The sequence below is a fragment of the Lactuca serriola genome, chromosome 6 (assembly GCF_051521515.1).
Source record: "Lactuca serriola cultivar US96UC23 chromosome 6, Lser_US96UC23_V15, whole genome shotgun sequence".
Lineage (NCBI taxonomy): Eukaryota > Viridiplantae > Streptophyta > Magnoliopsida > Asterales > Asteraceae > Lactuca > Lactuca serriola.
The window spans coordinates 57,654,834-57,726,922 of record NC_136413.1 but is presented as its reverse complement, the minus strand read 5'-3'; the positions used below and the strand labels follow the sequence as shown (position 1 = coordinate 57,726,922).

Sequence of the window (72,089 nt, the reverse complement as noted above, 5' to 3'; positions counted from 1 at the left end):
TCCTTATATCCTTAGTTTGAGTTTGGAATCCCACGAGTGTTCATCCAAATCCCTCAAACCAGGGCTATGATACCAATTTGTAACATCCAAATTTCCAAACCAAAATTTTCATTTTAAAATTCATATAGAAATATTGTTCATAAAAACCATCTCAAGAAAATCACAACATCAAATACAAGTTATCATTAAAATATCAGAGTGTCTCAAAATATCCGGAATCATAAATTGCAAGCGAATGTGTACAACTGTAACACATTTAATAAACAACTGTAAGCACAAAGCTAAGTGAATTTCCCTAAAATACCACATATAACACAACACAAAATAAACAACTATGGGTTATCAGCAACCCTGAAGACTACCTGAAGTCTCAATGGGAAACAACACGCCCGATGGGTTATCAACAACCTTGGAGACTACCCGAAGTCTCAGCACACACAATAACACATACCATAGTAATAGCATGTAGACCCAGCTGGTCATCATATATATAAATATATTCTACCACACAGGTAAGAATAGTGAGGAGAATCACCTCGCACAAATGACCAATAGAACTCATAACCGAACTGGCGGAACTAGACTCCGCCTAATAATTACACTAATTAGTAATTAAGGTAATTTTCATACTCCACTAGTCCCAAGACAAGTCTAATCCACATGTCGGGTAAAATATTGTTTTGCCTCTTCAAAACCCTTACAAATCCACCTAAGGCACAATTAGCCCCAAAAGTAAAATAAATTCAACACTCTATCGTATGCGCGACGTACTCACCTCTACACTAGACGTAGAGCACACGGCTGGAAGCAATCGGACTCGCAACTGACTATGCTGGGTGTAGCCAGAATTACGCTCGGCTTATGCGTCTCATCCCAAAACTCAGTTATTAAGGTCTTAATCATAAAGAAACTTACTGCAACCTCAGATCTGCCCCTAAAAAGACATCCTAACCCATAAAGTCTCTGACTTTATGCCTTTGTGTGGCTAAAGAGAGCTTAATCCCAAAACCCTAAGATTTTACTTCACCAAAAACTCCATAACTCATCCATGGATGAAAGGAAAGGGCCAAGCTAGCATTTTTATGACTATAAGAACCCTAAAACATTTGAAAGGACAACTCAAGTGCTCTGGAGTATTGCATACTTACAAAGATCAATGTTTTGGGAAAAAAATGAACATAAATCTAAGCCTAAACAAGATCTAACAAAACAAGATCCAAGGTATGAACTTTATACATTCAAAAGATGAGCAAAGAGATATAGATTATGGATCCAAAAGCTTGAATGCAACACCACTTTTTGAATGATCTCCCTTCACTAACAAGAACACTAAAAAATCACTCACAAGCTTCAAATCTCACTCACAAGGGTTAGGGTTTCGATTTTAGGGTTTAGAGGAATGGAGTCTGGTCATAAGAAGGTCCAATGGGATTAAGATGTTTAAATTGGGGACACAACCCTAAAAATTTAGGGTTTAAGGATTGCACGAGTACACCCGATGTACTCACGTGTACGCCCAACATACTCCACCTTTGACGCGCCTTACTTGCTGACTTATGCATGACGTACCAGCCTAGTACGCCCAACGTGTGGGCCTTATTTACAATAATTTAAAATATTAAGGGTTGAAAGTCAAATATTATCGAAATAAAACTTAATGACCAAATATTTAAAAATAAAAAAATATATTATCTTTTAATTCATTATCCCTCAGAGAATATAATGTCATTTATAAACTTTTTATCTGTCTTATCCCAAGTTCGAACTGCTTTATTTGTAAAAAACTTAAAAGCCCACGATGACACCAAACTGGCCTCATTAATAATCCGGGTTTTCGTACCCATTTCATCCCCTTCAAAAAGGCGATTCCTCTTCTCTCACATACACGTTTTTTGTGCTCACCCCTTCGCTTCGATAATGGAACCACCATCTGTAGACGATCTCGCCGACGACCTACGGAGCATCAGCTTCAACTCAACCACCACTACCACAGCCACCGACATTAACCGCAGCACAAGCTCCGGATCCGAAACAACTTGGACCACCGCTACCTCCTCTGCTCGCCACAACCTCCACCTCCCCTGTAACACCGCCACAAAACCACATGCGCCTTCCGGTGATTCTTGCTGGGACGCCGTTCGTCAATCTGGACCTGAATCAGACGGAAAACTTACTCTCGCTGACATCCGCTTCCTCCACCGTCTAGGAGCCGGCGACATCGGCTCCGTATACCTCGCAAAACTCAAATGTTCTCCTTCTCCGCCCTCCTCCGCCATTTTCGCCGCTAAGGTCATGGATAAGAGGGAGCTTGCAAGCCGTAACAAGGAAGGAAGATCGAAGACAGAAAGGGAGATTCTAGAGATTTTGGATCATCCATTTTTACCGACGCTTTACGCGTCGTTGGATTCGCCGAAATGGTCGTGTTTGTTGACCGATTTCTGTCCCGGCGGAGACCTTCACGTTCTCCGGCAACGTCAGCCATGCAAACGCTTCCCGGAATCCGCCGTCAGGTGCGCATTTTAGCATTCTCTTAGTTACTCTGCATGTCTTTTCATATACTTTGATCAGTAATGATCCCCTGCTACACATTACATCACATAATTTCTGCTCCGGCTCACTCATTGGCCCACCGATGTGGCATGTGCTTGTTAGGACCCACAACATTTACTTTGACTTGGATTTCAAAATTTGGTGTTTTGTGTTTATCAAACATTATATGCATTGATGTATAAGCTAAAAAATTGAGCTATTTTAATGTTATCATCAAACTACATTAATTTGAAAGAAAAAAAGTACTTTATTTCTGTAAAAAACAAGGTCAAACAAAAAAAATTAAGTTTAAAACAAAATTGTTGTATTATTGTATTTATGATTTTAAATAATATTTGTTATTTCATCAAGTCCAAAAATGGTTAAATGAGAGAAAAATTGGTTTGCTGATGTATATTTGAAAATACAAAAATTGAAAAAAAAAATATTGTAAAAAAATCCTTTTAAAAAGGTTGAAAAAGAATTAAGATAAAAAATCTAATAAAGCATTACAAAAAGTCTTAAAAAGGTTGTAGAAAAATAATTTAATTTATAAAAGCTAAATTTAAAAAGAATTCGTAACAAAATTTTAAAATATAAGAAAAAAACAAAATAAAAGTTAAAAAAAATTAAATTAAAAATAAATAAACTCTTGCTTTTTGCTTTTAACATTTACCGTTTGGATATTGTCAGACGTTACATTTAATTATATGATTTAAATACAACTGTACGAAAACATTAGGGTAAAAAGATTATATTCCATTGTATTATTGTTTTCGGACATAGTAATCAATTTCTTGGATAACCAAACAACTAGGTCCCACAAAGTGGGCCTTCGAGGCTGCATGTTATTGTCTCGTAGGCTTGTGTGCACCTGATTAGGAAGACGAAGATACTCAGTTGTCGAGTACACGTGAGATCCATCGAAGGTCAAACATCGTGAACCCTCATTTAATGCCACGTGGGTCCTTAGATATCGGACGTCCACAAAATGCCACTTCAACGAAAGTATGAAGTTAAATGAGATAGTGAAGTCAAGCCCAATCACCTTTTGTCTTTTAAGATCGTTAATTGATAAAAACAAAAGAATAATGCACAAAGTATAAAAGGTTTTAAAAAGATCATAAGTCATAAAAATGACATAACATATGAAGGTTTTATCAACTTCACAAAAATGGGATATTTTGTTAAGTTTTAATCCTTAAACATTATACTGCTAATAGTATATCTGGTTAATAATTTTTTTGAACTGTGTTAAATTCTCAATATGTTTTATGAAAATGAAAAAATATATATACAAGTAAAAGTAACAGAGAATGTGAAATAAAAATATAAACAAAGAACAAACTATTGGAAAGAAATACTTTTGTTATGCTTAGAAACCTTTTTCAAACTAAAAAAAAAAATATTGAAAAAGCCATTTCCAAAACTTGTGGATGCTCTTCCAATCAGATATTTTGTATGTTATATTTTAAGCTTATATTATAAGATATAAACAATTATTGTAGGTAATGAAGCGATGATATTAGGTAAAGGCATGTGGGGAACAATTGCCAAAATGGTGTATGAAATAATTGATTGTTTTTGGGAAATGATAGAAAGGAAAATCCCAAATAGGGAAAAGTTGTCCTTATAATGACAAAAAAACAAAAGACCTCTATTTCTATATACTACTAACTGCCATCACTTCGGTCCCCTACCAAAGCTACACTTTATATATTTTAACCATTTGGTAACACACCTCATGATCTCTTTGGACAATTATCAACTTAAATATATGTTGTCGTAGCATTTGACAATTATAACATAAATATATGTTGTAGCAAGCAACAAAGAATCCATAAATACTTGTCACATTGTGATTCATGATTTATGTGTACCGACATTGTGATTTATCTGTCTCATGTTTGAACAGGTTTTATGTGTCGGAGGTGATTGTAGCTCTCGAGTACCTTCACATGTTGGGAATAGTTTATCGCGATCTTAAACCGGAAAACGTTTTAGTCCGATCCGACGGTCACATCATGCTTACGGATTTCGACCTCTCTTTAAAATGCGACCTCTCCACATCAACCCCCGCCCAAGTTTTCTCCGACCACCACCACCTAAACCCACCATCAACCACCGACCACCGCCCACTCAACCCGCCCAAATTCACCGCCTCCTCCTGCATTCTCCCCAACTGCATTGTCCCGGCGGTCTCTTGCTTCACCCCTAAGCGTAAACGGAAGAAGAAACCGGCAAGCCACCACGGGCCGGAGTTCGTGGCGGAGCCGGTGGATGTCCGGTCAATGTCGTTTGTTGGGACACATGAATATCTGGCGCCGGAAATTGTCTCCGGTGAAGGCCATGGAAGTGCTGTTGATTGGTGGACTTTGGGAATATTTATATTTGAATTATTTTATGGTGTGACGCCGTTTAGGGGGGTGGATAATGAGCTAACCCTAGCTAATATTGTAGCTAGGGCTTTGGAATTCCCAAAACAGCCGGTGATTCCGGCCACCGCTAGGGATTTAATAAGTCAATTGTTGGTCAAGGATCCTGGTTGTCGGATGGGGTCAACAATGGGGGCATCGGTGGTGAAGCACCACCAGTTTTTCAGTGGGGTTAATTGGGCTTTATTGAGATGTACAACACCACCGTTTGTTCCACCGCCGTTTGACTACCAGGAGGTGGTGGATGACGGTTGTCCTGGTACTCCGGTGGAATATTATTAGTAAAAATTTGTTTTTTGTATTTTGTCACGATTAGATTTTGATTTGGGCCTAGGGAACAATATTAATGGATCAAACTTTCTGCTGTTGGGTCGGGTTGCATATTAGACTATGTACATAATTTGAATCCATTTTCAATCCAAAAAATAAAGAGTCAAATGGCTCATCTAATTAAGCTACCACACGATAACATGGAGAACATTCAAATTTCGTATGGTTGATCTCTGGTGGACAAAAAAAATAATATTTAAGTTCATATAATGATTAAAAGGGACTGATGGTGGTGTTACTTCATATATTGATTTGGTGACACAATAGTCTCCATGTAACTCCCTCCTTGAAGGATCTCCATGTTTTTAAGTGAACACAACCTATTTTTCGTATCCTTCTTCATATCTACTTGGTAAAGACGATTAAAACAACTGGAATGCACAAACCATTTTCCATTCCTCATCAAGTGTAGTGGCGGATGACACCAAGGAAAACACGATACCAATCTCCATCTCCTTCCATCCTCCGCAACTGGACATAAGGCGGCTTTGTACAGAAGCGAATGGTCATGGATAAGTGAATGCAGCCTCTTATAAACCAAGAAACTAAAAAAAGGTGTTGCTACTTCGGGTAAAAAGTGAGTTGTCATCTCTGTGAATAAGGTTGCTCAAAAGAAATCCTAGGTCGGAAGACCACTACTTTTGACTGGATCTTTCTCCAAGAGTCAGATTTCAACGAGTATATATAAGTATTGGAATGATTGGTTAAATGTAGAATCTTGTAGTCTTTGTTAGAAGAGCTATAATACAAACCAAATAGACCTCCATTGCCGTTGTAACATTCTATATCATGAGTACTACTGGCTTTAGACAAAATCTTATATTCACCCGTCCAAGGATTCCATAAAATTAGATTTATGTTTTCACCATCGTTCTCCCAATGCAACACGTATGCATACCATTCCATGCAAAGATGTTACAAGCGGCATGTGAACATTATTGGGTCCTACTTTGATTTAGAGCTGACAATGGGTCGATATGGGTTGGATTCGGGTTCAACCCATTTAATAATTGGGTTGAAGATTTCAACATAACCCAATCTTTTTATTTAAATTGATAGATATTTTCAACCCAACTCAACCTTTTAGATAAATAATATTAAAAAATGTTTTTATATGTGACAATTACTGAAATAAGACGATCTGTTTTTATGTCATCTAATAAATATTATCAGTTATTTGAGGTTGCGTAGATTCGTGCTTAAATGTGAAATACAAAAATACACGAAAGACGGAATATTCAAACACGGAAAAATAGCCGTATATTTGGTCGTTTGAAGACAAAACAAATCAAAGGATAAAAAATACCAAGACTTTAAAAACTCAAGGGACTATTATGGAAATTCAGTTATCTTAATTGAATTTATAGATATATTCTCATGTTCAAAGAAAAACAAGCACATACCTTTCTTGCTTCTCAAACACATGTCTACTACTTGATAGTCAACGTGAACAAATCCTTCACTCACAAACTTTCATCACTCAAGTGCCTTAGATATTTTTTCTTCATATATATGTATGTGTATGTAATGTGAGAGGGTGTGTGTTTATTTTTCGCTTCTCATAAAACCTCCTGCACCATTTCCTTGAAAGCAAAACACAACACCATCTCCTTAAAAGAAAAAACACAACAAAACCCACTGCAACTTCAACAATCAACATCTTCTTCAACAACAAAAGACAACCAACAACAACAACAAACTTCAATCTTCATCCCTAAAGTAAGAACACCAAGAACACCAAAAAGATCTTCAAAGCCATATACACTTCCAACCTTCAGCACCCTCGTGAACTCATCACCTTACACCACCAATCACTACCAAACACCCTCTCTTACATAAACCCAAGTAAACCACAAAATCAAACCATCCAAAACCCTCATGCATAAAGAATCCATACAAGACCCATTACTATTCATCATCTTCTTCATAAACCTTTACCACCTTATATCTCCATTATATCTCCATTTTAACCACCTTATTCCACCCTCCAAACAACCTCAAAATACTCTCCAAACACCCTCCAAATACCCTCCTTAAACCTCCTCCAAAAACCCTTTTAAATCATCTCAACCATCACTACCTTGTTGTTTTCGAGATTAGAAACTGCAAGTCAGAAAAAGAGGAAAAGTGGGTTGAGTACAACCAAAAGACCACTAGTGAGATTTTCACCACAAATTACTCCGAACCTTACCTACATCAAGGAATTTTCAAGAATGATTTTGACCAAGGGAAACCATAGAGAGACGTGAGAGAGTATTGTGTATCCAGAGAGATTTGTTCCGAAAATTGAGAAAAGAAGAATGATATTAATTCTCTATTTGTTTACGTTTGCTAAAACAAGAATACTAAAGTCAAGGATTAATCTCATATTGGATTAGGCCAAAGAAATATTTGGTCAAAAATCAAGTGGGCTAGTTATTTTAAAGTGGGCTAAACCAATTTTCTACTAGACCACATAAAACAAAGTTTTTCAAAACCGCACCGCTCAACAAATCAAAACCCGACTGAATATTGAACAAATAGAAACAAAGTATATTAGGTAAGAGTCCAACCCTAAGCATGTTCAGTCAAATCATTTGACGAACTTACTTGATAGACTAGTCGTTTCAATCAACCATATAACTTAACGAACCTTTTATATATATATATATATATATATATATATATATATATATATATATATATATATATATATATATATATATATATATATATATATATATATATATATATATATATATAGTTATTTATATTGTTATAGCTTCACGTTATTTATTTACGGTTATCTATTTTATTTATAGTTTTCAGTCAATTACAACTTTCCTGTAGTGATTAATAATTTTATATTTATTGTCCGCAATTTTATCTTTTTACTTTATATAGCTGTCACACAATAATTGGTATCCGAGCATTTATTCGTGGTGATATTTTATTTTCAACAAATGAGTTGTCACCGGGTTGATCCGTTTATGTAGTTCTCAACCCAACCTATTAAAGAAAAAGGTTAAACCTGAGTTAACTCATTAAAAAAAAAACTAAACAAATTAACTAAAGATTATACCATTTAAATTAGTTCAAAACTTAAATAAACTTTCAAAGTATAATAAAAGCACAATCTCAATTTACAAATACAAATAAATTGTTCACATTAAAGATATGTAATTTCGAAATGATTTTGAAGAGTGATTAACGTTGTCAGCTCAAAGAAAAAAGCTATTAAGTAGGATTGCATTTTTTAAAACATAAATAATAATACAACATTGTAATTTATAAATTAATACTTAGATTAATACATTATAATATTTAAATAATTATTAAATTTAATATATATTAAAGTTAAATGAGTTGGTGGGTTGAAAATGAATTGACAATATTTATCCAACCAAACCTATTTAATTAAATGAGTTAGATCGGTTGACCCATTTATCCTAAATTGGTTGAAAACCTCAACCCAAACTGCTAATTTTGGGTTGGGTTCAGGTTAGGTTGGTGAATTAAGTCGATTTTTGTCAGCTTTACTTTGAATGGCATAGGGCGGCTGGCTTTCTTTTTAGGTTTTTCACCATCAATGATGCGGAACTTGTAAGGTGTTGTGGTAGAGTATAAGAGAAGTTCATGGCAATTTTGATGTAATTCGTATTTGGTTGCACGGTGGAGCTGCATTTTGATAAACATATGCGACGTTATGAACGAGTTCCATTGCTTGGAAACACGCCTAAAACAAAGAAAAGGCTTCATTGGCAGCTTTGGTAGTATGTGGAACAAAAGTACGTCGGGTAGTATCTCCATCATAATGTTATTAAGGGGACGACGGTGTTCCGCCTTGTTTTTTCTTCTACTACCCATAACTTGGATTAGCCGATTAGGGTTAACGAATAAATTTTTTTAGTTTGTTTATTTCATAGTTTGTTATTTTGTTATATACAAATCATCTGATGTTTTGATTTATGGAAAGAAGATATAGTGTAAAATAGATAAATATCATTAATCTTCGAATGCTTTCCTTATTTTCGGTCAATCAATTCTAGCCAAACCAAGTTTTCGTTTACTCCATTTTAGAAAAGACTTAACAAAAATATAAGAGTTAAATACTATTACCTGAGCCGGCAATCTCTCGGTATTTTAGTCTAAACTTTGAAATTTTGATACAAGTAGTCCTTATGATTTCAAAATACATCGTTGTTGGTCCTTTTGTTTGTTACTGCCACTTCACTGTCCAAACATATTTTAGCCCAAGGACAAAAATAGGGTCCTTCGGAAAAAAAATTATAGTTCAACTGTATCAGTTGTTGTGTTCCCTTCTCGAGATTGAATATTCTAAGTCTGTCTAAGAAAAATATAAAATTAAAATTAATTTATTAATAGATTAAAACTATTTATTTAAAAAAATTATAATAATTAAATGTGGACTAAATTGAAATAAATAAATTATTGTCTAAGTTCTAATATATGGCCTCTTGAAAATTCAATTATTAAACTCTTGTATGGGTAGGATTTGAACCAAAAATCCATATATAACTAACTTTCATTTCATAAGAACATAGATTGATTCGTGAATTTGTTAATAGAGAGTCATATATTATTAAAAAATTAGGAACATTTTAAAAGACTGTTTTTTTATTTTTTCTAAAAAAAAACCTACTTCTTAACCATTCGTGTTGCATTACACATTATACATGCAACACTTGACCTTTCACAGTTGTTTGTTTTTTTTTAAAAACTTATGACTTAAAACTGTTGTGAGTGTGTTGTGCGGCGCAACACTAACCACATATTCAAATGACAAAACTGTAAGATTGGTCCTTGGGTGGTATTCAAAAACTTTGAATAGAGTCCAAAAAGTTTCCAACTTGCATGAAGGTCCAAAATCAAAGTATTTTTGTGATTTTGATCCAAAAACTTGAAAAGACGATTATGCCCTTTTATTTTTTTGTTTTTTTTGTATTTTTGTAATTATTCTAATACTATTTTAATTAAAAAATAAAGAAAAAATAAAAAATATATCTCTCATCCCACCCATTGTTTTCTCTCTCTCTCTCTCACATACACTCTCTCTCTCTCTCTCTCTCTCTCTCTCTCTCTCTCTTCGTCTTCTCAAATCTGATGGACTTCATCTTCTTAAGATATCCCCAAATTGATGAACAAAAGCCAAAATCAAGCCATAGAAAGAAATTGAAACCCAAACAGATAGACATGCACATTCACATTCTAACACAAAGCACCCACATCGATTAGAAATAATCTCATCAATAGGATAGAGTCCAGAAAACATATATATCTGTATCAATTTTTGTGCATCCCCACCCCAAGCTTTTTCTCCTGAAGAAGTAACTCCAGTCATCCATTCAAAGTCGTCTGAGGAACAAGATTGTAGGGTTCAAAGTTGTGGATGAAATCGCATATAAACTATACAACCAAAGAAGAAATCAAAACCCATTCATCCCAAAATCTTTCCTCCTCCTCCTCCCCCCCCCCCCCCCCCCCTTTCTCTCTCTAAAACCCTTACCAAACCATGTGACAATCGGTTTTCAAAAGAAACATCGTAATACCGTCGATTCCGAATCAAATCCAGGTACAATGGCGGAATCGATAATCGGAACAGAAACGAGACAGATCTGTTTTTAAATGTTTTGTCTGCTACCTCCGGTCATCGGATCGTGGTTGCCAACAGATGGTTATTTCAATCGAAGTGGGTTTTCTGAGAAGACGCATTCGTAGATCTTAGATGGATATGTTTATTTTCTGTGAAGCGCTCAAACGAAGAACCCAAACAAAATTTTAGGGAAGTGCTCAATCGAAGTGGGTTTTCTGAGAACTTGACTAATTGAATATATATATATATATATATATATATATATATATATATATATATATATATATATATATATATATATATATATATATATATATATATATAGATAGATCTCCCGAAGATGGATATGTAAGGTTTATTTAGGTTATTTGTCAGTTGGGTTTTTTGTTAATGTGTGTGTGAGAGTAATGTTTATGAAGATGATTTGCAGGTGGTTATTCATCCCAGAAATCTGGAGAAAAAGATAGAGACACATGAGTCTTTGGTGTTAGTTTCTTGATGACATATCCAAAAAATCTCTATTCCTCATATATATATATATATATATATATATATATATATATATATATATATATATATATATATATATATATATATATATAAAGAGAGAGAGAGAGAGAGAGAGAGAGAGAGAGAGAGAGAACGATTGGTGGGGTGAAGGATATTTTTTTCTTTATTTTTTAATGAAAATAATATTAGAATAAATATAAAAAATACAAAAAAGAAAATAAAAATGCATAATCATTTTTTCAAGTTTTTTTGACCAAAATCACATAAATATTTTGATTTTGGACCTTCCATACAAGTTGAAAACTTTTTAAACCCTATCCAAAGTTTTTTGAATACCATACGGACCAATTTTATAGTTTTGTCTATTCAATCTCTCATAACCTTACTTTAAGTTATATTATTCAACATAGATTTTTTTCAGCATGCTTACAATTTTAATAATATTATAGATATGATAAATAATTCAAGTATATTTTATATAATTTCAAAACCGATTGGTAAATTTCATATAAATACTTTTTTGTGTTACATTGTCTATTAAAATTATCAAATCTATTGAAGCTAACTGAAATAATAACCACCGTCTTAGAAATTTTAACAAAATGAACATATTACTTGTTAAATCAACAATTTTATTTATTTTTATTTATCAATTATTATGTTTAATAATCTTATTTATTATAAAAATTGTTTGTTTAAATTTCAGTTTATTGTAATAATTCGCAGACGTAAAAAACAAACAGACTTCTTATTACATATTATAACCGTTTAGTCTACCTTTTTTTGCTGCAAAATGTTGCAAATATAGTGTGCATACATTGGACATTTTCTATTAAAAAAACAAACACACACATTTATATTACCTAAAAATATAAAGCCTAAACTAATTGTTATTTATATTCAACCAAGATTAGGGGTGACGTTGATTTATGGTTTAAACAAAAATAACCTTATATTTACATATTATAATAACCAATAACCATTTTATTTTAATTAAAAAGTTAAAATATTAGGAGAAGCACATTTACCAATTACTCTACTACCGTATCCTTCTTAATAAATAAAAACTTTTTGTCATACTAATTGATTTTGCCATATGATATTTTGTGGTTTTTTTTTCATTTTATTAATTTTCACATAATATTTAAATGTAATAATTGAAATAAATGTATATCAATTTCATTAATTGACTTCCTTCTAATTTTAAAATTTCTAAATTAAAGTTTGATTCTTTTGTTTATTTATCTAAATTATTTATTTAATTTAAAATAAAAACAAACAGTTTAATTTTAATAATTCAATAGTTTTCTATTTTTCTTGTAAATTTAAACTTCCAAAATGTTTAAAATTTCATATTTTTTTCTGTAAAATGAACCCATATAATATGAGTCTTACACCTAATTTCCTACAAAAATTAATAACATTATATATATATATATATATATATATATATATATATATATATATATATATATATATATATATATATATATATATATATATATATATATATATATATATATATATATATATATAAAGTTTTTGGCCCCAAATCTTGTCAGCGGGTAATGATTTATTTACTCTATTTGTATATAGCTCGATTGTTGTATTATGGCCTCATGTATTCGGCCTTTTAAATGTTTTGTATATATTCTCTCCATCTAATGAAATCAGTGTTCATGGGAAAATATTTACGTTTATATGGTATTAGAACTAAGATTTGATCGTCTATTTTTTTTCTCACCGTTTAACCCTAAGGACGGCTAGCTTTTCCCCCTCGTTAATTTCTTCCATCTCGTGTCCATCTTTCTTTTTTTTTTTTTTTTTTGCCTTGTGACTAACAATGTCACTTCTCCTCCCCTCCTCCCTCCGATAAGCCCCAAGTTGGGATTAACATCAAGCATGCTATTCCCTTGGTCCTTGATCTTGATCGCATGAACTACTACAAATGCTACACAAACTAAATTACGAACTCGAACCAAGAATTTTTGAGTGCACAACATATGTTCATCAGAAAATAGGAAAATTAGAGCCAAGGGAGATCATATTCATTTTTTTGGGGTATGCTGATAAAAAAAAGGTACCGGTGCTATGATCCAATCATGGAAAAAATGTATGTGACATGAACACTACAAGAAAACAAAGAATTAGCGGCGACGCTTTTAGCGGCAACACCAAGCAATAGCGGCGACATGTAAATGACGCGTTACATGTCGCCGCTATTGTTTGGTGTCGCCGCTAATGCTTTGTTTAAGCGATCCGCGTCATTCTAACCCCATCCGTCCGATTTCTTTTCAATCCAACAGCTGCAGAGGAAAGCGAAAAGATGCGCTGACTTTTCTCTCCACTTGTCGCCGCTCACTACAAAAAAAATGTCAATTAGTGACCAAAGCGAAATGGTCATTAGCAATAGAACAAGTTGTCACTAAATGATTTAGTGACCAAAATTTCGGTTGTAACTTTTCGTCACTATAGGTCCGTCACAACCGAGTTAGTGACCAAAATAAAATATGGTCACTAAATAGTGACTAAAATATATGCGTCACTAAATCTGTGACGATCAGTTTCGTCATTAACAGTTGTCACTAATCAAAAAAAGTCGTCACTATTATATCTACTTAGTGACCAATAAAAATCGTCACTGTCTTGTCGGATTAATGATCATAGAAAGTCGTCACTGGCATATCCAATTAGTTATCCAATTAGTGACTATAACAGGTGGTCACTAATTTATCCAATTAAAAAAAAAAAAAAAAAGGTCAATAATTAAGGAATTATTGAAATATTAAATGACTGATTTTAATATGAAATATAACAATATACAATTAGACAAAAGAAAACGCAAATGCTATAAATCTTTACAATACAACAATAACCAAATAAAACTTCACATTTATAATATGAAATATTAAATGTCATTTTTAAAAAACAAAATCCATACATATAAAGATCAATGCAGATTAAATGTAAATTTAATTGAATTTTCTTCCAGATAATGAGGAGCAAGTTTTTCGAGTGTGCTCCATAAAGTTCCAACCGACCTGCATAGGAGCATAAGAATGTATTAATCACAACTGATAGTCACTAATTGTTTTTATCTTTCTGAGTTGATCAAGACACAAAACTACTCTGCCATGAAAGTGATGGACAAAACTGCCCTCACAAGCAGGAATAAGCTCTTGAGGGCATAAACTGAAAAGGAAGTCCTGCAGTCTCCTACATTGTATCACTTTTTTTTATACACAATTTTGAGCAGAGATGAATCTTGCTGAATTTTCCATCCCTATTTTACTACTTAACATTTTTCGCCTCGTAAAAGTTACCGGTCATTTCTCCAGAATAAAATGACCATTTTACCCTTATCTTCTTCATAAAAACTGAATTATTTATGAAATCAAACCTAATTACGAATCCATAATCTAATGATATCAAAACTAATAATAAATAAATTACTAGACACCAACCTACTACATGTGAACACCAGAAAATTCAGAAATCGGATGGAGTTGGCAGAATAATTTTTTAATAAAATATAGATATGAGGTCAAAATGGTCATTTTCATAAAATTAATGAAATGGATGTTTACATTGACAATTCATGTCCAAAAAACATTAAGAAATAGTAAATAGGAATGAAAAATGCAAGGACTCTTTTTTTGACCCATATAAAAAAGTGATATAACAGAGGGGGTCAAAATTGTAAATTTTAGAGTTAATTTAGAGATAGCTTACCCAAATAAGTTGCTTTCGGATATTAGTGCCAATTTCAGTTTGATTGATGGAGGATACCAGTGCCTTAATGTACCTCCAAAGAGCTATATAGGAACAAGATCTTCAAGGCACAATCAGAACTGCATTTGTATGTAACAAGCTACTAATTAACTTTAAGTATAAGATTATAAGTAGAAATATGTAGTCATCATTGAGGTTGAAAAAATGAAATCAAACTAAAGATCAAATCAATACATACTTATTATTATCTTTTGATCACACAAATAAAAGGATACCTTTTACTAGAGACAATCTTCTTTCGACTGCTGCAACTCTGAAGATGCTAAAAGAACAAATACATAAATGATTTAGTGAATACATTATCAGGGTATGAAGAAAGAAGATAAAAAAATGAAATCCAACAAAAGATCAAGTAAATACATACTTATATTGTAGATAAATTGCATTAATAAGAAAAAGGGAAGTATATTGTTGTTATTCTAATCTTGAAATCAACACAAAGGCTGAATTTTTGTTCTACACTTGAAAAACAGCAAAAAGGCTGAACTTTTATTCTTTTGCTACCATTTTATTTATTCCTTCCATTGCACTTGTTTAATTAATTGTCAAATCTATGAGCAAAAAAATTCTTATCATATTCCCTCATTTTGTTAGATAATTGATTCATTATCCATTCTATCATAAAAATATAAATACATGTACTAAGAACAAACTCTTGTTCTTGATGTACTCGTATTTGTACATGCTTTTTGAGTTATATCATGCAATGAAATGGTTAAGGCATCCACCACTTCCGATAGTATATTACCTCTTGTTAGGGATAGTTGGTCAATATTCAAATCAACAGTTAGATTTAAATGTGGCTCTTGTTCTTGATGTACTTCTTCCACCACTACATGAACATCATACAATATACGAGGGGCACTACTTTGAACCACATACCAATTTTTGTCCAATTTAAAATCAGGTTCATAAAAAACTTGTTTAGCTTGTTGTTTTTGGGACTAATGATGGAGTTGGCAAGGCTTTTCTGAACATACCAAGCAAAGAATCAAATGATTTGATGGACCATCCAACTCATATCTTGGGTCCTTACTCCTTTGACCTATGAACTATAGTCTATATTCATTCAAGACTTGTCCATATGCTATGATAAAAGAAAAAATTCACAGTATCTATCTCAATAGCAAATAAGATTCATGTATATTACCTCTCCAGCACCTTCAATAGCTGCCAACGATTCATCAGAGAAGGGAGCGCCATGTGTGGCTAAAGACTTATTATCGTGCCTCCAAGTTAGATATGAGTTATGATCAAGTTTACGATTTTGTCCCCTAAGTTAGATATGAGTTATGATCAACTCAAGATAAGTGAAAAAAGTAGAAAAAAAGCCAATAAATAAATAAATAAATAAATGTACAACTTGCTCAAAGCTACTTACATCAACACTATTGCATCTTTATTCTTTCCTTCTTGTTCAGCATCAACTTCTTCCCTCAAGCTTATCTTTAACACCTCAGCTACTTTAGCAACAAAATGACTGAATAGAGTGTTATACATGTACTTGTGGTTTCACTTGTAGTCGATTGTTGACTCACTGGAAAACTTGAATTAGACTCAATGGGTCTTTGTCACATGACAAGTCTTGTTCATCCAAGACTTTGTCCATATGCTATGACAAAAGAAAAAATCATGAAAAGAGTATAAATATATATTGACAGTGATAAATTTTTAAAAAACTCAAGTGGCAGCATTAGATTATCTTGTGTCACTTGAGATATTTTTGTGCCTACTTATAATGGAAACATGGCTAAAGTTGTGGAAGGGCATCGCAGGTAATAAGAAATTAAATTCATAAGTAAAGAAAAAATTGTTATCTTACAATAATAAACTTTAATCAGATAAAGATATATCGTTAAATAAATTGCATATAAACATCTCATGTCCTCTAATATATATATATATATATATATATATATATATATATATATATATATATATATATATATATATATATATATATATATATATATATATATTATATGTAGGGTTTTATGCATAAGAAATGTTCTTCTGTTGCACCCTCCAATACTTTTCTATGAGATTAAGAAAGAAATAAAACCAAGAATGCAGTTTTTTACAAAGGTATGATAATGTTTATAACTTTGCTACCATGGTGAGAATTATGTAAATGCAATTCTGATTCGTTATATACCATTTTTTATCAGTAAAGTGAAAAAAATGTTGTTAAAATGTTATTTTTTCTTGTATGGAGAGGATAAGGAATTTGGTAAGATGTTACTGAAATACCCTTGGATTCTTTCCACAAGCATTAAGAAAAATTATGAGGAAATCCTTGCTTTTCTTTATGCTGAGAAGGTATGTGTAATAACTGATGCTCAATATCAGAATTGTTAAATGAAATTCCAGATTAAGTTATCATGCTATATGGTAAATTGTCAATTCATGTGACAAGATTTCATGACAGGTGGCAGAAGTTAGTATTCATCGAGCAATCAAGAGCTGGCCACTTATTTTAGGTTGTTCAGTTGGAAAACTCAAGTTGATGATTGATCAATTTCATGAATTGGGTGTTACAGATAAGATATTACACCAAGTTATTGTCACTAGTCCTCACTAATTCAAAAGCCCCAAGAATTTTGCAAGGTGGAATTTGGATTTCCGTTGTGACTGATGAAAGAGAAGTATGGAGATAACCTCTGAGCATTGTAAAAGTTCAACAATTTGGTAGAATGACAGAATAAACAAAAAAGCAGCTGATTGTAAACTATGTGCTAATTTAATCAAGCTTTTCTGTTTGTTGAGAAAGTCATGTTTCTAGTTGCTATGATTTTAGCTATTATTTGGTAGAAGGGAATCAGGACCTGATCGATTAGCAATTGAACAATTAATTAGCAGGAAAGTGATGTATGCCACATGAGAGCAGAAGATGTAGCTACATCCATGGTCGGAGCAGAGAAAAGAGTACCTGTTTGACTTCTAGTGGAGAACCGAGGTGCTTCCATTGGAAGGTGTGGACCGGCGACGATTGACCGGAGTCGATGGACAGGGGATGATGGATCGGCAAAGATTGACCGGCGACGCTGGTGCCGAACCGCCCGATGGTTGGTATGTTGATTTAGGGCAAATAGGGGAGATGTGTTGACGAGAGATGCCCAAGAATAATTTTAGGACATCTCAACTTTTTGCCCTAGTTAGTAAAAGATAAAAGGGTCCAAGGTCGTCTATATTGAGAAGGGTAGTATAGTAAATATATTAGAGAAGAAGGTTTTGGTTAAGTCTATAGGGACTTAGATAAGGACTTGTCAAATAAACTGAGGGTGTTTGGCTTAGCTTTTTAAACCCCAAAAGTTATTTTTGGAAAAGTTACAAAAAATCAGGATTTCCTGACTTTTCCAAAAAGTTTATTTTCTTTATGTAAAAACTTCAAAAGTAGCTTCTAAAAGTAGTTTGCCAAACATCTTTTGTTTTTTTTTCTTTTCCAAAAAGGACTTTTGGCTTTGAAAAGCTAAGCCAAACACCCCTGAGTTTTTGGAAAATTATGTTCGTAAAGAAAATAAAGCTCTAGTCATTTTCAAAAATAAGAAAAATATTAATTAATGACAACAATTGATAGTTATTAATTTTTTTTCAATTTGTAAATCAATTACCACTTAGTGGTCATAGTTTAGCTTTGTAGTTTTAGAATAATAAAGAGTAGTTAGTGATCACTATTTACCTTCAATATAGTGACCATTATTTTTGGTCACAAGGCCTCTAACACAGTGACCATTTTTTTAGTCCTTAATAGTTATTTTGATATGAAACAAAAGTATTTTAATCTTATTCATGGTATAGTGACCGATTTAGTGACCACCACATATAATTGGTCATTAAATTTGTAGGATTACTAAAATTTAGTGACGACTAAATTTTTGGTGACTAAATGATGTTGTTAGTGACTAAATTTTAGGTCGTCACTAAAAATTGGTCACTAATAAGAACTTTTCTTGTAGTGGCTATTGCCTTAGCGTCGCCGCTATTGTTAAACGTAGATATCCTTTCCCAGATTATCTTTCTGCCATTTTTTTTCTCACTACCCTTTCTTTCTCTCGTTTTTCTCTCTTTCTTTTTTCAATCTCGCGAATTTTTTCCAACTTGGTGGACTAGGAATTGCTTGTTGGACCGGTGCTAGCCCCTCCTTCCCCCAAGACAGCCACAAGACCGCCACAACCCCAAAAACCGGCGACATTTAGCTACATTCCGAAATTGCCCCCAAATAAGGTCGAATTCCTCCTCTTTTTTATAATTTTTCTTTTTTGGTGTTAATTTAGATGATAAATTGTGAGTATTTTTCAATTTTGTTGAGTAATGATGTTTGTATTTTGAGATATGAAGTGGTTATGCATTTTGTTGGATTATTTTGTTGGATTGTATGCATTTTGTTGGATTGTGTGTTTTTTTCATATTTATGGGAATTTTATTATGCATTTTGTGTGTGTTTTGTAATTTATGTTTAGATTACATTGGCTTAAAAATGAAATTTGACATGAATATATACATTTGTTGGATTGTAATTTATGTTCATACCACATTGCCTTAAAATGAAATTTAGATATATATATTTGTATGAAATTGGATTGTAATTTATGTTTATACCACATTTACCTGATGAAGCGATTGCCGGAGGCCCGGTATGTATGAGATGGATGTATCCGTTCGAAAGGTATAAAAACTATGTCAGAAATAAGGTGAGGCCGGAAGGTTGTATAGCTGAAGGTTATATTGCTGAAGAAGCTTTGACATTTTGTTCGATGTACCTTCGAGATGTCAATCACCTTGAAAGAAACGAAGACGTTGTCATTGAAAAAACAAAGTCTTGGATGTTTGAGTCCAAGTGTCGACCGACGAGCGCAACGCAAATCAAACATCTTGATATAATGGAGAAACGTAATATAGAATGGTTTATATTGAATAGTTGTCAAGAAGTTAGACAATACATCGAGTAATCTAATTTTTATGATTTTTATTATTTTTCATATAAGTGTTTATATCGTCAAAGGTATTTAGTAATCTAATTTTTATGATTTTTATTATTTTTAAAAAATACAGAATGCTTTACTCGAAGAGATAAACCAACGAACCCAAGCTACTTCTAAGGCAAGTGGTCTAGCACCAACTGATATAAAAGGTTGTTTTGAAAGAATATTGGGTGTTCGACGCGGACATATCAGAGGCATTGGGCGTAAACCCCTTACCGTTGTGTCCATGTACGATCAGGAACAACCAATGACATAAGAACAACCACAATCACAAGTAATTGGTAGTAGAATGATATAATGATATGTTGGTTATGATTTGATATGTTGATATTTTGTAGTTTGGTAATTTTTGAAAAGTAATGCTATAATGGAAAGTAGAATGATATAATGATATGTTGGTTATGGTTTGATATGTTGATATTTTGTAGTTTGGTAATTTTTGGAAAGTACAATGCTATAATGGAAAGTAGAATGGTATAATGATATGTTGGTTATGGTTTGATATGTTGATATTTTGTAGTTTGGTAATATTTTGGAAAGTAAATGTTGTAATGGAAAGTAGATGTATGTTTAAGTGTATTTGATATGTTGATATGTTGATATTTTGTAGAATGGTATAATTAATTATAATGTTATTATGATATGTTGTTAATATATTTTGTTTTTTTTATAGTTGCAAATGCTGCAAACAATACTACAGGACCCGACCTATTCTACAACATTGGAAGAGTGGTTTCGCTCATTGCCGCCACCAAATAATGAAGGAGATGATGATGAGGACGAGTAATTACTTTAAGATTTTATGAAACGTTTTGTAATTTGGAATAATACTTAATGTGGTATGGATTAATATTTTGGATTGATTGTATAATATGTATTAATATTTTTATAAAAACTTATCAGATTTTTCAAATGCTATATGGATTAATATTTGGATTGATTATAAATTTAATTCAAATAAATAAACTAAAAAAAATTAAAAAAATCAAAAGACTATTAGCGGCGACAACTTTTGTGGCGACACGAACGTATTAGCGGCGACGGGTTGCATTAGCGACGACGCGTAGTATTAGCGTCGACTATGAGTATTAGCGGCGACAATAAGTGTATTAGCGACGAAACAATATCGGCGACGCATTTGCAGCGACGCGTGGCCGCTAAAGGTATTAGCAGCGACCCGCCTAACCTTTAGCGGCAACACGTGTCTCCGCTGTTGCCCAATCTTCTTGTAGTGGAAAAAGAAAAAAAAGAAATTAAAGACATGATGTAATGTATTTTTTTGGTTTTTCAAAACCCTTCAACGATTCAAAGCAATATTTTTCAACTTTTAATTTATAGAAAAGTGCTTCTCGGGCATCCAGGAAATTAAGTACAAAGGATGAAAATCGGTTATGGTGGGGAACCTCTAAAACCTTGTATTAACAACAAAATGAACAAACAATTGACGAACAACATTTTACTATATGAAAATAGATTTTATAGGTTTGAGTACCGGTTTTTCAAACCAGTTTCACCCAAACCAGTTTCAAATCTTCAAACTGGTATTAACCGTCGGTCCAGCTTGAAACTGGGTCGGTTTCAACCAAACATGCTCGCAGATGGGTTTTCAAACCGGTTTTGAATCATGGTTTTTTGTTCGTAAGGTATTTTTTTTTCTATATAACCTTTTGTTTGATTGGTGAATTAGTTGCAAGAATGAAAATAGTCTAGTCTTGTTCAAACTCTAATCTAATCTACAAATTAAGTAATTATTGTGAGAAACAAGACCATGTAACTACCTTTCTTTTTTGCATAAATATTCTTGCTTCGTTTCCCCCTTTTGTTCTCCTGCTTCATAGATTGATTTGTATTATACACCTACCTAAGAGCTTCTTCACAAAGGTTAGTACTCTTTGCCTTATTTTCTATTTTCCAAACAGACACCGACATACTCCACATATTTTTACCATAACCAACGGTTTTATATGGAATTTATCTACAAGGTAAATTTTTTATGAGATGTACACAACTTTGAGCCCTCTTTATTTTTTTACCAATACCGAGTGTTTGTTAAGACGCCATAATGAAACCTTGTGGATCCTGTTCGAAACTTTCTCTGAAATGACATGGCAATGAGAATGCAGTTGCTAGTCCCGTGTGGTCTCTAATAATGATAGATGGCTAGATTGCCTTATGCTACATCACCATTATTTGTTTACAGGTTACTTAATAAAATATTTTGGTTGAGTTATTTTGATAACCAAAAAGACATGTGTGAGAATTTGAGAACCAAAAATCCAATATACGACCAAAAGATTACCTGTTCAAGCCATATTACAATATACGACCATCTTAGCTACCAAAATAACAATTAATCTGATTTTGTACGCATAGCTCACAAACAAAACCAAAAGACAAATAGTTAAGTTCATAATATAATTATTAAAAGAGTTTGATGGAGGTGTTACTTAGTATATGAATTGGGCGACACAATAGTCTCCTTGTATTCCACGATAGTAGTCGTTCTTGGAAGTGAACACAACTTTGTTTTTGTATGCTTCTTCATATCTACTTGGTAAAGATGATTCCCTTTATTAGATCGCATGAGCCAATTGTCATTCCTCATCAAGTGAAGTGGCTCCAGACACCAAGGAAAAAGCGATACCACCTTTGTCCAATCTCCATCTCCATCCATCCTCCACATGATTACACCCCTTTTCGCTATGTTCTCACATACGTGAATGTAGCCTCTTAGAACCAAGAAACTCAAACTGTACCTTTCAAAATTTCTAAAAAAAGGAGTTGCTATCTCTGTGAACTGTTCGGTCTTTGTATCGAACCTTATAATTGAATAGTGTATATCATTTTCTTTGGAGACTCGTTTTTGTAAGAAGTAGAGTTTTTCGTTTAACAAAGCAGTACTCGGCATCCAGCTTATAAGAGGACTTCGGAAGTCCTCTTCTAACTCAACCTTTCTCCATGAATCGGATTTTAAAGAGTATATATAAACATCAGTATATAGGGTTACCCGTAGAAGCTTGTAATCGTCGTCAGAAGAGCTATAATATAACCCAAATGGTCCTTCATGAGAACCGGATTTAGACAACGTCTTATAGTCAGGAAGTCTTAATTAACCTAATTAATTGGAATCAGGAAGTCTTAATTAACCTAATTAATTGGAATCTTCTCGAATAAAATCTGAATTTTATAAATCAGAGTTTGATTTTGCTATAACTTCGACCGAAAGTCAAGGGAACGGAAGTTGTTCAACATTACTCCTTATCTTTGCTTTATAATCAAAAACATAAATAAAATAATATTTATTTAACTTTTTTTTCATAAAATTATATACTTTTATGGTTAAGGCCATCCTAAGCATATCCCATGAACCTGGAACATCACCGATATCATATTAGATTCGATGACATCAATGTTATATATAAACCTTTTTTTTTACAACTATACCAGTTACATTAACTTTTTTTTTTTTAAACAGCAAGAAAGCTTTTGGATCTAAACACCAGTTATCCCATTTTAACTTACAACCTCTCCTAGCTCTAATTTTTAGCCAATGGAAGGTAGAGCCTTAACCTCACTAACAAGAGCAGTGGTGTTCTTTGTTTTGTTGTGAAATATAATCGCGTTCCTCAAGGTCCATATCATCCATGCAAAGGCAAATAGAAGAATGTAAATGTCGGTATGTTCCTTCTTTAGGTTAGTAACGACACAATCACGAGTGAAAGCTTGTTGAATTGAGGTCGCAACGACAGGAAAATCGATCCACCAATTATGAAGGGCAGACGATACCTCCAAAGCAGTGGTGCAATGCATGAAATGTGACCTTCAGTCTCCCGTTTAGTATTGCTCAAGGAACATAAAAGAGAACTCACATTAACTCCAATGTGCTTAAGATTGATACAAGTAGGTATTCTACCAAAGTGTGCCCTCCAAACAAGTATATTAGCTTTGTCTGGTGCAATTTTATTCCAAAACGGTCTTGAGCGGACAATTGTTAAGAATTTTAGCATCAATAGTCCACTTGAGGAGGAAACAATGAATTTTCCATCGAATTATTCACTCTAGCTTCACTTTTGCTTCTGCCATAGAAATATGTTTACAAGGTGGATGTTTTGATGATCAAGTACAAGGTGAAAGTGGCTAACGTTTATTGGTAGTAGATCTAACACGACCAATTCCACCATCACTACCATGAATCGCTTATCACTACCATGAATCGCTTGGATAACTCCTTTACAAAGAGCATTGTCTTCATTTTTTAAGCGTCATCACCACTTGCCAAGTAAAGCGAGATTAAGGGCACAAAAGATTCTAATGTCAAATCAGGGACGACCCAGAAAGGTGGGCGACTCGGGCGACCTCCCAGGGCCTACGTCTTGAGGGGGCCCAAAAATTATAAGATATGTAGTGTATATGTATATTTAATTTTTATTTACATACATGCCTCTTTAGGGGCCCAAGTTCAAACTTAAATTAGCCCAAAGAAGTTAACAATATGGTCTGATTGTTTGTTTGAAGCGTTGACGTCTGGGAAAAATAGGAACTGAAGGAAGCGGGAATTTGCCAACTCGGGGCGCCTTCTAAAGTCAATAATGGAATCGACAACTTTAATTACAATATTCTCTCCATCAGGATGAATCGAAATCACAGCCTTGTTAATCGAAGTCCATCTCGCTGACTTGAATTGATCGTTTGTCACCTATGCATCTGTTACTCTCTCTTATAGCCACATCTTCAATCGATCCCCTGATACCTTCTGCTGCTAAGTCTCGTATCTCATACTCTCATATAATCACATTCTTGATTCTCCTTCTTCTCTTGATTCAACGGTTCTCTGTTTGATTTCTAGATCATTGTGACTTCCGACAGAAAAGAAGGTAATTAATATGATTTCTGAATTTTGCTTCTCATTCTAGGTTATATCAGATTAACAGATTTTTAGTTTCTGATTTTTGGTTCTGAAATCTTATATCTTTTCTTTGTATATGAGATTCTGAAATTCATTTATTCTGATATAATGAAAATCAATGCTTTAAGTTTAAGAATTTTCACTCGATTAGGTATTCAATTTGTAGCCTTTTGTATGTATATGTATAATAAAAAATCTTATATTCCAAATTGTCTAATGTTTTACTTCTTACTTGATTGATTTTTTCAGAACTTCAGCTTCAAAGTATTAGATTTCATGGTAATATTATAATCTGAATGGTTGGTTAGCAACTTATCATATTTTTAATTTTATTTTAGTTATCAGATTTATGTTTTTTTGTTACTGATTTGTTTACAACTTGCTTTGATATTAGCTTTCCCCATATATGACACATAAATCATGTGTATTCTTTTATTAAATAGCCTTTACTTATTGTCAATCATAAAATGTTTTCTAAAACACATTTATCTGGAAGTGAAAATGATTTTACCTAATAATATAACATCCACGGTTAAAATTTTGGACTTTGTTAAAGTTATAGATTGTTACCCAAATGTTTTTTTGCATATAGCATCTTATATGAATGTTATTATTGCACTATAGAGAGAAGTTTTTCAAAGCTGAAATTATCAAAGAATTAACTAAGGTCATTAATGTTACAAGAAATGTTGAATGGATTGAGAATAATATGTATAGAGAAAGATATGTTAGATAAAATTGATCTTGATAGCATAGTCAATGATTTTGCATCTAAACAGGTAAAAGAAGTATTTTCCTTTAAATTTGCTGTTTTTTTGTAAATATTGTCGTTATATTGGTGTTGTTGAGGATTTTATTAATGATGCTTTTATATATATATATATATATATATATATATATATATATATATATATATATATATATATTTACTATATTATTATGGATATTGCCTATTTCTTGAAAATTAAGAGCCATACCTATTATAACATCATTTACAATCCTTAATGAAAACGTGTGCCTCCGTTGATTGTAACTGACTGTAGTACCTTCTCCCTATCCCTAAACGTGGAAAACCCCAATTTCATCTGCATACCATCAATCATCGTTTCTCCCAAATCTCTTCTATCTCTCTAATTTCTCAATTCAGTTTCTTCTGTCTCTCTAATTTCTATCTTCTGTCTCTCTATATATCATCTCTTATCTCAGTCGATTAATAGGCATTGCCCATGGAAGAACTCTTCGCCATCTCTTCTCTGGAACTATCTGATAAGAGCCCTAATCCATATCCCTCCTATTCCATTTATGGTTCCCGTATCCACATTTTCCTCCTCCACCAGTATCTCCTACAAGCTAGGTAAGTTTTTTCTTCACAAATTCATGATTTCTTTGTTTTTCTTCAGAATTTCAGTTTGATTATCGAGTTTTCTTTAACGATTTAAGGACGTTGTGCGACATTATTTTGGGCTTCATTCATCGTTATCTCTCTCTAACTCTGTATGTGTGTGTGTTTGTGTGTGTTTATTTCATGGACCTAGATTGAAATTTAGACACCGACGACCGCCATTTCCGATTTTCAGCACCACCCGAAGAAATGTTCGATTTTCAACATCACCGATTTAGCAGATTTTGAAATCACACCATAATCACCAACATTCACAGGAGACACTACAACATTCACCTCCATTGAACAACCACCACCTGCTCCCTTCTCTCCAGTACTATCCCTTCTGAACCTTAAAGTTTAACCCTCCAATTTTTCTTATTTTATCTCTTAATCGTTGACTTAGTGTTTTGGTTGTGGCTGCCTTCGCCGCCCTTCTTTGCGTTTTTCTCTAAACAGAAACACCTGATGGATGTGTAATGGATGTCTACTAAGAAATTGATTATTATATGAAGTATTGCACATAAGGTGTTTGATGTATTGCCTAACTGAGTTATTTGTTTATTATTTTTTTTGGTAACAGGGATAGTAATGGTTATATGAAGTTACTTTGGTGGAACTTGCAAAGGCAAAAGAGCACCACAAGTGTAACAATTAAGATTTTAGCTAGCTCATAATCTTTTAATTCTAACTTCTTAAACAAAAAAATCCTGTCTTTATTTTCTTGCTTTTATCATGAGTATGAATGCTTTTTTATCCAAAATTTTGTAATTGGTGCAGTATTGCCTGACTTTGCTTAAGTATACAGGTTCATTGGCAGTCTGTTTGACCCAAATACAGTTGGACATTTATATAGGCTCAAAAAGATGGACCCTATTGATGTTGAAACAGTGTTGTTGCTAATGAGAAACCTCTCTATCAAGTTGACAAGTCCTGATTTTGAGGGTCATGTAAGGTTCCTTCAAATCCTCATTATTATGATTTATATTAAATAGGAACTTAAAGAGAAAAGTGTTTGTGTTGTGTGTATGTAGAGTAAATTGTTGTCAAGTTATGAAGTTGATTCAAACCCAATATCATCACAAGTTCTTGCCCTTCTTGTGGACATATGATCCAATTGAGGCTAAGGACATATGATACAAATGAGCTTCATCCCCTTATTGATGAATTCATTCCAACAATTGAAGGCGAAACTGGGATTTGTTATACTCATCCTGAGAAATTATCTGGTAATCTTCAATATTTTTTTTAGTAGCAAGCAATAACAACCAGAGCCCCGCTAACGATGTTTGTGGACTAAATATAAATAAAGTCTTACCCCAGTGGTTTTACGCACTACTTCTTAGACCTTTCCAATATTTAGATCTACAACTAAGCCAAAGAACACTTTCACTACCCTTAAACATCTTATCAATTAATTGGGATTATATATATATTTTTAACATATACATATCTTATTGGAATTTAATACCAAACAAATTATGGATCAAATATCATCTGTTTGTGAATACATCCACAGGTTTTTTTAAATGATATTAAAAAAATATTGACCATTAGAAAGGCGGAGATCTATCATTAGAAATAATTCTAATTAATGGTCATCTTTGTCAAAAAAAAAATTGTTTTTTTTCAATTACAAAAAGATGGTGATCATAGTGAGCAACAATTCTTAGCTTAATTATACCCCTATGCTGTTTGATAAATATTTTTTAATAAAATTTATAAGTTGAGAAATATGTATTAACTATTGTAGATATATAAAATGTTTAAAATTATATTACAATACCTAACTAAAAAAATTGAATTAAAATAAAAATAAGATGTCATATAACACAACCCCATAAAGATGCTACATCAAGTGATAATAAGGTTGGAGCTGTTTATTAGTTATGTAGTATATTTGAAACAATACTCTCTAAATATATATCACCCAACTACTAAGAATTTCCCTAAATTAAGTTTCACTGGACCCAATTTGTATTTTTTTAGTTGTCAAAAGGCAGGCAGTTCTGCTCATGTCAATGTTTGTCCAGGTCAGTGTTTCAAATTGTTGTGCCATAAGGTGTTGATCTCATATATTTTATGGATGAGCAACTGAAACTAATTTAATAGATTAGTAAAACTTAATCAACAAAATCAAATTGATGGATGGGCAATTGATAGACAATAATCAAAATGGAAAATGATTTTCTATGACAAATAAAAATTTATATTGTTTTTATTTGAAAATTCAAACTTTTCAAAGATTAGTAAAACTTATCTTTTTTTTTTTTTTTTTTTTTTTTTTTTTTTTTTTTTTTTAACTTTGAGTTGTAGAAATTACTATTTAGGGTGACATTTTTTCTGTCGATTGGAAAAAACTACACATTTTCTCTAAACACAGTGGTATCCCTTATTAACTTCATCCATCAATCCATTATTTTCATTTGATTTCTAAAGAAAAAAAATTTGAATTGAACATGATGATAATGTTATTCGAGTAGCAAAATGTTTTTTTTTTCATTAAAGTTTTGTTTATCTAAAATCCACTTAATTATCGTTTAGGAGTGATGATCAAAAGCCCTAAATGGTTGGTGGGCACAGGGAAGGGCGTTGTTGCTGTGTGAACTTTCCTCCCACTTTAAGAAAATGTGTTGTGTCAATAGAGTCATGAGGTTTGTTGTTGGCATTATATATGAAGAAATTACATCTTTTATAAAGACCTGATTGTCTTTTCTCTTTCTTTTTACAAAAAAAAAATCATTACTTGGATACTTGAAAAGAGATGATAGTTTTGATGGGCTCATAAGATTCATATTTACTGATGAACCATTTTTGCATTGAATATTAGGTAAGTGATGGCCATGGCTATCTCGAGAGGACTTTTTTTAGCGCAGCTTCCATCAGGAATGGGAATCTTTTTAGAACGTGGATGGAGGATGCTGGTTTGACAACGTGAGAGATTCTGACTCACTGTTCTTCATCTTACTTGCTACACGAGACTTGACAAGCTTTTTAGGGCTACTTTCGGTGATGTGGAGGAGGTCATTTACCTCTTTTGCACAAATAGCAACTTCCTGTCCCACCTTCTTCTTTTTGGGGTCCTAATATTTTGAGAAATATCTCTACTAAATACTAATTTCCATTTCCATTTCCAGGTGGGTGGATGGATTGGGGAATGTGCATGGTAGAGTTCAACCACCAAATGCTAGCAACAGGGCTCTTCTAATGGGTTCTCATTTGGTGAGTAATCATCTTAATACTTATTAATATACAAGATTTTAAGGTTTTAGGAAAAGTTACACATTATCAGTCTTTTACCTCAAAAGCCATTATGAATTTTTTATTTGCATAAAATATATTTATTCACTTTTTCTCTTCATTTCCGCCATTTTTGACCTAAAAAAGCAGCTACCAGATTCGATTTCTCGGTTGGACATTTTTCAATGAGTTGGCATTTGACATGGCAAGTGAAATGGCCACATACATCTATAAAAGTGTCAAAAACTGTTGTTTTTAATTGTCCATAAGTATAACACATGCTTATGTAGACATCAGATGCCACATCATAAAAAATTGCTCATATAAGCAAATCAAACTTGCTAACCGAGTTTTGTAGGTTACTAATGGCTGAAATGAAAAAGAAATATATACCAATGGCTTTTATACAAATAATTTTTCCATATTTTTTTTAGGTTTAAGGTTGATGATGTAACGGTTTTTTTTAGTTTTCCCTTTTCTATCTTAAGTATTTTTGTTCCTAAGTGTTGGAGTTCCTTTTCCTCTCTCAACAGGATACTGTTGTTGATGATGGTACGTTTTGAAGAGTTTGAAAGTCTCGGTTTCAGTTTTTCGCTAATATTATGAATAGATTTTTCAAAAAAAATTTGTTTTGTTTGTTATAATTTAGATGATCAAGAGCCATGGACGTTGATGGGATTTTATGCTTCTCCTATGGTGTATGCACATACTAATTTGGTTATAAATGAGTCTCTAGACAAGAGATGGAATGTTATAAGTGTATAATGTCATCATATGTAAATTGTTGAAGTTAGCTTCTTAATAAACAAGTAAAAAAGATTTAATATATTATTAGAAAGGTGAAAGTATATTATCAAAACTTATAAGATAATAAAAAATTATTTCGGAGGATTTTTTAAGCGATGAGTCATCTTAAAATTGAAGCCACGAATACATTGTCAGTTGAAAAAAAAAACGAATAGCTAAATTGAAACTAATGCTTAGTGATACTTGCCAAGACATTCTCACTTATTATTAGTATAACATGTTTCCTAATGCAAATAATGTTGGATTGAAACTAATCATCGTTCGCCGAAAAGAAATGAATTGCTAAAACAAATTATTTGCACCCGTCGCTTCGCGCGGGTAAACGGTTAGTATATATATATATATATATATATATATATATATATATATATATATATATATATATATATATATATATATATATATATATATAATTTAAATAATTATTGTATTTGATTTAGGGGGCATTTTTTTCTCTTCTTCTCGCCTTAAGCCCAATATATGTTTGGACCGGTCCTGTGTCAAGTGTTGAAAAATAACCCATTAGTGTGGCTTTCAGACTATTCTTGTGTAACGTTCCAAAAATAATAAGCAAAAATTTTGATTTTTAATTAACCAAAAACCAGTCATCCATTCATTCAGTTAAAAAGATAATCAGAGTGTATAATGTATTATCAAAAACATCAACGACAAATCATAAAGATAGTGCAGAATAAACTTTGGGGTCTGCAATGCAATCATGTCGGGCCCTTCTAAGTACCTGGAAACGTTTAAACGTTAAACCGTAAGCACAAAGCTTAGTGAGTTCCCTCAAAATACCACATCTTCATACCGGCCCCAACTAACATATAAACGGGTTCCACCCACAGGCCTCACCAAACATATAAATGGGTTCCACCCACGGGCTTCACCCAACATATAAAAAGGTCTCATCCAGCATACAAACGATTCCTACCCACGGGCCTTGCCCATCATATAAACGGGCCTCGCTCAACATACAAACGGGTCCCACCCACGGGCCTTACCATCATATAAACTGTCCTTGCCCAACATACAAATGGGTCCCACCCACGGGCCTTGCTCGACATATAAATAGGCTTCACCCAACATACAAACACATGCAAGAGTCACACAAAAAATTTAGCATCCTACACAGTATAATGAGCAGACTCACATCATAACGCAACCAAAAGTCAATAGCTCTCATGATCACTAAATAGGTGCTAAACACCACCTAGATAACTACACAAAGTAAACCTTAGTCTACCCTTCTAAAACTAATAAGTTGAACAAAAGTTAACGAGTCAAAAGTCAACCCTCAAAGTTAACGATCAAAGTCAAAGTCAAAATTATCAACAATAAGCACCTACATCGTGGCTTCCCTTTGGCCACGTCATTGCGCGAAATTGACAAACAGTCGATGATTCCCAGTCGCCACGCCGTGGCACTCTAATAACCATGTCGTGGGAATTAGGTCTGAACAACTTAATGAGTTAAGTTGTTTTCTTCCAATTTCAAGAGCTCCAAAGCTCAGATCTGGTCCTTCCCAAGATCTTGATGGATAAATTGTTGGATTAGTGTCTAAGCCCGTAACTATATTTGGTATGTACTTGACCCAGTTGTGCATGGTCCTTTTGGGTTGCCTTCACCAAAGCAACATGATTGGATGATTTATGGAGATAGAGGTTATTATGGTTTATTAATATATTATATGAATAATATATTAAAGGATAAATCATATAGTTTAATTAATATTAGATAGGAATTAATTAAGAATTAATTATGTGGCTAAACGACATTAATTAAATAAAAGGGACTTAAACTGTCAAATGTGTGATAGTTGAATGTTGGGCTGAGAAGGCTTATGGACTAGGCATGGACGAAATTAGGAATGTGTCCATCCTAATTTCGGCCATAAGGGCCCTATTCCAGAAGCTTCCTTGGACTGCTTAAGGCCTAAACTATCCATTAGGGTTTTGACTGAAACCCTAGCAGCACCAGTATAAATAAGACCCTAAGGCATCCAATTTTCGGCCACTTGAAACCCTAGGATTCTTCATAGCCGAAATTGTGTCTCTCCCTTCTCTTTCAATTAGCATCCTCTTGCTTGTGGTGTTTGTAAGCCATTAGAGGAGTGACACTTGTGACTCTAAGCTCAAAGACAAGAAGATTCAAGCCATTGTTGAAGAGGTAATCATCGGACACGATAGGAATGCTTTGCATCTCCTTTTTCTCCTTCTTAGCATCGATCACGAATGCTAGATACGATGTACATCCTTTGGCCAAACACTTTTTGGCTTTCATTAGAGAAATAATCCCAGAATTTACTCTGCGTTTGTCCCCATACACCATAAATGACTCTTTCCCTGGCGAGTTTACTTTTACTATCTTCTTCCTGCACAATATTTCGACATCATTGGCGCTAAGCCAATCCATTCCCAACACGATGTCGAAACCATTTAACTCGATGGGCAATAATTTATCATGGAACTTATTCCCATTCAAGTCAATGAAGATGTTGTTCATAATATGGCTAACAGGTACAAACTTGCCACTAGCAACTTCAACTAATAAAACATTATCTAGTCTATCGACCGACAAAACTAGTTTTCTACCAAATTCATGCGAAATAAAGGAGTAGTTGGCTCCAGAATCAAATAAAATTTGAGCAGACAATTTGTTTACGAGAAAGGTACCTGAAGCGACATCAACTTCATCTTTCGCAGCTTCAAGTGTCATCTGAAAGGTTCTCGCCTTTGGTTTTGGTGGAATGTTGGGTTTTGCTGCCTCCTTCTTTTTCGGACAGTCTCTTGAGATGTGCCCCTCCCACCACACCCATAGCAGACTTTCTTGGTGATGGTGCACTCGTTTGCATAGTGCCCTGGCTTTCCACATTTAAAACATGTGACTTCCCCATCACATTTCCCATGATGCTTCTTCTTGCATGTGACTTCCCCATCACATTTCCCATGATGCTTCTTCTTTCCACATTTAACCTTTTGTTGTTGGACCTCGAAGGTCCGTCGAACTTCCTTTTCTCCCCAACATTTGTCCTCTCCAGACCCTTCTCCCTGATTTGGGTCTCAACATTCTTAGCAGCCCAGATGGCGGCTGTCAATGTGGTTGCTTGCTTAACCATTGGACCAAACTCCGCTGGTAGTCTGATGGCAAACTTGTTGACCTTAGAGAGTTCAGTTGGAACTAAATATGTAATAAGCTTCATCTTTTCCGTGAAACTAGCATCGTATTCAGTAACGCTCATTCTTCCCTTCTTAAAATTCTGAAACTCATTATTGATTTCTAGAAGGTCCTGCTCAGAGCAGTATTGCAATTTCAGTTGCACCACAAAGTCTTCCCAAGACATTTTGCTAGCTTCTCCCTTTGGCATCGAGTTAGCTAACAGTTTCCACTAACTCAACACTCCAGATTTTAACAAAGGGATCGCAAGAGCGGTCTTTTGTCTATTGCTGCATTCGTAACTCTCGAACATTGTCTCCATTTCGGAGATCCAGTTTATAACTTCCACCGGCATCGGGCTTCCAAATAGGCATGGTGGCTTGGATGCCATGAAATCCTTGTACTTGCACCCACGTCCATCATTTCCTCCATCCTGGTTGATTTACCTAACAATCAGATTTTTGTAATCATGTCTTCAGCAGAACCGAATCAACCCAATGATTCAAACACGGTTAATGATACTGCCAATTCTGCAGTTAACTGTAACGAGAAACAAATTAAATTCACATCTCCAATGTGGCGTCATTTCACTTATGAAGAAGTTAATGGAACCAAAAAGGTTGTTTGTAAGTATTATAGACAGGAAATTACTTATACAACCAAAAATGGAACCAAAGGGATGCATTCTCACCATAAGTCATGCAAAATACGAATTGGGCAAAAGAAAATTGATGATTTTCAGAGTCAGTTAACCGGAAAAAGATCTAAGACGGATGAAAGTGGGGGATCAATTTTAGCAACACATCGGTTTAATTATGACGAGTCGCGAACCGATCTTGCTAAAATGATCACAAAACATGATTACCCACTTAGAATTGTTGAACACGAAGGCTTTAGAGATTTTTGTCAGGGACTCCAACCACTTTTTAGGCCTATTTGTAGAAACACAGCTAGATTTGATGTCATGAAGTTGTACGGGGAGGAAAAGGCAAGGATGATGCATTTTTTGGAGAGTATTCAAGGTAGGATTGCAATAACTACCGACATGTGGACTGCCAACTACCAAAAAAAAAGGATACATGACAGTGACAACCCATTTCATTGATGATTATTGGCAATTACAAAGTCGTCTTTTGAGGTAATACTTAATTTATATTGATTTCTTTAATCAATCAGTATGCATTCCTTAATTAAATTGAACTTATTTTGTTAACTGGTAGGTTTATATATGTGTCATGCCCCCATACTGCTGAGAAACTAACTAATGTGTTGATGAATAGTTTTTTGGACTGGAACATAGATAAAAAATTATCAACTTTAACTGTTGATAATTGTTCAACAAATAATTGCATGATAGATTTGATGGTAGAAAAACTACCTTTTGATAGCTTGATTTTGGGTAGAAGCTTGTTTCATATGCTATGTGTTGCGCATATTTTGAATTTAATTGTGAGGAGTGGGTTGGATGTTTTTGGACATGGGATTGAGAAAGTGCGTAACAGCTGTAGTTTTTGGACAGCTACACCAAAAAGACATGATACATTTCAAAAAAATGCAAAGTGCGAGAATGTTTCTTGTGAAAAAAACCTAGTTGTTGATTGTAAAACACGATGGAATTCTACGTATTTAATGCTTTCCACGGCTTTGAAATACAAGAAGGTGTTTTATCGGTTACAACAATGTGAGCCCCAATATAAGAATGTACCTAATGAGAAAGAGTGGGCTTTGGCAAGTGAGCTTTGTGATAGACTAAAAATCTTTTATAATGTCACTGAATTACTTTCGGGAACAAAATATCCAACAACCAACATTTTTTTCCCCAAAATATGTGAAATAAAGATTGCTCTAAAGAAATGGGATACATCTAGTTTCATTGAAATAAGCGAAATGTCCGAAAATATGATTACAAAGTTTGACGAGTATTGGAAAGAAAGTCACGGGGTGTTGGCTATGGCGACAATATTGGATCCAAGGTTTAAGATGAATCTCCTAGAGTATTTTTTTCCTATTATCTATGGAGTAGATAATGCAAAAGATGAAATTCAGAAAGTGCGCCAAATTTGTGAAGATATATATTTGCGATATGAGTCACGTGTTATGAGTCAAACAAGTAATGATGATATTACTACTAAGCCCACTTCTAGTCGAGATGCAGCTCTCGCAAGTGACATGGACTCATTAGATGCTTTCTTTTCATGGAATTCTGCTACTAGTGAAGTTTTTGTGAAAAATGAATTAGAAAGGTACTTAGAGGAAGGCACTTTACCTCGGATTTATGAGTTTGATTTGTTAGGTTGGTGGAAGTTAAATGGGGTTAAGTATCCTACATTGTGTTTGATTGCAAAAGACATATTAGTCATTCCTATCTCCACTGTTGCTTCAGAGTCTTCTTTTTCTACAAGTGGTAGAATCGTTAGTCCACATAGGAGTAGACTTCTTCCGTCAACAATTGAAGCTATCATATGCACTCAAAATTGGCTATGGGCGGGTAAAAAAGGTATGTATGAATTTGCTTGAACCATTGTTTTTTAATTCATTTTAATATATTATGCTTATTACCTTTATTTATTTTTTCTTTCTTAGGTTGTGTTATTGATGGTGATGATGTACATTCCGATGAAGACGGTGAGGGACTTGAGGTAAGACTGTTCAATTTGTCATTTTCTATTGAATAAACTAATATAATAATTTATTTTATTATTATTATTGTTATTTATTTAGGGAGGATATTCGAATGTCAGTGAATGAAGAGTTGAAGGAAATTAATGGATACTGAAGATGTAGTGAATTGTGTTTTATATTTGTAATTTTGGATTTGTCGTATTTTGCATTTGTAATGTTGGATTTGTCTTCGTAAGATTGTTGGATTTATTTTTGTAAGATTGTAAGATTGTTGGAATTGTTGGATTTTTAATTTTTTTTAGTTTCTAAAAGATTAGGTTTTAGGCTTTTAAATTTATTAAAAATAGTATTTTTGCCAAAAATAAAACAGTTTTTTAGCAAAAAAAAATCCAATTTTAAGTCAGGGAACCGAGGGAACCGGGGGAATGGGGGCGGGACCGGGGGCGATGGAAGTAACCGGGGGCTGTGTAAACGGGGGAACCGGGGGCAGGGGCAACGATTGATTTTGGGGGCGAGGGTGGGGGCACCTATTCCCGCTCCCGTTTGCCCCCGTTGACATCCCTACCAACAATCTCACTGAAGTTGACTCCTTCCGAATACCCTTCATTCAATTCGGGCTGTTCAATTGGCATTGAAAGTTCTTCACGATTCTGCTGAAGCAGACGTCTAGTTTCTTTCATTTGATGATCCAACATCATTTGGATCATCGCTTGTACCCCATCCATTGTCATTGGCTCAGGTGTTGTTGCTATAATAGGTGCTTGCTTAATCACTGGTGATTGATTCCTGTTTTCATCTGCGTTTTCCAACGCCACTTCTGGTTCTTAACATTTTTTATCTATACACCGAATAAGGTGAAATTAGATCCTCATTCAAGATAGATAATTAAATTGTCCATATCACTCCAAAACGTTTACATGCTAGTTTTGATACCGACGTCATACGCTTAGAATCCTAAACACATAAGGTCTTATAGGTAGTCTCATGTATTTGACTTTGACACGTCTAAATTTGATGTATGTAGTCACCTTGCTAGCAAGATTTATGGCAAAGTCGAATGAGGAACACATGGCAGTGGCAAAATGAGTTTTGAGGTATATAGAGGGGACTATGAACAATGGGATACAATATGGGAAGGATCAAAGTCAGAAATTGATATTGTCATATTTATACATATTTTTAGGCAATATTTATTTACATTTTTATTAATAATTTGGTTATTTTCATATAATAAGGGTACTTATAGGCTTAAGTTATATTTTGCAGCCAAATAGAAGCACTTTCGAAGAGAGGGACTAAAGTTGACAAAACATGGAACTTTGGAGGCTTTAAGGAAAGAAGAATAAAAGCTCAGCAAAACACGCACTCACAGCGTGAGTAATTGAAGACTCACAACGTGAATGGAGTATTCTAGAAGATATGCACCGGATGAAAGAGTCCTTTTCGAACACGTCTATCTCGTACTCACGACGTGAGGCTTATCGGCTCACGACGTGAACTTGGAAAAATCAGAAAGTATATATACCCTTGTCCATTACGACTTGGAGAGATTTTTTTTGCTACAGTAGGGTTCCAGGAGACGATTTTGAGAGGAGAAGAAGATCCGGAATAGGGTTTCAACACAAAAAGAGAAGAGAGTTCATAATTAGTTCAACGTTTGGGACTTTAATCATGTCTATTACTTTGATTTGTTTTAGTTTGATTTTGAGTATGAGTAGCTGAATTTAGTAACTCTTGTTTAGCTAGATGAAACTTTGACTTATGGTTTAGCTAATTTATTATGGATTTAATTAGTTGGTATTGAGCTTGTGTTTGATTGTTAATTCCTAGCATGCTAATATTTGATTCTTTAGTTACTTGAATTCATGTTCTGTGTAGCTTAGTGATAATTAACTTACATGAACTTGACACCTAGTGATTTAGTGAACATTAAATTGCTAGAGCTAGGATCGACCAAATCTTAGGAAAGTCATTGAAGTAATTAAATTTAGTTGTGTTAGAGAGCATATGTTATGACCATAATTATGTTTGCCTAATAAATTTTACATAGCTTATTCATAATCATAACTAATTTTGTGTTTGATTGTGTGTGACCATGCATAGTTTTACATGAATAAGTTAAATATTGGTAAATTTAGACTTAAATTGCTAATATAATATAAATTAGACAACCAACTTTGATAATCCATAATTGTTAGCTAACCAGAAAGAAGAAGTGGATTCGAACTAAACGGGGGTATTTGTCGTAATTGTTGAATTTATTTTAAAGAGTTAGTTCATCTAAACTTGCAAAATTAGATAAATTCCATTTCTTTGTTAATAATTAGGTTAATTTAGTAGTAGATAAATTAATTAGTCAAAACTGTTCCCTGTGATCAACACCCGACTTACCCGATTATTCTATAATTTGACTAGGTACACTGCCTAGGTGCAATTTAGTTAGTTAAGTTAGTTAGGTTATAAATATAAAATTAGGTGTAGTTATTTGCACGCAACAGACATTAAAAGTGTTTACTGACAGTAATTATACATGTGGTCTAGAGGATTGGAAAAGTACCTCTAGATATGTATGTTTATTCAGTGGAGCTGCAATATGTTGGAGTTTTAGAAAACAAGAAGTTGTCACTTTATCATCAACAGAAGCAGAATATGTTGCAGCTACAACATGCGCATGTCATTGTGTATGGTTGAAAGGTCTTCTTTAAGAACTTGAAGAAAAGGCAGGTACTGTGGAGGTTATATGTGACAATTGTTCAACCATAAAGCTATCAAAGAATCCAGTAATGCATAGAAGAACAAAGCATATAGATGTTCGTTTTCACTATATCAGAGAATTAGTGAACAAAGACATTATACTACTAAAGTTTTGTGGCACAAAGGAGCAACTAGCAGACATGATGACCAAGCCAATGACTTTAGCTACATTTGAATTCATCAGAGAAGAAACTAGAGTGAAAGATGTTAAACAAGAAGCTCAATGATTACCTATTTAAGGGAAGGAATTTATTGGGCCAATCTCAATGTTTTTGGGTTAGCTAACGTTTTAGGTTGTGTATGAAATAAGGCCCAAAGCCAAGAGTCAGTATGACTTAGTAATCTGAAATACCAGGTCGTTCCCTTCTTTTTCGTGTTGAACAAGAATTAGGGATATATATTAAATTTTTTATGTTTTGAGTCTTTCTCGTTCTTTCTGTTTTGTAATGGCTCTAAAAGCCCCTTTATTCTTGAATAAAAGTATTAGATACTGTGAGTCGAATTAATTATTATCACTTGTCTTCAACAAGGAAAGCTCGAATAAAGGAGGAAAAAAGAAAGAAAAGGAACCAAAAATCGAGTTTGGATCATTCTTGGATGATGAGAATGAGGAGGAAGAATCAGTAGGCTCACAAAAAAGGAATGTTGGAGGCAAACCTAGGGACCCGTTGCATGACTTTCGCAAGATCAACATGCCAATCCTTGAAGGAGATGATGTTTACGACTGAATTTATCGGATTGAAAGGTACTTTGAGATTCACGACTTTGGAGAAAAAGATCGATTTCGGGCAATTGTAATCTATATGGAGGGAGCAACACTTGCATGGTATCGCTGGAATGAGCTCATGACCCCATGTCGTTCATGGGAAACATTCAAACGCAAGCTACTGGATCGCTTTCAAGAGTCACAAGAATGTAGCGTGTGTGATCAATTCTTGAACATTCAACAAGTAGGAACCGCGTGATAATATGTCAGCAAATTTGAAAGCCTAGCCGAACAACTTCTTGACATACCTGAGAATATTTTGCAAAGAACTTTCATTAAAGGGTTAAAATTGGACCTCCAATTGACAATAAAAAAAACTTAAAACCTGAAAGCCTAGATAAAGCAATGAGGATTACGGTTAAGATTAACGAAAACAAAACCACCGTCGTTATCAAAGTCCGGGGCAACTCGTATCTGAATCGAATTGGGTCTGGGGGAACAACAAAGCCAAGTTTCACAGACACACCTATTACAACACCTAAAGAAGGAGACAAGAAAAACACAAAAACACGAAAGGTATGGTCAAATGACTGACGAAAGCAGAATTGGCAGAAAAATAGGCAAAGAGAATATGATTCTGATGTGATGGGAAGTTCACACCTAAACACAATTGCTGAAGAAAAACATTACAGTTACCAGTATGATACAAGTGAAGGAGAGGAGGAAAACTTGGACCTTGCCCACCTCGACATGGTGGAGGTATCTCTGAGTTTAGTTACCGATCTTACATCACCACAAACCAATAAGCTCAAAGGCGTCCATGGAGGAACAGAAGTAGTCATTCTAGTCGATTCCGACGCAACCCATGACTTTCTGTAAAAATAGGTGGTGGAGCTTTTCGGTTTGGCAATATCTAGTACGGGATCTGTGACGGTATGTTTAGGTAACAAGATGATAGATCAAAGCTCAAGAGCATGCAAAAGAGTTATGCTTACCCTACCCCAATGTCAAGTAATAGAAGATTTCTACCCGTTACAAGTTGGAAGTTCATACATCATCCTTGAAATTAAATGGCTTCGAACTCTAGGAGATATGACCATTAATTGGCGCGATCTACGAATGACATTCTATGAAGGAAATCGTCAAGTCACCCTTATGGGTGACCTAAGTCTATCTAAGTTGTTAGTATCATGTAAGTCTCTGGCCCGAATACTAAAACATGAAAGCACTGGTTCTCTATTACACTTCAATTCGATAGAAAAAATAACCGCAACATCACCCTAAGTTCCGACAGAATTCCAAGCCGTGGTCGACGAGTATCACGACATATTCGAGATGTCGGACGATCTTCCTCGTCTTGCAGCCATGAGCACACGATTATCTTGAAAGAGGGTACAACCCCAATTAGTGTAAGAGCCTACTATTACCCATTCACGCAAAAAGACAAGATCGAAAAACCGGTGCGAGAAATGTGACATGCGGGCATCATCCAACCAAGCACGAGTCCTTTTTCTAATTTTGTATTATTGGTCAAAAAGAAAGATGAAAGTTTTTCGCTTAGATTATTGAGCCATAAACAAAGCCACGATTATAGATAAATTTTCGATAAACATGATAGACAAACTTTTAGATGATTTTTACGGTGCCATAATGTTTTCTAAAATTGATCTAAAGACAAGCTACCATCAGATCTGAATGAAAGCAAAAGATGTGCCCAAAATAGCGTTTCGAACACATGGTGACCACTATGAATTTTTAGTGATGCCATTTGGGCTAACCAACACCCCGAATACCTTTCAGACACTCATGAACAAAGTTTTTCAGACACTGTTACAACGCTTTGTACCGGTATTTTTCTATGACATACTATTCAATAGCAAAATGGCAACGGAACACATGGCGCATCTCACAACGGTATTCAAGGTATTACACGAAAACATCTTTATGCTAACCGGAAGAAGTGCTTTTTGGCTCAAACGTAGGTGGAGTATTTGGGTCATATCATCTCGGGAAAGAGGTGTTGACCGACCCCACCAAAATTAACACAATGATGGAATGGCCACTTCCGAAGACGCTACGCGAGCTCCAAGGATTTTCGGGTTTGACAGGGTACTATTGCAAGTTTGTACATGGTTATGGAAAAATAGCTTTACCGTTGATCGAGCAATTGAAGAAGGATGGTTTCAAAGGGTCCGAAGAAGTGACAAAATCATTTTGAAATCTACAACACGCGATGACGCAAACACCAGTTCTAGCATTACCAGATTTTAACAAAGTCTTTGTGGTAGAAACGGATGCATCATGTTACGACATTGGAGCGGTTTTGATGCAATAAGACAAACCACTTGCTTTCTACAACCACGTTTTGGGAGTTCGGGCCCGATTAAAATTAGTTTATGAATGTGAACTCATGGCTATAGTGCTCGCGGTTCAAAGGTGGCGATCGTACCTACTGGATCGACGATTTATACTCCATACCAACCATCGAAGCCTGAAGTATTTACTAGAACAATACACGGTTATCGAGGACCATCAAAGATGGTTATTGAAACTATTGGGATGTTAACCTTGGGCCTATTAGACACACACACACACTTGCACACAGCAGATTAGGCAAAGCAAAATACAGAGGAAGTTTTGGTTACACACAACTGATGTGTATTATTCTCTGAAGACTTTTAATACAAAAGGAAATTATCACACGCCTTATAGACACTACAAGGAATCAACAAGCTAGGAAACTGAAAATAACTTCTAAACAGTTTTGACTAAGGAAATAACTAAACAGAGAATAAAGAAAAACATAAAATAATAGAAGTGGACCAGGTCTTCTAATGTTTTGAGGTGTTGTACGTTCAATATGGGATACATGTTTGACATTATCTACCGACCATGAAAAGAAAATAAGGCGCCAGACGCCCTTTCACGAAGAATACCTGAGATTCAACTTCAAGAACTTACAACGTTGTGTAAAATTAATTGGGAGGAGTTATGGAAGGACCTCGAAAAGGCAGATGAAATCATTAAAATTAAATAAAAATTGGTCACATGAAATTCGCTACCGGATCTAATCCCCATCATACTTCTAAAGTTCTAACATCCACCAATTATTCAAAATCTTGATCCCTCACTAAACCATCTTGATTTCATGTTCATTTAGGGAGTTTATGGTTTCGAATTGGGAGTTTTCGTTTCTAGTCAGTTTATTGTCAAGTCCTATGATGCATGGAAACGGCAGCTAGGCTGGCGTACCCGTATCAGAAACTTGGGGGAAACGGATACTTTGGGGAAACGGCTAAGAAACGTTTCTTGGACGTATCAGCATATCCAGAAACGTTTTGGGCAAGTTTCCACAAAGTTTCCTAATTTTTTTTATTTTGCATGGGCTTTTATTTAAGTCCAAAGAGGCTAATGGACTAATAATGGGCTATGGTAATCGAGATTACCCTACAACTATCACCGATTGCGGCTTCCAATTTAATTATAATCGACATCATTTACAGCCAGGTTTACTCGTTTACTGCTTTGCATCAATACCTGTCGACGATCAAGAACTGAACAAGAAAAAATTCACCACTCAGGCACCCACCAATTTAGAAATCGATTATTATCATATGGCTTCTTAAGAACATATTTTGGAATTTCTTATATATATATATATATATATATATATATATATATATATATATATATATATATATATATATATATATATATATATATATATATATATATATATATATATGTTTTTTCATATTTTTATATTGCCGTATCTATGCCGTATCCGTATCTTGAATTTTTGAGTTTTGTCGTTTCCCGTTTCCGTTCCGTATCCGTTTCCCATTGCTGTATCCGTTTCCGTGCAACTTAGGTCAAGTCTCTCATGCCGAAATTTTGATAGGATTCTAATTTCCAATTTAAGGGTGTTACAGTTATCAAGACACAACTATGGAAAATGAGATACCATTGTGGGCCATTCCAAACTCAACATGGAAATTAACTATAAACACAAACTCAACGTGCTTTCTGAATGCTAATGATACAGACTTGGTGAAGGTGCATGGCCACTCAATTCAGAATACTTTTTTTAGGTGGAGGGTGTTGCCGGTGAATAACATATTGGCCACAACTTCTCTGTTCATATTCAAGTCTTAACACAACAAGCATTAAAGGAAAATTACATAATCTTTTGCGAAAGGAAAAGAAATTATAACAAATCTTTATAAAACAAACTTGGGTACTCAAATTAAAGTACTGTTTATTAAGGAAAGGGGTTGCTTAAGTAAGCACGCCACTTGTCAATAAACGCTAACTCGTCTGGATTCAAACTTGGAAGTTCACGAACTTGAAGGCTGTTGATTATCTGTGTAGTCTCGCCTAGAAGTTGGGTTGCAGCTTGGACACTCGCCTCCCTTTTTTCTATGGCATTTTCATGGCATTTCATTGCAATGACTTGAGGTAAGTTGGTGAGACAAGCAGCTAATATATCAGCGATCATTGATGATAACTCTGCAAATAGTTCCTCTTGGCTAATCTCGTCAATGTTGTCGTGGTATGAGAGCAGGATTGTTTCGGTGATACGATACATTGAATTGGCACAAATAGACTTGTATTTGGAGTTATCATTTTTGCTTTCCACCTCATTGGCCTTGTTTTTAGCTGTATCCCTTAACCATTGAAGAATATATCCCGGTGTATTCACTTTAGGATTAGGTTTTGGCAGCTTGTGTCCTAACCACTTGTGGTAGACTTCAACTTCTACCCACAAAGTTTTAGCCGCCTTTTGAATGCTTACATGATTATCAGTAGCATTGAGGGTTCCTTCCACAAGTCTGACATATACAAGACCTTCACTCACACCACTCACCAACCAATCGACTTTGTTCTTTTGGATGTTCGGAAGAGACATGGCGATGGATGTGAGAGTTACCAACGACAAACTCCAACAATTCAGATATTCTTCTGCAACTAAAGGAGGGACACGATGGCTTTCAAACTTTCCAACCCCTTCAAAGCCTCTAGATTCCGCAAGAAGCTTCATAAGATTGTTAGGTTGTTGTTTTTCAGCCTTTTGGATCAAAAGGTTCACAGATTTTAAAATGCCTTTCAATGTTCTCTCAGCAAACTCTATATCCTCTTGAAGTTGTAAAACGTAGCAACTAAGATTTTCATTTCCTTCTTGTAATTGCTCAGGATTTTGTACCAACACAACGCTCGACGCCTTAAACATGGCCTTTAACCGCTTCCAAAATTGGAAACAATACAAGACACATATCACAGAGAAAATTGGAATCAAAGCTATCATTTTGCATGCTACTACCACTGTCTTTTGAAATCCTATACAAATGTTGAGAACAAGAATTTGTAAATATGGGAATGGTGTGCTACTCAGTTTCCAATCATACAACTTTTGAGTCCAGTAGCTTTCTACTTTAAAGACCTTGATATTGTTCCAAATCCATTTTACCGACAACTTAAAGCTTAAAACTGCAAAACATCTAGAAAGTGGGGCAATGGTACCCACAATGACTCCAATAAACTGTATAATGAAAATCACTGACATCGACCACTTATAATCCGACTTGTAGTCTGTTAGAGATCTAATATTGGAAACCATAATAACAATATGTAAGATGGTGCTAAAAGCACATATTACCCCAGAAGCAGCGGTTGTAGCAGAACAAGCTGTCATGAATTGGGGGCTTCCGGTTCTTGCCATGATCCAGTAGTTGCTCACATGCTTCTTTAGCTTCTCAACAGTTAATTGTCCTTGTTGCTGAAGCTCTTGATGATCTTTTATAGCTTTTTCATGAGCTTCATGGTATTTCGATTCCAGAATTTGCTTTGACTTTAGAATGGCTATAGATGAACATGCAAATATTATCAGCAACATGAGTAGCATACCCGCATAAATAGTTGCTATCAAACCATTGCCTTCTAAACGTGAGAAAGATGGGGAGATTTCTTTATAATGAAGGTGCAAATAGTAGGGATCGCTACTTTCATGATATGATAGAACTCCGGTGTTTATTTGAATGCAGACATTCCCAACCAAGGTCAGTACAAGAACACCTAAAGCCATCATGTTTGTGACAAGCTCCTTGTTGTCCATGGATGCAAGAGAAGGCAATAAATTAACCATCATGGTGCACATAAAGCCTAGGCTTCCAAGCTTTGCAGCCTGGTCAACATAGCCTGGCATTAGATTAGTTAGATCCATGGGTAGCTTTATTGCAACAGCTATCACAGTGAGAGAAGCAGCATTCACAGTGAAATATTTACACGGAAACCATAGCTTTCTGTTCTTCATACCGTGTAATAGATCAGCCGCCATTGCAAGGATGCAGAATAGAGATGCTACTGCGATATACATCCCAATCAATGGCATAGGTGAACTGTACCTTTCTTGATCGTCCAACTTCGCTTTTAATGCATAGGCCCATTCCAATTGTCGTTGATCATAATCACAAGGTGGGGAGAATTGGTGGCGAAAACTCATGATTATGTTCCTTCACAGGAAAGGAGATGGTTTTATGAGATGCAAATCTTGGATTTCTCTTGCCAAAGACTTAAAAACTAATATATCTTTGGTCGAATGCAATATATGAAATTAAGAGTTTAAATAGCAAATAAGGGCTCAAGTTTCATCTGTGAAACTTCATCCCACAAATGAAAATCTCACCATATAATATATATACAAAGAATGAACCCCTTCAGAAAAGTTAACCATGTGATGGAACACTTCAAAGAGAAGAAGCTGACAGTGACTTTCTTTGACTTATGCATGCCACACATATGTTAGATAACGGTTCATATTTTTCATCCGTCCCTTGATCCCACCAATGAAAATCTCACCATACAAAGAATGACCCGTCAAAGAAGTTAACCATGTGATGGAACACTTCAAAAAGAAGAAGTTGCGAGTGACTTCGCTCAACGCATGCATGCCACACATATGTTATATATTTCGGGACTATATATATATATATATATATATATATATATATATATATATATATATATATATATATATATATATATATATATATATATATATAGGGTTAGGTTCATTTGAGACCACTTATATTTTGTGAGACCGTGAGACGCATTTGTTTATTTTTTTTTATTTTTTTTTTATTTTTTTTTAGTTAATTCATGTTCCGAAAATAATATTTAAAAAAAGAATTTTTTGATTTTTCCATTTATTTTGCATTTTAAAATTATTTTTAGAATATGTAGAGTGTAATATTCTATTTAGAATATTTCACGTATTTTTCAAAAAAAATAGAATTTTTTTTTTTTTTAATTTTTTTTAGTTAATTCAAGTTCCGAAAATAATATTTAAAAAAAGAATTTTTAGATTTTTCCATTTATTTTGCATTTTAAAATTATTTTTTAGAATATGTCAGTGAAATATTCTATTTAGAATATTTCACGTATTTTTAAAAAAAAAAAAAACGGATTTTTTTTTATTTATTTTTATTTTTTTTATATTTTTTTAATATTTTTTTTAGTTAATTCAAGTTCCGAAAATAACATTTAAAAAAAGAATTTTTGGATTTTTCCATTTATTTTGCATTTTAAAATTATTTTTAGATTTGGTCTCACGGTCTCACAAAATTAGAATGGTCTCAAATGAACCTGAACCTATATATATATATATATATATATATATATATATATATATATATATATATATATATATATATATATATATATATATATATATATAGTTAGGTTATTATGTTCTAACTATCTATTTGTGCATGTAGGATTAATTCTGTACCAATCATTTTAATTATTTTAAGAAAATAATTAATGCATATTACATGTTGAAGATATTATGAGTATTAATTAAACTTTCAGCATTTAATATGCATTAATTACTTTCTTAAAATAACTAAAATGACTGGTCCAAAATCAATCATATATGCACACAATAGATGCTAGAAACAATTGAACCTAACTCTCTCTCTCTCTCTTTCTCTCTCTCTCTCTCTCTCTCTCTCTATATATATATATATATATATATATATATATATATATATATATAACATCCCAAAATTCAAGGCCAAAAATTTCGTTTTTAATTAGGTTATTACATAAAACCCAAGTGACAATAATCAAAGCATTTTATCATAAAAGCGTATCAGAGTGTAATCCCAACGATCTCATGTGCGGAAAACATAGTGTGATGCGCTGCGATCGAACCGGCTCCTTTCCTTTGAAAACAAAGCACCTGAAACCAAAACTATAAACCGTAAGCACGAACCTTAGTGAGTTCCCCCATCATACCACATACCACATAGTACCATTGGTATCTTTCAACCGGTATCTGTCATCGGTATCTTTCAACCGGTAACCGGGGACTATTTCACCCCTACCACCATCACATAACAATATATCATAAACATACTGATCACATACTAACATCATAACATACTGATCACATACTAACATCATAACATAATGATCACATACCAACATATCATAAACAAATAGATAAGCATTGCATGGGTTCTGTATACCCCTTCGGTATCTTTCAACCGGTATCTGTCATCGGTATCTTTCAACCGGTATCTGTCATCGGTGTCTTTCAACCGGTAACCGTCATCGGTATCTTTCAACCGGTAATCGGGGACTATTTCACCCCCTACCACTATCACATAATAACATATTGGCTCCATGATAACATAACATAAACATACGGAATCACATAATGGCATATCATAACCATACTGGTCACTTAATAGCATATCATACATGGGTTCTGTCTATCCCTTCAGTATCTTTCAACCGGTAACTACCTTTGGTATCTTTCAACCGGTAATCGGGGACTATTTCACCCCCGACCACTATCACATAATAACATTTATGATCATAGTGCTAGGCATGCACGGGTACTATCTACCCCTTCGGTATCTTTCAACCGGTAACTATGGGCTATATCAGCCCTACCACTACTAACACATATGTCATAGCATCCTAGCACATAAAGCATATCAGATAACAACACACCAGATAATTATCACAAAGACAATCATCTAACAAATAACTCTTATTAGTGGGTCGGCATTGTGGCCGTAGACCCACTCCTACTGGAAGGTAACTCACCTCGCACTGCTGAAGTCCCGAAGACTCAACCCCACACTGCTGATGTCCCGCAGACTCAACCCCAGCTGCTGGATGACAGATTCTCGGTCTGTCAATATCAAAACATTACCCAATTAATAATTGGGTTCCACTTCATAACCATGAGTACATGCTTTGGGTAATTACCACATTACCCCTATCTTGGCTTATTCAAGCCCAAAGCCCAATCTAAAGGTCTAAAAGTCCAACTATGGCTCAAAGCCCAACATATGGCCCAATTTTCCAAATTAGGCCAAAACCCCTTACATGACTTTATTCTAAGGCCCAACATCACATATAATCATTAAGGCCCAGACTATGGCCCAATTTTCCAAATTGGGCCTAACTCCTCAAGCCCATTAATTATTCTAGTCCAATTGCTTAACTTTGGATGGCCCAATAATAATCCAATCATGAAGGCCCAATAATAAACCCAAGTGAAATTAGGGTTTTCACATAAAATGATGATTAGGGTTAAGTGTTTCTCACTTAACCCATTAAGGACCTAATCCATTAAGTCCATCATTCTTTTAAATAAGTCATATGGTGTGATTAGGCTTAATCACACAATTCCATTCCAATGGCCCAAAAGTGGGTCCCAATAAGTCCAATCCCATAAATCCAATATTAGGGTTTTCTAAACCCTAATTAGGGTTTCCAACCCCATCTTAGCCCAATAGGCCCAAAACCAAGTCCTTAAGCCCATTAGGGTTTTCTTTAGGCCAATTAGGGTTTATTACACCCATTAGTCACATGTTTGGGCTTTTGGGTCCATTAAGCATCATTGGGCCCATTAGGGTTCATTAAGCCCATTAAGCCTCATTGGGACCATTAGGGTTTCTTGGTCCCTTGTCCAATCATCCAAACGAGTCCAAACACCATTAAAGCACACCGCCACCTGACACGGCGGCCGGTGGCGGCAGCCACCACCTCACTGTGGTGGTTTCAAATTCCTTTCTCATTATTCCATTTTTTTGTTACAATGTACAATACGAAACCCCAAAGAACACACACACTAATACAACACACATACACACGCACAACCACCTTGTGGTGGCCGGCGGTGGTAGATGGTGGCAGCCACTACCTCACGGTGGTGGTGGTGGCTTTTCCGGCTAATTAAACCCACTCACATACACCTCTCGTCTTATAGCAGCAAAACCTAGCACACACAACCCACTTTGAACACAAAAACGCACCCCATTGGCAATCTTGAGGCGGCAGGAATGGAAAGGCGGCGATGACTGCCGTTCTACAACGGTGTTGATGACGGCAGCCACCATGGTTGGCTGCCATGGTGGTCTTCATGCGTTTTCCAGCCAATATCTCCCACACACGGCTTAAAGTCGATACACCCACTGCATGAGATACAACACAAAGAAGCCACCCGAAAGAGCTTCCCTCGCTGTGGCGGCGGCACCGAAAACATAGCAGAACCACCGCATGGAACAACGACGGTAGCAACAGCGAGCGACTGCTGCGAAGTCACATCAAGAGAAAGGGCAGTTGAGGCGTCGGAGACCACCATGAACGACTACGAACGGAGACAGAACAGAAGGAGAAGAAGAAAGGTAGAGGTGTGGCGGCAACGGTCATCGATTTCTCTCCCTCGCCGATAGCAGAACGGAGATAGCAGCGCTTCGACCGGTGGTTCCCGACTCCGACGACAATGGCGGCTGGACACGAGGTTGGCCGCTGGAAGATCACCCAGCGGCTGCTCCTTAGGTTTAGGGTTTCAGTGTGTAGCGGGTTTATATATCCCGCATCATCCAAACTTCCTCCCATGTTTACACAAACAGTCCCTCTTTCCCCATTTTCTTTCAAAACAGACCCAAGATTTACCTTTTTAACCCCTGATTCCATAAATCTTCACAATATAAATCCGGAATTTACATTTTATCCCTTGCTTCCATAATTCCTTTCATATTGAGTCCTAATTGTTACCAAGCAGCCCCTGTCTTCAATATTACTTACAATTTAAGTCCAAATTTTACACTTTAATCCCCACCTTCTAAAATTATGACAGTTAACTCCTCGAGACCATCACCTTGCTATATAATTATTTATTTTAGGGATTCAATTCATTCGTTAATTTATTTATTTATTAAATAAATAAACGGAGTGTTACAATATATATATATATATATATATATATATATATATATATATATATATAGAGGGGGGGGAAGCGTTCAATCAAGAACATTTCTTATCGCGAGAACATTTGAGAACAAATTTGGACCACACAATTTTTTAATTAAAATTATAAAATAATATTTATATAAATCAAAAAATAGTTACAAACAATTAAAAAACTCACTAACTAACACCACTCACCACTCACCACTACCACCCGCCATCACCACTCATTACTAACCACCACCACCAACCACCACCCACCACCCATCATTACCAACCACCAACAACAACAACAACAACCACCACCCGCCACCACCACCACCATCACCACCCAACCACCACCACCCGTCGCCACCACCCATCATAACCGCCTGCCACCACACCCAACAACCACTACCTACCACCCATAACTACCCACCACCACCAACCACTACCCACCACCCGCCACCACCACCAACCACCACCCACCCACCACCACTACCCACACCCACCCACCACCCACCAAAACCATCACCCATCACTATCACCACCAATTGCAACCACCCACCCACCACCACCAATCACCACACACCACCACCACCCCGCCTCCACCACCTGTCGCCATCACCCCACCCCCACCTACAAAGATTTGTTATTGTGTTTTTGATTCATTAGTTTTTCTCGTGTATATAATAACATGTGATTATATGTATCGAGTCACATGTGATTATATGTATCGAATCATATGTGATTTATATGTTATTAAATACATATAATCACATGTGATTAAATACACGTGAAAAACTAGTGAATCAAGAATTCAAAAATGAATATTGTTCATGTAAATCATATGTGATTAGATACATATAATTACACGTGATTATATGTATTTAATAAAATATTATTTACGTGGGCCGTATTATTTTCGTGTCTTCGATTTAATAATTGGCATCATGTATTAAATCACATGTGATTATATGTATTTAATCACATATGATTTACATGGACAATATTTGTTTTCACTTGTCAATAATTGTTCTTGTGTATTTAATCACATGTGATTATATTTATTTAATCACATATGATTCGTATGGAAAATATTTATTCTTGTGTCGATTCAATAATTGTTCTAACATATTTAATCACATATGATTTATGTGGACAAGATTCATTATTTCTTTCTCAGTTCAATAGTTGTACTCATGTACTTAATCACATGTGATTATATGTATCAAATCACATATGATTTATATTGATAATATTCATGATTCAATATTTTTTCTTATGTATTTAATCATATGTGATTTTATGTATTAATCACATATGATTAATGTGGAAAAAGAAAAACTATTTAATCAAAAAGGCGAAAATAAATCTTGTGTACAAAAATCATATGTGACTAAATTTACAAGAACAACTATTGAACAAGAATGTGAAAATGACTATTGTCCATATAAATCATATCTAATTAGATACATATAATTTCATGTAATTAAGCACACAAGAACAACAACTGAATCGAGAACGCGAAAATAAATATTTTCCACATAAATTCTATGTGATTAGATACATATAATCACATGTAATTATATGCATTTAATCACATATGATATATATGGACGATATTTATCTTTGTGTTCTCGATTCAATAGTTGTTCTTGTGTATATAATCATATGTGATTATATGTATCTAGTCACATATGATTTATACGGTATAAATCATATGTGACTAGATACATATAATCACATATGATTATATGTATTTAATCACATATGATTATAGTGGACAAAGAACAATTAATGAATCGAGAATGTGACAATGAATCTCATCCACATAAATCATATATGATTGGATACATATAATCACAAGTGATTATATGTATTTAATCAGATACGATTTATGTAGACAATATTTATTTTTGCGGTTTCGACTGAATAATTGCTTTTGTGTAATTAATGACATGTGGTTATATGTATATAATCACATATGATTTGAGGTGGACAAGATTTATTTTTTCCTTCTCGATTCAATAGTTGTGCTCATATACTTAATCACATACGATTATACATATAATCACATGTAATAAAATACATGACAACAACTATTGAATCGACAAAGCAAAAATGAATTATGTCCACATAAATCATATGTGATTAGATTCATATAATCACATGTGATTATATGTATTTAATCACATATGATTAATTTGGATAAAGATTTGTTTTCGCGTTCTTCGTTCTTGGTATGACCGGCGGCAACAGCACGACGGCATCAACTACGGATGGTGACAGAAAGAAGGAGAAGAAGAGGCACGGAGGAAGGAAAATGCAACAGCAGCGGTAGTATCGGCCTTAAGGCCCGTCGTCGGTGGTTAGTTGGGACCTCAACAATGGTGGTGGCGGACAGAAGAAGATGCAAAGAGGTGGCGGCTTCCACCGAAAATAGCATCAGCAACACCCCGAGGGTGAGTTCCTTCCGATCTCCCGCCACCATGACGTCCAAAGGTGACTTTGTCTTCAACGGATTGGCACAGCGGTGGCTCGAAAACATGAGAGGAATGGAGTAGTGGTGCGGCGTCGGAATGAGGAAGTTAAGATGGCGGCAGGGAGGAATGATTTGGGTTAGGGTTACATGGGCTCTCCATTCGACGGTATGGGGGCATCGGGTCTTAAATCCTGTCTTCATGCAACCTATAATGAAAATGGCAGAACTAGTCCTTCCCATTCCCAATCTCTTCAAACAAAGTCCAATATTTACCATTTATACCCTGCCTTCTGAATTTCCTTTCAAACCAAGTCCGAAATTTACCAAACAGCCCTCCATTTTCAAAATCCATTCATGATAAGTCCAAATGATACCAAACACCCCTGACTACCAAAAATCTTTACAAAATAAGTTCGAAATTGCATGTAACGCCCTGTTCCTAGTGCGCATTTAAAGTATTATTTTTCCTTCTTATTTCAGAAGCTACTCGATGAGTCAGCGGCCCTAACTCGTCGAGTAGCAGCAGGTCAGCATGTGAAGTTGGCGTGGCGACTCGACGAGTCCATATTCCGGACTCGGCGAGTCCGCCAGTCTGGATGAAGCCCTAATTTTCAGGGTGTGTACCATATTTAAACACCATTATAGCCCCAAACCAGCCTCCTTCACCTCTCAGAGACTTATTCTCGAAACCCTAGCCTCCTTGAAGTGTGTGTGAGTGATCTTTGCCCTTGTGAAGGAATCTTGGTGCATTGTTGAGCAAGAAGAAGAAGGAGAAGGTGGAAGAACTCAAGGAAGAAGAAGTAGATCCAGATTATACTCCTCTTTGGCCATCCTTTCTGGTAATAAAGCTTTCATCTTGGTTATTGTACTGCTAGATCTAGTTTGTCCCCAAATTGATGGTTTTGAGCTCAAAAACCCCAAATCCCTAGTGATGAAGCTTTGTAATCAAGCCATATCACGGATCTAGCCTCTCTTGAGTTCCAGGAGCTCAAGAAGGCCACCTTTTGGCAGCCATGGCTTTGTTCTAGTCAAGTAACCCCCATAATAGCCAAGTTTGAGTGTTATTGTTTCATTGCATCATAGATACACGTAAAGTTAGCAACTTTACGTGTTCAGATAGTCCCAGAAACCCTGATCTATGAATTGGATACAATAAAACTGATTAGAATCGACTGAATAGAAACTACATGCAAAGGACTCGGCGAGTCGTTCTTCTGACTCGGCGAGTCAGGTCACGAGTCTTAGATTCCCTGTTCAGTAGTAGCGAGTATGTTTAGTGAGTGGAGTAAATACTCAGTGAGTTAAGACATGGATCTGAGTCTAGAGGGACTCGGCGAGTCTACGCCCTGACTCGGCGAGTCCAAGGCAATCTCCTTACCCGTAAGAACAGACTCGACGAGTTGTTCATACAACTCGGCGAGTCACAGACTGGACGTCTTCTTACGTTGAAGGTGAACTCGACGAGTTGATCATACAACTCGGCGAGTCGGATGAAGGTTGGTAGGATATCAGTAAAGAAGGAGAACTTGTCGAGTTTTGGTTAAACTCGACGAGTAGAGTCGGGAAGGGGAGTAGAAGGAAAGATAGGGACTCAATGAGTTGGCGGCCCAACTTGGCGAGTCAGGTCAATGGATTGTTGACTTTGACCAGGGGGTAAAATAGTTATTTTACCTTAAGATTAGTTATTAGTGTTTGATTAAGTGTCTTTTGGGAATTGTAGCCGGGGAGTTACCGGAGCAGCAATCAGACAGTTCCCGAGCAGCATTTCAGCAGCCAGCCTTACGAGGTGAGTTTCCTTCGAGTAGGAACGGGTCTACGGCCATAATGTCGGTCCGTTTAGTTAGCAATAGTTTAAGTTTTGGTATGTGGTAGTTTGGGGGAGCTCACTAAGCTTCGTGCTTACCGTTTAAGTTTTGGTTTCAGGTACTCCAACTAGCAAAGGGAAGGGCTCGGGATGATAGCATGGCACACACACCACAATTTAGCCAGGGAGATTGACTCTGATATTTTGATATGATCTTGACACTAGTTTTGATTTGATAGTTTAGTATGACATTTGAGATACACGATTCATGGTTTTTATCTTTTGATATCTAATATTATGGTTTAGTAAGGTTTTTCAAACAAAAATTTTTGGGTTGTATTTTTGGGGTGTTACAAGTTGGTATCAGAGCCTTGGTTTGAGGGATTCGGGCACACACTCTCGGGTGTGTCTGAACTCAAACTGAGGATGTGATATGGAAATTTTCAAAAGGAAAGCAATTTTCGTAAAACTGGATTTTTAGAAATGAAAAAGAGTTTTAGAAAAAGCGAAAAGAATTTAGAGAAAAGGAAAGAACTTTGAAAAGAGAAATGGGTGTGGTGCATGCAATCAGCCGAGTTCAAGTAAGTTCTCCCAAAATACCCATACAAGTTTATGTTATGACTATCAGTTTTAGTAGAATAAGCATGCTAGATTAGGACTAAGGATCTAGGAATGATGCCTTATGTGCCTGTTATATGTGTATGAGCTTTATGAGTTGCATGCTAGTATAGATTCTTGTTATGTGGATATAATTGCTTGATTATGTTCTCGTTAGATTTTCCTTTTGTCTAAATGCTACTTGCTTTGTGCTTTGTGGGACTCTGATTGATGGGAGTTAGCCATTAAGTGAATGCGGCAAGTCACATGTGACCAAGGTTAAATAATCTCAGAGTGTTGGATTTGGCACTATTGTGCAGCTCTCGTTTGAGTCAAACTGTTGTAGGGACGAGTCCTTTACTCGAAGGATTATCTGAGCCTCGTCACATGTGATGGTATTCGGGTAGTGGCTAATTGGCATTATAAAATACCTTCAGTAGCTGAGGACTGGGTTCAGGGTGGAGGATACCATTAGGCAAGACTAGGATGATATTAGTGCTGAGAGCAGTGTTAGTAGAAGGGACTTGGTGGAGTTGAGGCAATTCTTGTGGAAAGTACGGATAGATGTGGAAGGTAGTATGGGCCCGTACTACTGAAAGCAGAGGATCTGTACTCGATTCGAGAGGTGTCGAGATGAGACCAGGAAACTTGTAGCGTGTGTATGATTCCGCAGCAGTAATGTGTATTTGATAGTTATTTTGATATGTGTTCAGCATGGTGACGTTGCGAGAAATACCAGTTGGCAGTTCAGGAGCCGGGTAGCTTGATGATCGGATGAGAGAATTTATCTCAGCAGAAATTATGCGCAACATCATTGATCAGACTCCTGTGATCTTCGGTTCGGTCAAGGAGACCATTGTGGAGCTTTTGGATAGCCGCCTCAGGGCCTTTCGGGCCAAGATTGTAGCAGAGCAGGTGGGGGCTCATCTGGAGCCCGAAGCTTGTGGACCTCTGGGATCCTTCTGGAAGGAGTATCCTACCGCTAGTTTTTGTAGTTTGGGGTCAAAAGTGAATGATGAACCATGTTTTTAGGGGAGTCAATTACAGGATTGGATTGCTGCAAAGGTTTCGCGGCCCCTCCGCGAAGAGTTACCAGACACCTTTGGGCGTGTCACCGATAGAGTGGTCGCTAGGATCAAGAGGCAGGCCTCAACTATCTAGGCGATGGATGAAATGGTCACAGTGACCCGGGAACAGGAGATTGGTTAAGATAGTCAGTTGAGGAAAAGGAAGCGGTCTTCCGGTCTAGCTCGGCAAGATGGACAGATGGACGTTGCCGTAGTTGGTGCCATGGACCCGCAGGGTTGAGATGGTTGAACGAGAAGCGAGGGAGCACGGGATGATGTGCGCAGCAAGTCTAAGTGCGGCAGATGCGGATGGAAGGGTCATAGACTCCAAGAATGCACAATAGAAGTAGAGTTATGCCATCGTTGCCAACAGCCTGGTCATGTCAGGGCAAATTGTCCCGCTCAGCGGATGGGGCAGCCTCAGTATCATCGCAGGCTTTGGAAGGAAGGAGGATTTGGGGGTTCTTTAGAGCAGGTTGTGGGTATGAATCTTCCTCTCTCTATCATCTTATGTTATGATTTTATTGTTATGGTTCTGCATCGGCATTGATAATGATATTTCGGAATTTTGTTGCCTGCTTGTGATTGAGTTATATGTCATCTGCATGCCTTGGATTTTAGAATGATAGTTAGAGGTCGTCTCCTTTAGAGCGAGTTACTTTGAATGCAGTAACTGTAGCATGTATGCGCGAGACTCGGTAGTGTCTCGCTAGTTTCAGGAAGGTGTCGTTTGGGGATAGATCGGTTAGATCCCTAGCTGTGGTAAGCTTGGGGTGTTCAGCAGATCGGTCAGTGGATGATAGGAAGGATTGGGAATCCTTTTCAAGCACTGAGTCGTAAGGTATTAGGATCAAAGTGGGGGAGGACCCTTCAAGTATTCAAGGTCAGTAGCATGCTAGACTTAGAAGGATTAGTGACCTCCGAGAAGGAAGCGAGAGCAGACCGAGGGGGTGACTGGGTTCAGGAGTTGAAAATTTTGGAAAACTTCCCAACGTCGGGTTCTGGTATTTGGGATTAGTAGACGATTGGTTTGGGGAAACCAAGCTGAAGATTTTCTCGACAGGATGCGAGTATAGCAAGGATGTAAGACTACAGGGTGGTTGTAACATTTGATGACTAAGGGCTGGTTTTGGAAATCAGGTTGGAGGATCGCTAGCAGGACTCAGGTGAGTCAGGATGCCCTCGGAATAGTAGTCAGTGGTAGAGACAGCACGGAGAATGTAGTAGGACTGCGGAATAGCCGTAGATTTCCCCAGCAGCAAGTTAGTGAGGGAAGTGTTGTAAGTCTGCGGGTGTATCCGTAGCATTCACTAACAGCCAGATAGTATTAGAGTGTTGTAAGTCTATGGGTGTAGTTGTAGCATTCACTAGAAGTCAGATAATATTAGAGTGTTGTAAGTATGCGGGTGTAGTCGTAGCATTCACTAGCAGTCAGATAGTATTAGAGTGTTGTAAGTCTGCGGATGTAGCTGTAGCATTCACTAGCAGTCAGATAGTATTAGAGTGTTGTAAGTCTGCGGGTGTAGCCGTAGCATTCACTAGCAGCCAGATAGTATTAGAGTGTTCTAAGTCTGCAGGTGTAGTCGTAGCATTCACTAGCAGCCAGATAGTATTAGAGTGTTGTAAGTCTGCGGGTGTAGCCGTAGCATTCACTAGCATCCAGATAGTGATAGAGCGTTGTAAGTATGCGGGTGTAGCCGTAGCATTCACTGGGTTGGTAGAAAGCGTGAGTGCGTTGTTAGGACGCGGAAAGAACAGTAGTACCCACCGGTTCGGGTGTAGCGCTGAGGATATGGAAATCCATGGATTGGATTTCGGAATTTCCCTGACGGATTAGACCTGGTTAAGCAAGTGGTAAGACTGTGGAAGCGCCACTATAGCAATAAGAGCAAGGAAGCAGTGGACTGCTTAAGGTCATTTATGACATAAGGCTACCAATGGTCATGTAGCAATCACTTTTAGCCTTGGGTTTGATGACGTCAGGATTCGACGCATGGAACCAATCAATTAGACCAGAAGGCCGTTAGAGCCACAGTGACAAGATAATTAGTAGCAAATAGTTCCAGAGAAGGATTTTGTTTAGAAGTCGTGTGAGGCGACTAAGTAGGGAGTCCTTTGGCTTCGCAGTCGGGTTAGAACCCGATAATTTAGATGATTAGCGAAAATTGAGACCATGTAGGTCTCGGTAGATGTTGGGAAGCAGCCATGTGGCAGAATACGGTTTCGGACAGTTCAGTGTTCGGGTAGTTCAGTGTTTCAGACAGTCGGTGTTTCAGGCAGTTCTGTGTTTTCAGGCAGATCAGTGTTTCAGACAGTTTTGGGTCTCCAGCAGTAATGGTATTTGAGGACCTCATGTATGATAAGCGTAACTGTAACGACCCAAAAATTTACGACCAAAAATTTCGTTTTTTTTTTTTTTTAAACATTACTTTAGAAGATATTACTAGTTAAAAACATTGTTTGATCAAGTCATAACAAACATAAACCAAGTCTAAAAGTCAATCATACAACCATCAAAATATCAGAGTACGAATCCCAGAAAATCTCGTAAAAGCGGAAACCAATGTGTGCGTGTGATGTGCCGCTACCGCGCCAGCTCTTTCCCCTTCGAAGAAGAGGTACCTGAAACCAAAACTGTAAAACGTAAGCACAAAGCTTAGTGAGTTCCCCCACTGTACCACATACCACATAATCACATAACATACAAAAGTTGTCAGGCATATATGGGTGCCCGACCTACCCCTTCGGTCCTCTCGACCGGATACTGCCTAGCATATCTGGGTGCTGGCCTCCCCTTCGGTCCTTTCGACCGGATACTGCCTAGCATATCTGGGTGCTGGCCTCCCCTTCGGTCCTTTCGACCGGATGTTTAGGGGACTAACTCCCCCTACTGTCCCTAGCACATAGCACCATACCATACTAGCACATAAACATACACAAATAGTAGCGACCCTAGATGAATATCACAGAGACAATCATCTAGTCATACAACTCCTACTGGTGGGCCGGCATTGTGGCCTTAGACTTACCTCTACTGGAAGGTAACTCACCTCAAAGTAGCTGCTGAACTGAGCGGGAACCGACTGTCTACTGCTGTTGCTGCTGCTCCGGAAATCCTCCGGCTGCAATTCCCATAATATACTCAATCAAACACTGTTAAATGACCCTTGGGTAAAATGGCCATTTTACCCCTGATCATGACCTAAGTCAAAATCAGAGTCAACTTCCAGTTGACCCGACTCGCCGAGTTGGCCTTCCAACTCGCCGAGTCCCCACCCAAACGCTTGCCCTGAATCCCGTTCCTACTCGTCGAGTTAGGCGACGACTCGACGAGTTCTCCTTCTTAACAGGTACTCAAGTCTTTCATCCTACTCGCCGAGTTGTATGAGCAACTCGTCGAGTTCATCTTCATCCGATGAACACTCATGCTTAGACTCGCCCGAGTTGTATGAATAACTCGTCGAGTCTGTTCTTGATCTATGAAGATTGCCTTGGACTCGCCGAGTCAGGGCATTGACTCGCCGAGTACCTCCATAGATGAGTTCAGCTTCCGACTCGCCGAGTCACACCCCGTGACTCACTGCTCACTCGACACAACGAAAAGGGGACAAACTCGGAGACTCGCGAACAGACTCGCCGAGTCACATGAACGACTCGCCGAGTCGTTGCCATGCACCCACTAAATACACCGATTTGCTCGATTCTAGTCCATGCCATTCACAGATCTGGACTTCTAGGATACGAATCACACGTAAAGTTTCCAACTTTACGTGTGGATATTTACCAATATGGATTTTAGGGCTCAAAGTGTCTCAAAAGGGTAGATCTAGGGCTAACAAGCAACATGGGGCCATAAAGCTAACAGATCTGAGCTCCTGGAGCTCAATCTTGCCTAGATCCAGAGGCCAAACATCTTATTACGACACATAATGCACATACAAGTTTGGGGATTTGACCAAGAAAGACCCAAATGAAGTATTAAGCATAGAATCATGGGGAGAACAGGTTATACCTCAAAGGAATTGTTGGAAGAACACAATAATGCCTGGATGGTGCCCCTTTCTTCTGGATCTACTTCCTTCCTCCTTCAAAACCTTCAAAAACACACACAATAGCCTCAAACTCTCAAGGAACGACTTAGAACGAAGGATACAGGACTCTAAGGGTGAATGGGGGCTGGCTTGGGGCAGTTGAGTCGTTTAAATAGGGTGCAAACCCCTGAAACTTAGGGTTTCATCCAACAGCTGTGACTCGCCGAGTCCAGGATATGGACTCGCCGAGTCGCCAACTTAAACGTGTCCTGGGTCCCGCATCCACTCGGAGAGTCGGACCTATGACTCGCCGAGTCCAAGGCTAAAAGAAAGGAAATACTTCAAATAAGATTTACGTACCAGGAACCGGGTGCTACAGTAACAGATTGCTAAGTAATGCTTAGTCACCCACCGCGGGTTTCATCAATAATGATTCAGTAAGAGTGGTCTGTTAGGGATTTAGACCATCTTGAGACATCAGAATTCAGATGAAGTAAATGTGATCTTGTCGCGAGGGATTAGTTCGCCTACAGATGTTAGGGTTTTGTGATGATTGCCCTGAAAGTGCCACCCTGGAAGGGTGTCATCAGGTTCCGGAAGAGGGGCAAGCTAGGCCCCAGGTTCATTGGACCCTTTAGGGTTTTGGCCCTGGTAGGTCGGGTTGCGTATCGGTTAGATCTTCTAGCAGAGCTTAGCCAGATCCACAACACTTTCCATGTGTCTCAGTTACGGAAGTGTTTGGTGGATGAGTCAGCAATTGTACTGTTGGAGGGTATTCATGTTGACAGCAACCTGAATTACATCGAGAGACCCGTTGCGATCTTGGATCGGAAGACGAAAACCTTGAGGAACAAGGTGGTTCGGCTAGTGAAGGTGCAGTGGCAACACCGGGAGGGTTCGGAATGGCATGGGAGACCGAGGAGGAGATGAGAGAGCATTACCCGGAGTTATTTTCAGATTCAGTAGCAGACTTCAAGGAAGAAGTCTAAGATAAGTGGGGGAGAGTTGTAACGCCCCGTTCTTGGTGTGCATTAAAGTATTATTTTTCCTTCTTATTTCAGAAGCTACTCGACGAGTCAGCGGCCCTAACTAGTCGAGTAGCAGCGGTTCAGCACGTGAAGTTGGCGTGGCGACTCGACGAGTCCATATTCCGGACTCGGCGAGTCCGCCAGTCTGGATGAAGCCCTAATTTTCAGGGTGTGTACCATATTTAAACACCATTATAGCCCCAAACCAGCCTCCTTCACCTCTCAGAGACTTATTCCCAAAACCCTAGCCTCCTTGAAGTGTGTGTGAGTGATCTTTTCCCTTGTGAAGAAATCTTGGTGCATTGTTGAGCAAGAAGAAGAAGGAGAAGGTGGAAGAACTCAAGGAAGAAGAAGTAGATCCAAATTATACTCCTCTTTGGCCATCCTTTCTGGTAATAAAGCTTTCATCTTGGTTATTGTACTACTAGATCTAGTTTGTCCCCAAATTGATGGTTTTGAGCTCAAAAACCCCAAATCCCTAGTGATGAAGCTTTGTAATCAAGCCATATCACGGATCTAGCCTCTCTTGAGTTCCAGGAGCTCAAGAAGGCCACCTTTTGGCAGCCATGGCTTTGTTCTAGTCAAGTAACCCCCATAATAGCCAAGTTTGAGTTTTATTGTTTCATTGCATCATAGATACACGTAAAGTTAGCAACTTTACGTGTTCAGATAGTTCCAGAAACCCAGATCTAGAATTGGATACACTAAAACTGATTAGAATCGACTGAATAGAAACTGCATGCAAAGGACTCGGCGAGTCGTTCTTCTGACTCGGTGAGTCAGGTCACGAGTCTTAGATTCCCTGTTCAGTAGTAGCGAGTCTGTTTAGTGAGTGGAGTAAAGACTTAGTGAGTTAATACATGGATCTGAGTGTAGAGGGACTCAGCGAGTCTACGCCTTGACTCGGCGAGTCCTAGGCAATCTCCTTACCCGTAAGAACAGACTCGACGAGTTGTTCATACAACTCGGCGAGTCACAGACTGGACGTGTTCTTACGTTGAAGGTGAACTCAACAAGTTGATCATACAACTCGGCGAGTCGGATGAAGGTTGGTAGGATATCAGTAAAGAAGTAAAACTCGTCGAGTTTTGGTTAAACTCAACGAGTAGATTCGGGAAGGGGAGTAAAAGGAAAGATAGGGACTCGACGAACTGGCAGGCCAACGGATTGTTGACTTTGACCAGGGGGTGAAATAGTCATTTTACCTTAAGATTAGTTATCAATGTTTGATTAAGTGTCTTTTGGGAATTGTAGTCGGGGAGTTACCGGAGCAGCAATCAGACAGTTCCCGAGCAACATTTCAGCAACCAGCCTTACGAGGTGAGTTTCCTTCGAGTAGGAATGGGTCTACGGCCACAATGTCGGTCCGTTTAGTTAGCAATAGTTTCGGACTACAGTCTGATGCAGTAGTTCAGTATGCTTGGTGTCTTTGTGATACAGGCATGGTATGTGTTATGTGTTCCGGACTATGGTCTGATGCAGTATATGTGTTCATATTATATGCTATGATTATGTTATGCTATGTTCAGTCAGTTCCGGACTTCGATCCGATGCAGTTTCGGACTTCGGTCCGATGCAGTGGGTAAGGCCCTAGTCAGTTCCGGACTTCGGTCTAATGCAGTGGGCAAGGCCCTAGTCAGTTCTGGACTTCGTTCCGATGTAGTTTCGGGCTTCGGTCTGATGCAGTGGGCAAGGCCCTAGTTAGTTTCGGACTCCGGTCCGATGCAGTGGGCAAGGCCCTAGTTAGTTCCAGACTTCGGTCTGATGCAGTGAGCAAGGCCCAATATGTACTTTATATGTTATTGTATGGTATGTGGTAGTTTGGGGGAGCTGACTAAGCTTCGTGCTTACAATTTAAGTTTTGGTTTCAGGTACTCCAGCTATCAAAAGGGAAGGGCTCGGGATGATGGCATGGCACACACACCACAGTTTAGCCTGGGAGATTGACTCTGATATTTTGATATGATCTTGACACTAGTTTTGATTTGATAATTTAGTATGACATTTGAGATACACGATTCATGGTTTTTATCTTTTGATATCTGATATTATGGTTTAGTAAGGTTTTCAAACAAAAAAATTTTGGGTTGTATTTTTGGGATGTTACATTACACTTTAACCCCCCCCCCCCCCCCCCCCGAACTTCAATTCTTGTCATTTAGCTTCCCGAAACCAAAACCCCACTAATTGTTATTTAATTTTGGACTATAATAATATAAAATAATAATAAAAATTACTCCTCAGGGTTCCGGGTTTATTATTTAATTATTCTATTTTAAACGGGATGTTACAGAGTACTTGTGAACCTTTGTGTGGTTTTTGTGGTGTTCTTGTGCCCCTTGAAGGAAGTGAAGTTGTTGTGGACTTGGAGCTTGAAGATCCAGGATCTTCATCAACTTTGCAAGCTATTTGAGGTATAAAGCTCTTAACCTGATGATTCCTTATGCTAGATCTAGTTTAGGGCTTTTGTGTATTTTTTGGTCCTTTAAGCCATGCTTAAGAGTATGGGCTACTCCAGAAGATTGGGATGTTAGATCTTGGCTTATCTGATGTTCCTTGTTCATAAAAATGCAACATTGATGTCTTATTTTGATCCATGCATGATTTAGGGTTCTTAATATGGGTCTTAATAGTCAAAATTGAGTGTTGGGTCCTTTTGAGCCATGCAAAGGCTCCAAGTTAATAACTTTATGGATTAGGACATTCATTTAGACTTGGATCTGAAATTTGGATGCTTGAATGCAAGTATTAAGCACTTAAGGAAAAAGTGCTTAATAGGCGTGTACACTGGGCGTACTCAAGAGTACGCTAAGCATATGTCCCCGTGTCCGCAACCATGCATGCAAACCAGTAAGCAGGGTGTACGTCTAGTACGCGCAGCATACTATGCCTATAGTGGGCTTTTGTGTCATTTCCGGACTAGTGGAGTTTAGGCATTGTTGGTCCATCAACCCTTTTTGTTTTAGGGCATTGTTAGGCTCTTGACCTTCTTGTGTTCGGTTCCATAATGGGTTTTGGTTATCTTTTAGAGCTTTATGCCATATTGCGCTTTTTCGTGCTATTGGATTGGGCCTCAGATTTTGGGCCAAGTGGGAAAAGGGTAAAATGGACTTTTACCCTGAGTGTTGGACAACTGGACTAGGATTTCAGCTATGGGTTGTGGACCAATTATTAATTGGGTATTATTTGATGATGCTAGTGTGGGGATTTTCCGGATCGGCAGTCCGAGCTTTTATATGAGATATTTCAGCAGCTTGAGGTGAGTTTCCTCATTGTGCTTAGCAGGTCGAAGGCACCAATGTCGGCCCATGGTTTATTTTGATTAGGATGCTAGTTGTATGTGTGACTCTTGCATGTATGTTATGTGATATGTATATCGGGTGGGGCCCGATGCCAGACGAGGCCTGATGAGTGTATTGTATGTTATTACCTTTGTGATTCTTGCATGTGTTTATGTGTATGTATGTATATCGGGCGGGGCCTAATGAATGTGTTGAGGCGAGGCCCATATCATGCTGCTGATAGATCTGTTCCGAGGGGGCCCGACGGCTGGCGGGGCCCATTATATGTTTGATATGTATGGTATGTGGTGTTTTGGGGAACTAACTAAGCTTCGTGCTTACGGTTTTCAGTTTATGTTTCAGGTATTTTTGGTTCGAAGGGGAAGAGTTCGGGATGACCACATTGCACACACACTATGATTCCAGCTTTATATAACTCTGATGTATCGGTCATTTGACATGCTCTGATTTTCTTATATGGTTTTATAAAACACGTTTGGGTTAATGGTTATATTATAATTAAAATAAAATTTTTTGTATTAATTTTTGGGACGTTACAGTAAATCTATTTTTCCCTCTGCAAATCCAATTTTGGAGTATGAACTTTAGTTCAAACTCCATTAATGGTGAAATCACATCTACCATTTTGTTAATAAAAAACCTCACGTGGTGTTGATTTCTCAAATAATTTGTTTAATGGGAGTGTACCAGATCTAAAAGGGTTGTAGACTCTTGAAGTTAATTGATTTTTGTAGTAATCGTTCAAGTCCAAAATACCCTTCTTTGAGTTGCAATCAGTGGAGCATTGTTTCAGTCTCAAACTTTTTTCAAACATTTTACCTCTTTTATTTTATTTGAAGAGGTTCATTAACTTTTAAGTGTTTGGTAATTGGCAAGCAAGCTCTGAACAACTTCTTACTTTATATGTAAAGTTCTTGTTAAATATGAATCAAGTCACTGTGTAGTTTTTGGGAAATAAGACATGTTGAAGAGAGGATTGTCTTGTAAAGAAATTAGTTTTGAATATTGCCTATAACATTTTGGATGTAAAATAACATTATTGTTGAGAGAATCATTATGGGTTGTCTAGTTTGCACTTACATACATGTATATTTTATATATATCGGTAAAGTTGGATTATTTAAAATGCTACCTGACATTAAAAACCAACAATCTATTGCATTAAAACTTTTTGTATGAATACCTCATCTTTTTCGGCAGAGATAAAAAAACAAAAGACATTTTACTTATTCAAAAACAAAAAACCGCCTTACCTTAGCGTTGGTGTTGTATTTCCAAAAAAGGCTTGTGTATCATAAAATATGGGCCAGGCTTTTATGGGCTGTATTGCGGGGGATCGCGTCCCAAGCACCTTCGCTGCACACACTTTACAGTAACACCAGTCGCAGGTCTTTTTGACCTTCGCAAATTTCAACTACGCTACGCTAACACTACAACAATGGAGGATACTCAGAATGACAACAAAGATGACAATGGAAGCTCCTTGGTGGAGACCGCTGCGGATGACGAGCCAATGGTGGGACCGGGACCCGCTCCAGTCCGTCGCCCAAAACGCCCGCTTCAGTTTGAACAAGCCTATCTCGATTCTCTTCCGTCTGCTAACATGTAAGATTAGGGTTTAGGGTTTTTGATACTTTGAGATTTTGAATTTCTTGTATAATACCTGAGTTCTAGTACTTAATATACTCCCTTGATACCTTGAGAAATTAGATACGCTGACTTTCGGGATCAAAGAAGCCACTTCTTAACCTCAGAAGTCATGTGAATTCTAAGGCGTGCAAGAAAAAAACTTCATAACTATATTTGAAAGGCATTGCCACTAAAATTATATTGGTGTTGGATTTTCCACAATATCCATATGAATTTTGAATTTGGAAAGTATTAGGATAACCTAGGTGTAAAAGAAGATCATATTTTAGTATGGAGGGAGTCTTGTAGTAATTTCATGCTTTGTTATATTGCATTCTTTGTTGAATTTTTGGGGATTAATAACATTTCTGGATGCAGGTATGAGAAAAGTTACATGCATCGGGATGTGGTAACTCATGTTGCTGTTTCATCAGCTGATTTTTTCATCACTGGAAGTCAAGATGGTAACTTTACTTCTACATCACTATATGTGAATAACAGCATGTAGGGAGAATCTTGTAGTAATTTACTTCTCCCCTTTTCAGGACACTTGAAATTTTGGAAGAAAAAAGGACTTGGGATTGAATTTGCTAAGCATTTCAGATCCCACCTTGGACCCATTGAAGGTCTTGCAGTAAGTCTTCCACACTCTAATTAAACACTCACAAGGGCATTTTCGTCATTCCACTTTTTATGTCAGGTTAGTGTAGACGGATTGCTTTGCTGCACAATTTCAAGTGATAGATCTGTGAAAATATATGATGTGCATAACTATGACATGATGGTGATGTTACGCCTTCCATATACACCTGGAGCTGTTGAATGGGTTTACAAACAAGGAGCTGTGAAAGCCAAACTTGCTATTAGTGATAGAAACTCTTCTTTTGTGCATATATATGATCCACGAGCTGGAACAAATGATCCCATTGTTTCCAAAGAGGTAAGGTTGACTTTTTTTCTTGGATTCTGTTGACCATTTATCACTGAAAACTATTGTTTTTGTTAATCAGATACATTTGAATCCTGTTAAAGTAATGAAATACAACCATGCTTTTGATACTGTGGTATCTGGAGATACCATGGGGATTATTGAATATTGGGATCCTGCTACACTTCAGTTCCCTGAAAGTGGGTATGTTTTGTAATTGTGTGAAATTGTGTGAAATTGTGAATACTTTATGATTTTCTTGTTTTGTTTGTTGTTTGGCTTCATATATTGATGTTTCTTGTATGTTGGATTCTTCAGGGTTAATTTCAAGCTGAAAAGTGATACTGATTTGTTTGCAATTGTCAAAAGTAAAACTGCTGTTTCTGCTATTGAGGTAATGATTTAAATTCAGGTTAATGTTTTGTAGAGAGTAATAGCCATTAGAAAAGTGATTTTGTTGTAATTAGGATAAAATTTGTAATCTCTATAAAGCAACCACCTTTAAAAGAAGATTTATTTCATGTATCATTAATTATTAACACACATTTAAATATTTTTGTTTATTTCTTTTAGGTAAGCCCAGATGGAAAACAATTTGCAATCACATCACCAGATCGAAGAATACGTATATTTTGGTATAGAACAGGTAAACTAAGACGTGTCTATGATGAATCACTTGAGGTAAGTAAATTTACTCTTTTGCCCTCAGTTTCATGACATTTAAACGTATATATCATTAACTATTCTCAAGATTTAACCTAACTTTGGTTTGTTTAGAATGCTCAAGATCTTCAAAGAAGCGATGTTCCTTTGTATCGATTAGAAGCTATTGATTTTGGGAGAAGAATGGCAGTTGAAAGAGAAATTGAAAAAACAGAAAATGTCCCACAACCAAACGCACTGTTTGATGAAAGCTCTAATTTCATTATTTATCCAACTCTCCTTGGTATTAAAGTAAGAAATTTTACCTTGTGCCATTTTGTTTTTCTCAAATTCTAAGGTGTATGCAGTAATCTGAAGATATTATTTTCTAATGTTTTATTCATTTTTTTTTGGTGATAGATTGTAAATCTGCACACAAACAAAGTTTCCAGAATATTAGGGAAGGTGGAAAATAATGACAGGTTTTTAAGAATTGCTTTGTATCAAGGTGATCAAAGCAGTAAAAAGGTGCGTAAAATTCCTGCTGCTGCTGTAAATGTGAATGAAAGCAAAGATCCCATGACAGATCCTACTCTGTTATGCTGTGCTTTTAAGAAACACAGAATCTATTTGTTCAGGTATATTTTTTTTTTTTTTTATTGTGTAAAAGTAAAATCATATATTTATGATTGTTCATATGTTATATAAAAATAAAAATAGCCGAAGAGAACCAGAGGAACCTGATGATGCAACCAAGGGTAGGGATGTCTTTAATGAAAAGCCTCCTCCTGATGAACTTATGGCTGCATCTGATATTGGAAAGTCTGTTACAACATCTCTTCCAGAAAATGTGGTAAGTAGTCTACTTTTTGCTTTTAAAATGATTTATTTGATTTTAATAAATAATAATTAATATCCTTGATGATATATATATATATATATATATATATATATATATATATATATTTACCAGATTATGCACACAACACTTGGTGATATTCACATGAAGTTATACCCAGAAGAGTGTCCAAAAACAGTGGAGAATTTCACAACACACTGTAAAAACGGATACTATGATAATCTCATATTTCATCGTGTCATCAAAGGTTTTATGATTCAAACTGGAGACCCTTTGGGAGATGGGACAGGTGGCCAATCCATTTGGGGTAGAGAATTTGAAGATGAATTCCACAAAAGGTGTTATAACACATGACATTATTACTATAACACCCTTATTATATGAAAATACAATGAATGGAAATAAATAATGTGATGTGTAACAATTTATTGGTGTTGCAGTTTAAGACATGATAGGCCTTTCACATTGTCAATGGCGAATGCGGGGCCCAACACGAATGGGTCCCAGTTTTTTATCACAACTGTGGCTACACCTTGGCTGGATAATAAGCATACTGTTTTTGGCAGAGTTATAAAAGGCATGGATGTTGTTCAGGTATATAACTGAAAATATTGAGAATATTCTATATTCTATGTACATAAATTTTTTTCTGAAAATTCATAAAACTTGGGTTTTTCAGGGAATTGAGAAAGTGAAGACAGATAAGGGAGATAAACCGTATCAAGATGTGAAAATCTTAAATGTCACAGTTCCAAAGTCATGAGTCATGACTGTAGTAAGTTGGAGCTCATGATCTCTGGCATTTGACCAAAAATTCAACTTTTAAATCAGGTAAATGTTTTTTTTTTATTATTTTTTTATTTTTGTGAAATGAGGTGTTATTTCTTGCTTATAACATGTAATATGATTGTTTGTTTAAGGTTGCCGAGATTTTCAATGACTGAAGAACGTTGGTGTGATCGATTGTGTAGATGTGGCCTCATCATGTGAGGAAAGAAGTTACTTTTCAACAATGGTTTTGTAATTTATGACCAAGATAGATATCTCTTGATTAACAAAAAAAAAATACTTTGAAAGAAAAAATCAACTGATTTCATGGGGATCATGTTTGTGTTGGTATTTGTGGTATGTCCATTTGTTGTATTTTAGGAAGACATTATATTATTACTCGAGAATCCTATGTTGAGAAATTGTTTTCATGTTGTGTTGGGCTTGTAGATCAAGAAATCAATGATTATATGCAATTTTTCAGTTGTTAAGAATGTCTTGTACTTCTTCCCAACTACTCAATATAGCTTTCTTAGTCATATAATATCATTAGCTATGAATGAATTAATTTGTTGAGAGATATGTTGTCAGGTCATGATCGACGGTGTATTGAGCCGCATATATACACTTTTTTTCTGGGGAAATCTCCGCTAAAATCCTAATACTCTAACTCATTTTATGAAAAAGTTCCAAACTAATTTATGTTTGCAGAAAAACATGAAGTACCAACTAAAACTTTGGAAGAATCCTTTATTTGTAATAGATGTTCTACAACAACTATTTTCATATAAAAAGAACCTACCAATAAAAATTTTGCATCTAATAATAAAACATAAATAAAAAAACTATAGTTGTAAATTAAAAATATTTAAAACCATTTTAATAGGTTACTTCTAACCTCCTCTTAGATAAATTCATATGTTGACGACATAAATTAGGCTTATGATTTCGTGGTTTGTTGAAAAACTTGTTGTCTCTTTTGGCAATCAATTATTGTGGTAAACTAGCCAAAAAAAAATAGTTTTACTTTGATCCACGATATCAATAATTAGAAACAAAGTGTATTCTTGGCATTATGGGTTGTATAATCTCATGATTTCCTTGATTCCCAAAATTCATGTGAATGTTTAGTATCTTCATTTTAAGTAATTTTTAATCAATCTTGTTTTTCTAGAATTTAGCGATACAAGTCAAAATTTAGCTTCACAATGTAGCCTTCCAATGCATCTTGGAAATTAATAAAAAAATTCTTCTTGGTGAAACCCTAAAACATTCTGTCATTACTTCCTGTTAAATCATAGGCTTATAACCAAAAATTGACTGATGCAATATAATAGTATCATTAATCATTTTTATATTTCCATATATGTATTATGTATTGGATCATGACAAAGTATTACCTTATGACTTATGTAGTTTTGGGGTTTTCTTGAAGAATCATACAATCAGGTTGCTTAGTAATACCAAAAGAGAGAAAAAAAAAACTAAGTAAAAATTATTAGGATCTTACAGTTTATATCCGCTCAGCAAACACTTGAATCACCGATGACAGTTTTAGGTTGGTGAAGGGCCATTGTAAGAGCTTCCATCGGAAAGAAGGAAAAATCCAGAAGAAACAGCGATTATACACAGCATCATGATCTTTATTCTCCTTGAAAACAGGTGAATAACCATGTCCCTTTCTTCATGCAAGCTAAAGAACTCTTCAATCACCATCTTAACCAACGAATCCAGAAGCTTCTTATACTGTGGATCAATATCAGCTGAATGCAGAACCTCGAACATGGATTCCCTTAGATGCTTTACCAGAAATTCTAGTTTAAATGAATCGGTTTGATCTTGTGTTGTAGATCCATCACCCGAAGAAACATGAACTGGAGAAGCTTCAGCAGTTATGGAGGATGAAAATGGAGTCGTTTCAACAGTTGTTATGGATGATAAAGCAGGCGAATCGCA

The 72,089-nt window shown here is 36.1% G+C and overlaps 6 protein-coding genes across 17 annotated transcripts in view; 3 read left to right on the top strand and 3 right to left on the bottom strand.

Annotated features, from left to right (window-relative positions):
* Positions 1–1,820: 1,820 nt before the first annotated feature.
* LOC145058548 (protein kinase G11A-like) lies at positions 1,821–5,418 on the top strand. The gene is made up of 2 exons (XM_079006443.1): positions 1,821–2,510; positions 4,445–5,418. The coding sequence occupies exons 1-2, from the start codon at positions 1,918–1,920 to the stop codon at positions 5,244–5,246; spliced, it is 1,395 nt and encodes a 464-aa protein (XP_078862569.1). The 5' UTR covers positions 1,821–1,917; the 3' UTR covers positions 5,247–5,418.
* An 8,851-nt stretch (positions 5,419–14,269) lies between these two features.
* On the bottom strand, positions 14,270–18,343 carry LOC145058545 (uncharacterized). The gene is made up of 6 exons (XM_079006439.1): positions 18,119–18,343; positions 16,571–16,801; positions 16,340–16,463; positions 15,405–15,451; positions 15,130–15,248; positions 14,270–14,438 (listed from the first exon to the last, which is right to left on the bottom strand). Exons 2-5 carry the CDS (start codon positions 16,687–16,689, stop codon positions 15,194–15,196), a joined length of 345 nt encoding a protein of 114 aa, XP_078862565.1. The 5' UTR covers positions 16,690–16,801; positions 18,119–18,343; the 3' UTR covers positions 14,270–14,438; positions 15,130–15,193.
* Positions 18,344–26,050: 7,707 nt separating this feature from the next.
* LOC145058889 (allantoate deiminase 2-like) lies at positions 26,051–30,600 on the top strand. Of its 12 annotated transcripts, none has more exons than XM_079006770.1 (9): positions 26,051–26,431; positions 26,613–26,792; positions 27,042–27,408; positions 27,493–27,687; positions 29,003–29,112; positions 29,289–29,481; positions 29,596–29,680; positions 30,232–30,250; positions 30,348–30,600. In XM_079006770.1, the coding sequence occupies exons 6-9, from the start codon at positions 29,471–29,473 to the stop codon at positions 30,461–30,463; spliced, it is 231 nt and encodes a 76-aa protein (XP_078862896.1). In that variant the 5' UTR covers positions 26,051–26,431; positions 26,613–26,792; positions 27,042–27,408; positions 27,493–27,687; positions 29,003–29,112; positions 29,289–29,470; the 3' UTR covers positions 30,464–30,600. The 12 variants fall into 12 exon arrangements, 9 of the variants coding, with proteins under 9 accessions (XP_078862896.1, XP_078862897.1, XP_078862891.1 ...); XM_079006769.1 differs by having other exon boundaries at positions 26,057–26,431; positions 29,289–29,392; XM_079006763.1 differs by lacking the exon at positions 29,003–29,112 and having other exon boundaries at positions 26,059–26,431; positions 27,042–27,105; positions 27,267–27,408; positions 29,289–29,392; positions 30,348–30,595.
* A 13,404-nt stretch (positions 30,601–44,004) lies between these two features.
* On the bottom strand, positions 44,005–46,242 carry LOC145059793 (uncharacterized). Its single transcript, XM_079007577.1, has one exon. The coding sequence runs from the start codon at positions 46,240–46,242 to the stop codon at positions 44,005–44,007; it is 2,238 nt and encodes a 745-aa protein (XP_078863703.1).
* A 20,429-nt stretch (positions 46,243–66,671) lies between these two features.
* On the top strand, positions 66,672–70,627 carry CYP71 (cyclophilin71). Its single transcript, XM_079006436.1, has 14 exons — positions 66,672–66,912; positions 67,315–67,400; positions 67,482–67,570; positions 67,637–67,876; positions 67,947–68,068; positions 68,183–68,258; positions 68,438–68,545; positions 68,642–68,818; positions 68,927–69,144; positions 69,227–69,359; positions 69,480–69,703; positions 69,806–69,959; positions 70,045–70,196; positions 70,286–70,627. The coding sequence occupies exons 1-13, from the start codon at positions 66,746–66,748 to the stop codon at positions 70,126–70,128; spliced, it is 1,878 nt and encodes a 625-aa protein (XP_078862562.1). The 5' UTR covers positions 66,672–66,745; the 3' UTR covers positions 70,129–70,196; positions 70,286–70,627.
* An 884-nt stretch (positions 70,628–71,511) lies between these two features.
* Positions 71,512–72,089, bottom strand: part of LOC145058425 (uncharacterized) — a 1,434-nt gene continuing 856 nt past the window's right edge. Inside the window, exon 4 of the mRNA XM_079006332.1 lies at positions 71,512–72,089. This exon is cut by the window's right edge and continues 57 nt beyond it. Coding sequence (XP_078862458.1) covers positions 71,688–72,089 — 402 coding nt within the window. The 3' untranslated portion in view covers positions 71,512–71,687.

Excerpts from the sequence above, each read along its gene's own strand:
- LOC145058548 (XM_079006443.1), top strand. The coding sequence starts at position 1,918 with ATGGAACCACCATCTGTAGACGATCTCGCCGACGACCTACGGAGCATC. Across the intron at positions 2,511-4,444 it reads TTCCCGGAATCCGCCGTCAG|GTTTTATGTGTCGGAGGTGA; the intron begins GTGCGCATTTTA and ends ATGTTTGAACAG.
- LOC145058545 (XM_079006439.1), bottom strand. The coding sequence starts at position 16,689 with ATGTATAACACTCTATTCAGTCATTTTGTTGCTAAAGTAGCTGAGGTG. Across the intron at positions 16,464-16,570 it reads AAAGATGCAATAGTGTTGAT|GGGACAAAATCGTAAACTTG; the intron begins GTAAGTAGCTTT and ends TATCTAACTTAG. Across the intron at positions 15,249-15,404 it reads AAGATTGTCTCTAGTAAAAG|TTCTGATTGTGCCTTGAAGA; the intron begins GTATCCTTTTAT and ends ATACAAATGCAG.
- LOC145058889 (XM_079006765.1), top strand. The coding sequence starts at position 27,592 with ATGATACAAATGAGCTTCATCCCCTTATTGATGAATTCATTCCAACAA. Across the intron at positions 27,688-29,288 it reads TCATCCTGAGAAATTATCTG|GTAAGTGATGGCCATGGCTA; the intron begins GTAATCTTCAAT and ends ATTGAATATTAG. Across the intron at positions 29,393-29,595 it reads GAGGATGCTGGTTTGACAAC|GTGGGTGGATGGATTGGGGA; the intron begins GTGAGAGATTCT and ends TTCCATTTCCAG.
- LOC145059793 (XM_079007577.1), bottom strand. The coding sequence starts at position 46,242 with ATGAGTTTTCGCCACCAATTCTCCCCACCTTGTGATTATGATCAACGA.
- CYP71 (XM_079006436.1), top strand. The coding sequence starts at position 66,746 with ATGGAGGATACTCAGAATGACAACAAAGATGACAATGGAAGCTCCTTG. Across the intron at positions 68,819-68,926 it reads CAACTCTCCTTGGTATTAAA|ATTGTAAATCTGCACACAAA; the intron begins GTAAGAAATTTT and ends TTTTGGTGATAG. Across the intron at positions 69,145-69,226 it reads CACAGAATCTATTTGTTCAG|CCGAAGAGAACCAGAGGAAC; the intron begins GTATATTTTTTT and ends AAATAAAAATAG.